General features: G+C 49.9%; 1 protein-coding gene across 2 annotated transcripts; it reads right to left on the reverse strand.

Annotated features, from left to right (window-relative positions):
- Positions 1 to 38,523: 38,523 nt before the first annotated feature.
- WTIP (WT1 interacting protein) lies at positions 38,524 to 60,072 on the reverse strand. Of its 2 annotated transcripts, XM_010359631.2 has the most exons (9): positions 59,306 to 60,072; positions 57,784 to 57,873; positions 49,731 to 49,832; positions 46,621 to 46,688; positions 46,400 to 46,462; positions 46,107 to 46,237; positions 45,094 to 45,145; positions 43,654 to 43,722; positions 38,524 to 39,586 (listed from the first exon to the last, which is right to left on the reverse strand). In XM_010359631.2, the coding sequence occupies exons 1-9, from the start codon at positions 59,973 to 59,975 to the stop codon at positions 39,446 to 39,448; spliced, it is 1,386 nt and encodes a 461-aa protein (XP_010357933.2). In that variant the 5' UTR covers positions 59,976 to 60,072; the 3' UTR covers positions 38,524 to 39,445. The 2 variants fall into 2 exon arrangements, with proteins under 2 accessions (XP_010357933.2, XP_030798528.1); XM_030942668.1 differs by lacking the exon at positions 57,784 to 57,873 and having other exon boundaries at positions 59,306 to 60,070.
- Positions 60,073 to 60,948: the final 876 nt, after the last annotated feature.

Below are 60,948 nucleotides of genomic sequence, written 5' to 3' on the forward strand. Positions count from 1 at the left end.
AGAAACTCACTCCCTGGTGGGTGGAGTATCGGAAGAACAGAATTAACATAACCAGAAGGAGCAAAAAGACCACAATTGCTAATACCACTTGCCACATTTTGGTTAACTGTAGTTTTAAGATTGAGGGAGGGGGACTAGAGGCCGACCCCAAGGTCTCCTTGACTGGACGGACCTAGGTGTCCTTCCTCTTTCCCTGGACCTGTAGCCTAAATACTTCTGGTGTCTCCATGACTCAAAGGCAAATAGCCCAAACTCGACCTTTTCTTTCAAGGGTTTGAGGAGTTACAGCAGAGCCACATCCTGGAGATGCTGGACTTGCTGTGACACCGGAAAATGAGATGTACAGGGTAAGGTGTGGGGATAAGGAGGAAAAGGGCCACTCGGATCTTTCCTAAGGTAGGCAAGTAGCCACTGAGGAATAGAATAAGAGTCTCACCAAAGTAAAGCAGTGTGGGCATAGGTTTCTCTGCACAGTGCCCTATTTAAGGGCACAGGAAAAGTTACAGGATGACAAAAGAGATGAGCAAGGAGGTCTGCAGGGTGGCTATTTTGAACCCACCACAGGTTTAGTCTGGAGGTGGCCCAGTCACTTGGACATGGGGTGTGACAATCTAAATGCCAGCAACCTTCACGGTACCAGAAATCCCAATCAGGCGAATGTTCTTCACATTCGTTTCCATAGCAACACCTGATTTGTTTCTGACAGAAAAGACAGGACTGTGATGGCCAGCCTAAACGATTGATGAGAAATTTAACCTCCTGTGATAAAAAATCAACACTAAGGACCTTGAAGAAATTCCTGCCCAGATGTCTTGGGCAATATCGACGACCTGACATACCAAACTTTGACAACCACTAAACAGGACAATAGACACCGAGCAGGACAATAAACATAAAACAAACTATAGACCCTAGGGTATATAAACAATTATAGCAGTTTTTTTTTCTTTAGACAGACAAGGGGAGGGGGTCCCGTGTTGGGATCAGTCAGATGCCCACCTGGCCACTCCCCTAAGAGGACTTGGGCTCCTCTTAGCATTGGCGGGCCGGTATAAACCCCTGGCTTGGATCGAGCTATGCCCGATGCTGCCTTAAGCCTTATGAGGTCACCACGGAACCGCAGGTGAGGGCCCACTCAAACTCCGTAGCTTTTGCCATGGAGCTACAAATTGGAGATCCAGAAGCAGGCCCCTGGACTCCTCAGTCATACACACATTCATTCAGAGTTTATAACAATATTACATATATATATATTTCCATTTTAAACAAAAGGTCTCGGGAGACCTGAACGAGAAGAGGAGGCAGTGGGAGTGATAGAGAAAGGGGGAGAAAGAGAGAGAAAGAAAGAGGAAGAGAGTGAGAGACTAGTTTTAATGGAGAGGCCAGCCTGCCAGAAACCAAGACTCTATCCTCCAGCGTCCTGGAGTATGGATAGAGTCAAAGGGAGGGATGCCCTCATCAGGGCTGCCTCCCTCTCACCAAACCGAAGTCAAATCTGACTTACCTTGACCCCGGGGTCAGAAGCTGAGGACTCAGAGGTTGAATTTTTGTCAGCACACACACACGGTAGTCGATCTGCTCTCCTCCGGAAGACGGTCGCCTTTCAGGGACCTGTAAAATTTCTTTTTCAGGTGGCACCCCCCGCCTGTAAGCGGGCCATCCGTCCAGGGGAGGCCGGAGCGAGCCCGGCTCTTGCCCAGTGGTGAAGTAGATCTCGCTGGGGCCTCCAAATGTTGTACCTGAGCGAGTTAGAGCAATGCCACACTTTAAGACAAATTTAAGAGTCCTTTATTAGCCGGCGACCGAGAGACAGCTAACGCTCAAAATTCTCTCGGCCCTGATGAAGGGGCTTGATTTTCTTTTATACTTCGGGTTAGGAAGGGGAGGGGAAGCTCAGTTGCAACAATTCTACAGAAGTAAAAACATGTAAAAATTTAAAAAAAAAAAAAAAAAAAGACAAATGATTACAGAGAAACAAACAGTTTCCAGGTGCAAGGGCTCTAAATCTTTCATAAGATGTTATATATGTGGGCTCTGCCAGACACAAACTCGAGGCTTTATTTATGGTGTTATCTCTTGAGCAAAATCCCGGGAACTTCATACCTTGCTTGCTTCAGTACCTTATCAGTTAATTAGACTCTTTGATATGTTGACAGTCTGCTTACAAGTTAACTCCTTGAGGAAGGGGGTAGGAAAGGAGTCCTTGAAGCCTTGCAAATGACGGAGCCAAATGGAGTTCATCTGGCTTTCTCAGCTAAGGGAGAGCTTATTCATGTGGAAACAAGGCTAGGAGATTAAGGGAGAAAGGGAGAGTCTAAAAACAAAGTTAGTGAAAAAGCAACGTTAGGTATTACAAAGGGAGAAAAGAAAGCTAAGAAATTTTTCTGAAGGTCAGCCCAGGGACTCAAGTCTCACTGATAAAACTGAGATGTAATCATGAGATTAAAAAATGCTGCCTCTCCACAATACCTTATCACCACATCAACAGGTCTGCAGTATAATAACAGCAGATGGGCCAGGAGCAGTGGCCCATGCCTGTAATCCCAGCACTTTGGGAGGCTGAGGTGGGTGGATCACTTGCGGGCAGGAGTTCGAGAGCAGCCTGATCAACACGTCGAAACCCTGTCTCTACTAAAACTACAAAAATTAGCTGAGCATGGTGGCATGTGTCTGTAATTCCAGCTACTCAGAAAACTGAGGCAAGAGAATAGCTTGATCCTGGGAGGCAGAAGTTGCAGTGAACCAAGATTGCACCACTGTACTCCAGCCTGGGTGGCGGAGGGATACTTTGTTTCAAAAAATAATAAAATAAAATAATAAAATAAAATAATAAAATAATAAAATAATAAAATAAATTGGCCGGGTACGGTGGCTCAAGCCTGTAATCCCAGCACTTTGGGAGGCGGATCCCGAGGTCAGGAGATCGAGACCATCCTGGCTAACACGGTGAAACCCCGTCTCTACTAAAAAATACAAAAAAACTAGCCGGGCGAGGTGGCGGGCGCCTGTAGTCTCAGCTACTCCGGAGGTTGAGGCAGGAGAATAGCGTGAACCCGGGAGGCGGAGCTTGCAGTGAGCTGAGATCCGGCCACTGCACTCCAGCCTGGGCAACAGAGCAAGACTCCGTCTCAAAAAATAAATTAATTAATTAATTAAATTAATTAAAATAATAATAAAAAACAGTGACAGTAACTGATAGAGTTGCAAGACACAGACAGGAATTTCTAGGGAAACCCACAGACAACAGCAGAGATACCAACAAGGATATTAGAGGAAATTTAATCCCCTGAAATCTACTGCTACCTCAAATAATAAACAGCCAAAATTCTAGCCAGATAAACATAAAACCTCGCAGCAAAGTCCTATTAACTTTAGTTCATATTACCCAACACATCATGTCTGGCTATCAACAAAAATAGCATAACATGATAAAAGGTAAATGCTCGGCCGGGCGCGGTGGCTCAAGCCTGTAATCCCAGCACTTTGGGAGGCCGAGACGGGCGGATCACGAGGTCAGGAGATCGAGACCATCCTGGCTAACACGGTGAAACCCCGTCTCTACTAAAAAATACAAAAAACTAGCCGGGCGAGGTGGCGGCGCCTGTAGTCCCAGCTACTCGGGAGGCTGAGGCAGGAGAATGGCGTAAACCCGGGAGGCGGAGCTTGCAGTGAGCTGAGATCCGGCCACTGCACTCCAGCCTGGGCAACAGAGCGAGACTCTGTCTCAAAAAAAAAAAAAAAAAAAAAAAAGGTAAATGCTCTAGACTGAGTTGTGTACATCCCTCCCCACCAAATTCATGTTAAAACCCTAATCCCCAATGTGATTGTATTGGAGACAGAGACCTTAAAGAGGTAATTAAGGTTAAATGAGGTGTAAGGATGGATCCCTAAACAAATAAGACTAGAGTCCTTATAGCAAAAGGAAGAGACACCCAGGGTATGTGCTCACAGACTGAAGGCCATGTCAGGACACAGCAAGAAGGCAGCTGTCTGCATGCCTGCAAGAGAGTCCTCACCAAAACCCAACTCTGCCGACATCTTGATCTAGGCGTTCCATTCTCCAGGACTGTGAGCAAATAAATTTCTCTTGTTTATGTCATTCAGTCTGTGGCATTCTGTTAAGAAGAATAACCCAAGAAGACTAATGCATCAGGAAGAAACACATTAGGAAGAGACAAAGTGGCTATCACAACAAGACACTGGGGCAGAGAGGTTGGAATTATCACACCAGGATTTTAAACTGTGATTAATATGCTAAGGATTCTAATGGAAAAAGTGGTCAACACGCAAGAACACATGTGTAATGTAAGCAAAAAGATGCAAACACTAAAAAAAAAAAAATCAAAAGGAAATGCTAGAAATAAAAAACACTGTAACAGAAATGAAGAATGTCTTTGATGGGCTTATCAACAGACTACAGAAGGTCAAGGAAAGAATCTGTGAGTGTGAAACATGTTGATAGAAACTTCCCGAACTGGAAAGCAAAAAGAGAGAGAAAAGGAGAGAGCGAGGAAGGGAACTGAAACAGAACATCCAAGAACTATGGACAGTTATAAAAGATGTAACATGGGCATAATGAGAATGAATCCTAGAGGAGGAGCAGAAAACCTATTTGAAGTGATAATGACTGAAAGTTTTCCAAACTTACTGGCAGACATCAAAAAGCACAGATACAGGAAGTTGAGAGAAGATCAAGCAAGAATGTGGTACGACATACATTTGGTCTTTGTCACCACTTCCTCTCAGAGTGCCGAAACCCCTTGAATGTACTGAGTGGCAGGAATGTCTTTCGTTATTAATAGTGAGCCCCACTGATGACACCTGAGTTTATGCTAATGAGGTACTTAAGGTAGAGCATCTGGATAGCCTCAGGATGGGCTATAAGATATTGATGCTTCATGTAGTTGAATTTCTATTTACAATGGTCAATTGCATTACTCATCACACAATTTAACAATAAAAGTACATGTCCACTTTTCCTTGGTCATGGTCTCTGCATTAATTCAACTCTCCCTTTTCCAACCCTCATACTTCAGGCATTAATAGAATACATTTTGCCCAGCTACATATTTTAGTTTATTTTTTTCATTTAGTTTATTTCCTATCTTTTAAGTTTTTATTCTTCTCTATACAGCATAAAATTCCTGACAGATTACTATACCTTAATGCTGTGGTCCCATCCATTGAGGTCTCCATAGCCAATATCCAATATTATTAAAATTGCTGAATCTAGTCAATCAACAACTGGTATATATTTTGCTCTTATAGAGTTGGCTAACATGATCTATTCAGTGCCAATTCTAACAGCCTCTCTACTGCAATTTATCTCCATCTCTGAAGGCATGCAACACACCTTTCCCAGGCTACCCAGAAGGTACCTCATCAGCTTTGGCATCATGTACAATATTTGCAGACTAGATCTGAACTGCATCCATCTTTCTTTCTCTAAGAGCACAGGTATGACATGATATTAATAACATGCTCCTCCCAGGAGACTCATTTGACACATTCATTAAGGACATATAAGTCCAATCTTTTAGTACATTTTGGGTTCTGGTGGCAACATGTTCCACATTTACAAATTTTACTTCTAAATTAAAATCAGTAGCCCAGGCTGGGAGCAGTGGCTCATGCCTGTAATCCCAATACTTTGGGAATCCAAGGGGGGAGGATCACTTGAGCCAGGAGTTTGAGACCATCCTGGGCAAAACAGGGAGTCCCCATCTCTACTAAATGAAATAATAATTTAAAACCCCTAGCTGAGCATGGTGGCATGCACCTGTGGTCCCAGCTTCTCAGGAGGCTGAGGTAGGAGGATTACTTGGGCCCAGGAGGTTGAGGCTACTGTGAGCTGTGATTGTGCCAGTGCACTCCAGCCTGGGTGACAGAGCAGAACCCTGTCTCAGAAAAAAAGAAAAAAATCGGTAGGTACTCCTGTTACTGCTCTCAAAGCCTCCTTCACTGTAGAGGTTTTGACAACCTCCTCTGATCCCTCCTGGAGCCTTTGACCACATATGATGGCCATAAATTGCCCAAGGACTTCTGATGCAAGAAATTTCCCTCTTGGCCTCATGCTATACATTCTTAAACAATAAATGATGGCTACTTACTGGGCTTTCCTGGAAATACAGAGACACAGACCCTGAGCCTGTGCCCCTCCATACCCAGCTGCTCATAATGCTTTGGGTCATGGACACAGCACCCCACAAGCTGGGCATGGCTACTGAGGCCTCCCTAGATAGGATGGAACCAAACCTAGGTCCTCTGGTATGTTCCACCTACAGGAGGGGGTGATCTCCTCTCTCCTCCAGTCCAAAACACAAACCCCTAAAGGCTTGTATCTCAACTCAGGCCTTAACTTATCTTCATAAATGTTTGCTTTTGTCCCCATCCCATAAGTGCTGGAGGCCAGATTAAGGGCTCATACTCCCTTGCGACCCATTAACCATCAATTTTCCCACAGGCTAAGCAGCTATTGCGCTGATCTGATATGGGACTCATTGGAACCTAAACTTCCACCACAAAACAAATCAGAAACCTTGTCTCCCTTCATACATGACACCTTCTTCCATATCCTCAAATGGCAAAAGGAGCAAACAAGTTTGGGCCTCTTTTATGAGGACACCAATCCATTCACGAGCACTCCAGCCTCATGACTTAGTATCTCCTCAAAGGTCTCACCTCTTAATAGTATTAAACTGGCGGTTCGGTTTCAACATATGAATTCGGTGGCAGGGGCAGGGGACAGACATTCACATCATAGCATGCCCTGAATCTTAAACAGCTTCAGCATCAACATAAACTGGCATTTATTCTCCCAAGTTCATATTCTAAAATGTGTCCTTGACCAGAAAAATCCCAATAGCAAAAATCACTGACTGTAAATACTGCATTATTTTAAATAGGAAAGGGACAGAAGGCAGCTAAGAACTAGTGGAAGGGAGTGGGTTCAGTATTGCATGTAATGTTTTCCTTTTCCTTATTTCTCTCTCTCTCTCTCTGCCCCATTTTCTTTCTCAAGTGTCTGGCATAATATTTGTTTAAAACAGACTTGCTTATACCTGTGATTCTCTCTACCTCACGCCCAATTTCTCCTTCTCAGTCTCTATTCCAGTGCCTCTAACCTTTCTGCTAACAATGCAAGTCATGGTGTCACTAGAAAAGAGGTCTTGATCCAGACCCCAAGACAGGGTTCTTGGATCTAGTTCAGGAAGGAATTTAAGGTGAGTCACAGAGTGGAATGAAAGAAGCAAGTTTAGGCTGGGCAAGGCGGCTCACAACTGTAATCCCAGCACTTTGGAAGGCTGAGGCAGGCAGATCACAAGGTCAAGAGATTGAGACGATCCTGGCCAACTTGGTGAAACCCCATCTCTACTAAAAATACAAAAATTAGCTGGGCGTGGTGGCGCATGCCTGTAGTCCCAGCTACTCAGGAGGCTAAGGCAGAAGAATCACTTGAACCTGGGAGGCAGAGGTTACAGTGAGCCAAGATCGCACCACTGCACTCCAACCTGGCAGCAGAGCGAAACTCCATCTCAAAAAAACCAAAGAAAAGAAGCAAGTTTATTAGAAGCAACACCATTAGTGAGCAGCCCTCAGAAAGCAAGAGGGGGAATGCACTGGCTTTGTTTTAGGTTTTTCTTATATAGGGGTCTTATCTACGAAAAAACTAAGCTAAGCTGTGTCTATGTGTGGGTGAGCAGGCACAATGACAAAATTTATTACTGTATTCATTTAAACTAGCCTTGACATTCTAGTGTGTAAATGCATCAAAGCATAGCTATTATCTTGAAAGCATACATTGTTATGGGTATTGGGACATCTGGACTCTGCACTGCTGTAGGAGTGTCCCTGTAGGTATCTTTAGGCTGTTTCCTCAACTATAAACACCCCATGACTATGGCTCATGACCAGCAAGGAAAGTACTTTGCTAGTCTCAAAATGGAGCTGTACTTAAGACAACATTCTCTGGCTTTCCTAGACTACTGCTTTCCCTACAATGGAGCACTCACAAGTTAGGGCTTTAGCGTCACAGGAATGCTTTTTACGAGATGGCCAGACATAGCTATTGAAACAAAAGGACTAGCCCTCCATTTAAAGTTCTTCTCACCTATGCCCTGAGTCACATCTAGTGCTTTATTGTTGGCTCTCTCTCTACTCATGAACTTAACTCATATTTCACATATCTGAGGACTCACAATGGGAAGCCACCACAATTCTTCCAGGGAGCTCATGAGGAAAAGCAGCAACAATGAAGAATCCCTATGTAAGCTTTTCTGGATGGATTGAGCAGGGACTTTATGTCTTAAGTGTGGTTTAAAGTGGTTCCAGAGTGGTAGGGATCCTAGTTTTGTCTGAAAAAAAAAAGTATATAATCTCTAGAAGAGAAAGGCACTTTCATCTAAGGATATAGGGAAGCTCCATGAAATCTCTTTTCAAGGACAAAGATAACCAACAAAAAAGGAAGCAACCAAACTGATTGAAGAATTTAAAAATGAACATCCAAAGGGGCCCATAAAATCTTCAGTTATTGCCATTATCAGATACATATTATGAAGCAACTATGCCTACTATGTTAAAAAAAATTTTTTGAAAAATTGAAATTAAAATGTCCTGGAGAGACAATTATGAATGGGCAATAGATCGGAATAAATTATTCAGAATGCAACGCAGAGATTGAAGGATGGAAATTACAGAGAATTTAAGACACCTGGAGGATACAGAGTGGTAATACCTGCCTTATAATGAATTGGGGTTCTCAAGGGAGAGAAAGAATGGGCAAGAGGCAATATATGAGAGAGGAAGTGTTTGCTGAGTACCGAAGATGGCACGTCACAGATTCAGGTTGTTCAGCAAATCCCAAGCAGGAAAGATTTTAAGAATTTCATAACCAGAAACATTATGCCAAGCTCCAGAAAACACATTCAGTTACTATTTCAGTTGAAAGCTCAGGATTCTAAGTGGAAAATAATCTTAATGACCTAGTCATTGCACTATCTCCTTAAAATCTCATTTTTTTCTATGTCTCCTGCATTTTAATACAAAAAAAGTCATCATTCCAAAAGAACATTAACCAAAAGACCTGCAGTTCTCAGAGAAGGCAATACTAAGGCCAACAGACATTTGAAAAGATTCTCAATCTCGTTAAGAATGAAACAATGCAACTTTAAGCCACATGAGTTATGATTTCACACCTAGTAAATTATCAAAATTTTAAAGTTTCACAAATCCAGTGTTGGCATTAAGAGTTGGCAACCAAAATAACCATAAACTCTAGTGGGAGTGAAAATTGGTACAACTTTGGAAAACAATTCATCATTGTACAGTAAAGTCATAAATGGGAACATACTTTGCACAATCCAGTCTTTCCTTATTACATACTCTGAGCCTTAAAAGGAAGCCAGCTGACGCCACAATGTTTTTTAAAACTATGTCTGCTATAGGAACTCACCACCACAGCCACAGGATACACCAAGGTAGAAGTGTCAGAGCCAGAGCGACTCCATCTTGAATGGGGCCTGGGTAAAACAAAGCTGAGACCTATTTCCCAGACAGTTAAGGCATTCTAAGTCACAGGATAACACTGGAGGTCCGCACAAGACACAGGTCATAAAGGTCTTGCTGGTTAAACAGGTTGCAGTAAAGAAGCTGGCCAAAACCCACCAAAATCAAGATAGCAAGGAGTCCTTTGGTAGTCCTCACTGCTCATTATACGCTAATTATATGCATTAGCACGCCCAGAGACACTCCCACCAAGGCCATGACAATTTACAAATGCCATGGTAAGGTTCAGAAGTTTACCCTGTATGGTTTAAAAAGTGAGGAAGCCCTCAGCTCCGGGAAACTGCCCACCTTTTTCCCAGAAAACTTGTGAATAAACCACCCCTTGTTTAACATATTATCAAGAAATAACTACAAGTATCCTTAGTCCAACAGCCCAAGCTGCTGCTCTGCCAGTGAAGTACCCATTCTTTTGTTTCTTTACTTTCTTAATAAACTTGCCTTGGCTTTGCACTGTGGACGCCCACGGATTTTTCCTGCCTGAGATTTAAGAACCCTCTCTTGGAGTCTAGACTGGGACCCCTTTCTGGTAACAGAAGCACCGCTTCACGAAGATCATGCAGGTCAGTACTTACCAAGTACTAAAAAGTCTATAGCCACACTATTTATAATTTTTAAAATGAGTGAAGTCAATTAACATTTAATTTAAATGTTAAAAAGAAAGTATGCCGGGCGCGGTGGCTCACACCTCTAATCCCAGCACTCTGGGAGGCCGAGGCGGGCGGATCATGAGGTCAGGAGATTTGAGACCATCCTGGCTAACACAGTGAAACCCCATCTCTACTAAAAAATACAAAAAATTAGCCGGGTGTAGTGGCAGGCGCCTGTAGTCCCAGCTACTCGGGAGGCTGAGGCAGGAGAATGGCGTGAACCCAGGAGGCGGAGCTTGCAGTGAGCCGAGATGGTGCCACTGCACTCCAGCACTCCAGCCTGGGCGACAGAGCAAGACTCCGTTTAAAAAAAAAAAAAAGAAAGAAAGAAAGTAAACAACCCAAATATACATAAACAGTAGACTGCTCTGGCTTGCATACAGAGAGGTCCATTGCCCTTTTGGGTGGGCCGGGCAACCTCAGGGCCTAAGAAGCACTTCTGGGGAGAGGGGGCGACAGGCTCTGATGGCTGCAGGAGGAGTGACTCCTCCCAGGATGAGGGTCTCCATCCCCCCAGTGCTCACTCAAGTTTAGTATTTCCAAATCCTCCCAGGGGACGTAATGCACGTCAGAACGGCCGTCATTAGTCTCACATATATGTGTCCGCATGCATTTCCAGGAAATGTCCTTGGCCGGCGAACTACAGTTGTGACAGTCGGGTCACAGGGCCTTTTGTGAGCTATCGTCTGAGGCAAATGAGTGCCAAAAACACAAAAAGACCTCAAGAGGTGGACAGCGTAGCAGCAGGGTTTGGGGTAAGAGAAGCCACTTTGCTAGCACCGGCGAGCACTTGCGCAGTACCAGCAAGGGCTGCCAACGTCCCGGAGGGAAACGTTTCTGTGAGCAAATGAATGACCCGGAAGACCTTGGGGCGACTGCAGAGTTTTCTGGGAAGTGTAATTTCTTGTCCGGGCGCCATTGCCCTTACAAGTAGAGGGTGGCCTTTGGTTCCGAGGTGTATCATTCACCACGGGACTGTGTGCCCCAGGACACTTCGCGCGTGGTCCTAACTGGCCAGCACTGGGACGACAGCTTCAGGCAGTTTAGTTCCTTACCAAGCCAACACCGGTTTGCCCACAGCTGACCAGATCCGCGCCGCCGCAAAGACTCTCGGGAAGTGTGGTCTTCCGGTGCTTGCGGTTCGCTGCACCCAGGACTTTTGTCCCGCACGCGGAGGATTCTAGAAAATGTGGCTTGGCCTTAGGCGGTGCACTGGGTCAGTCCGCGATAGCCTCAGGCCTGCCGGGGGCTCCCAGGCTGAGGAACGATTCTGGGCAGTGTCCTTCCCGGAGGTCGGCGGCCCGTGTCCGCTCACCAGCTACGCGGCGCGTCATGTCCGCAGAGATGCGGGCTCGGGTCGCCTGCGGGGACGGTGAGGCCCCGTTGAGGACTCCGGCCAGTGCGAGTCCCGGGGGCAGCGACGGGGCTCAGGCCCTGGGTCTGCCCAGTGGTGTGACCCCGGCCGGTGCCTTGGGTTTTCCTGGCCTTCGTGCCGTGCTGTGTAAACGCAGGGTGATGACAGCCCCGATATCTTGGCGCTGTTGTGAGAGCGAAGTGGGCACCTGAGCAGACGCCAGCCACAGTTGTCTTTGGGTTATGTCGTCATGAAGCCGGCGCTTTGCAGTTGTGTAACCTTGAACAAATGTGTTCAGTATCTTGGAATTTTCAGTTTTATCATCGTTTAAAAAGAGATCTGGAATAATGTGAATGCCCACCGTGCACAGTGGTCAAGATTGAACGAGCTGATAAAGTTATTACTGTTATTTTATGAGTCTTTTATGTACAGAATAATTGATTTTCCTCGCAGGTGGCACCTGGTAAAGGGTTAGCCGTTGCAGAGAAACACCCAGTTAGTTCCCAGGGAGAGAGAGGCGTACCTTTCCATTATGGTGTGTCCCAGGTGCCACAACATAAGCCTGATTTTTCATAACTGCTTTTTCCTGCCCTTCTATGCCCTCAGGACACTGCCCAGCTCTAAACAACTATTTTGTCTTGGTCATTTCCACACAATTTTATTATTGGTAATCTTGTCTGACCAATTAATGTAACTATTTGATCCAAGTACAATGTAAAAGTCTTAATTGTACTGTGAGGAAGGAATGACCACTCCACAAGATCAGTATTTTGAACAATGATGCCTGTTGGAGAATGTACAGTAGCAAAAATCTAAAGTTGGAGTGGGGCTAAGGGATCTATTATATTTATTTGAGCGACTGAATTTTTTCTTCCACTAATTTAATTTCTTTAGTTGCCTCTGGGATTAATATTCTTTTACTATTTAAGTCTGAGTCTCCTTTTAAGATAGAGAACAAATTGGACATGGCATAAGTAGGAATGCCTAGAGTTGGCCGAATCCAATTAATGTCTCCTAGCAGTTTTTGAAAGACATTTAATGTTTTTAATATCTTTTCTTATTTCTATTTTTTGTGGCTTAATTTTTCTATTTTTTTTTTTTTTTTTTTTTTTGAAACAGAGTCTCGCTCTGTCGCCCAGGCTGGAGTGCAGTGGCGGGATCTCAGCTCACTGCAAGCTCCACCTCCCGGGTTCCCGCTATTCTCCTGCCTCAGCCTCCCAAGTAGCTGGGACTACAGGCACCCGCCACCTCGCCCGGCTAGTTTTTTTGTATTTTTAGTAGAGACGGGGTTTCACCATGTTAGCCAGGATGGTCTCGATCTCCTGACCTCGTGATCCGCCCGTCTCGGCCTCCCAAAGTGCTGGGATTACAGGCTTGAGCCACCGCGCCCGGCCAATTTTTCTATTTTCTATCTGCATCCTTAAATAATGAAAAGGAGCAGAGGTTTGAATCTTATTAGATGCTATTGCCAGTCCTGCATTGGCAACCTCTGCTTGCAGAAATATGTAATGGTCAATTAATTTGTCTCTCGTTTCTGGAGCACATAAAATATCAATATAATGAATGATATAACAGTATGAAAATTTGTCTTTAACTGGTTGAAGAGCCTGACCTAGGAAAGTCTGACAAATAGTTGGACTATTAAGCATTCCTTGAAGTAACACTTTCCACTGAAACCTAGCGGCTGGTTCTTTATTATTTACGGCTGGTATAGTAAAGGCAAATTTTTCACAATCCTGCTCCGTCAGAGGAATGGTAAAAAAGCAATCTTTCAGATAAATTATAATTAAAGGACAGTCTTTTGGGGTCATGGCCGGAAAGGGCAACCTGGGTTGGAGAGTCCCTAGGGGTTGAATTATGGCATTCACAGCCCTTAAATCAGTTAACATACGCCATCTGCTGGATTTTTTCTGAATTACAAACACAGGAGAATTTCAAGGTGAGAATGAAGGCTCGATATGTCCTTTTTCTAATTGTTCCTTTGCTAATAAATGCAAAACCTCCAGTTTTTGTTTTGGTAGCAGCCACTGATTTAAATATACTGGTTTTTCTGTTTTCTAAGTTAATGGAATGGTTTTAGGAGGCTCTACAGTGGCCACCCCTAAAAACAATACCTTGTTCCTTTTCTTTCTTGATTTTCCTCAGTCTCAATTGGGACTTTAATGCCATTTTCATTTTTTCCTAGTCCTTTTCCTGGTGTATGTCCTATTTTAGTCATGATTTTTTGACTCGTGGGGCTGTATAATGGAGCAGGCATAGAGATTTCTGCACCTCATTATTGTAATAAATCTCGACCTTACAGATTAACAGGACTTGAAGTAATCATTGGTTGAACAGTACTTCCTTGATTATCTGGCCTTAAACAATGTAAAATCATAGTACTTTGATACACTTCTGAGGCAGTGCCTACGCCGACAAGTCCTGTAACAGCCTTTTGTTTAGGCCAATTTTTGGCCACTGATTTAAAGCAGTGATAGAGACATCTGCTCCAGTGTCTACTAACCTTTCAAATTGTTTTCCTTGAATAATGGCCTTATACACAGGTCTGCTCTCTGAGACCTGACTTGACTAATATGTAGCCTTTCCTGCTGGGTCAGTGCTTCCAAACCTTTCTGTTCTTTTTATTTCACTGTTTCCAACCTTAATGTAAGGCAGGAGTAATAATTGAGCAATCTTGTCTCCTGGACTGGCCCTCCAAGGAATCGAGGAGCTAATAACCAATTGAATTTTGCCTTTGTAGTCTGAATCAGCCACACCAGTATGAATTTGAACTCTTTTTAGATTTAGACTCGATCTTCCTAAGATTAGTCCTACAGTCCCCTCAGGCAATGGGCCATATATTCCTGTGGGGAATTTTTGTGGGGGCTCCTCTGGAAGCAGAGAGACTGCTTGTATAGTACATAAATCTACTGCTGCACTGCCGCTTGTGGCAGGGGACAATTGAGGTATTGTGGTAACTGGCTCATTCCTTGAGGCACTTGTGACAGTCGGGGTTGTTGTCCTTGAAAACCTTGAGGAACAAAGGGCTGAATTGGGAATGCCTCGGTTTGTTGTAGGGCCTGAGGCTGGCCCCTCTTCTCATTTCCTGACAATGGTTGCCCATTTTTATCAAATTTAGAATGACATTGATTAGCCCAATGTTTTCCTTTTTTACATCTTGGATATAGGTCAGGTGGTTTTTTATCTGTTATTGTAGTAGCTTGAATAGTTATATTTTGTTTATTTGAGGCTGGGCAATTCCTTTTAGATGACCAATTTGTCCACAATTATAACATTTTCCTCTAAATGTTCTAATTTGTCGTCCTAAAGCAACTCCTGTGATTGCTTGAGCCATAAGCATGGCTTTATGCATAGCTCCTCCAATTCAATTCCATCACAGGCTTTCACGTAGTCTGAGATTACATCTGATCCTGCCAGGACCTTACCTTTTAATGGCTTAATGACTGATTGACACTCAGTATTGGTGTTATTGTATGCCATCAACTCCACTATGACCTTACTGGCATTCTTATCGGTAATTGACTTTTGAGCAGCATCTCGGAGCCTTGCCACAAAATCAGGGGAGGGCTCTTTAGAGCCTTGTCTTATTGTAGTGAATGAGGAGCAGGCGATTCCTGTGTCCTGGATTTTTTCCGCAGGCTCTAAGGCAGATAGCTCTAACTTGCTCAATTGCCTCATTTTGCATTATTGTTTGTTGATTAGTAGTGCTCCAATTTTGACCTGTTCCTAATAGTTGATCTGCATCTATGTTAACTGGAGGATTCGCAGCCCTATTTTTTCGGGCCTGTTCTTGGGCCCCATCAGTCCACCAAGTCTTTACTTGTAAAAATTGAGAGGGTGAGAGTAATGATCTGGCCAGAATCTCCTAATCATAAGGAATGAGTCTATGTCCATGAGCAATGGAATCTAATAATGTTCTCATATAAGGGGAGTTGGGTCCATACTGTTTTACTCCTTCTTTCATATCTTTTAGCATTTTTATAGAAGAGGACTCATATCTGGCCTCAGCTAGGGGAGGCGCTCCCTCTGGTGCCCCTTCTCCAGATGGTATCAGCTCTGATATTACTGGGAATTGCCACGCCTCAATATCTCCTTGTTTCCTTGCCTTATCAATAATTTTATGTAATGCACTACCTTGTCCACTAGGTGGTGGTGTAGAATTAAGTCTCAGTGGGAGGCTGAGGATATACAGCCCCCAGCCTTATGGTGCTGGAAACATTCCTGGCTGTCCATACTGATTTTCTGGGGGCGGCTGATACTGAAGTTTGGCTGGCGGCCAGTATTGATAGGCTACTGGCAGTTGGCTCTTATTTTCTACTGGCTGATATTGTGGATACTGTATTTGGATCGGCATTGCCATGACAGAGACTCTTTTTCTGTTTGATTTTTTGGGGGGATTTGTACTTGTCTAACCTGCATTTGAGGTTGTAATGTTTCAGGCATCTTAGCTGCTGATAGAGGAGTTGGCCATTGTGGTTTAGACTCTGATGGCCCTGCTAATTCTGGACCTTTTTCTTCTAATTTTAATGTTTCAGGATATATTACCTCCTGTAATTGATTATGGTCAACATTTTGTGTTGACTGAGCCATTACTGGCTCTGCTACATATTTACAATGTGAACTTTCCGTTCCTTTCTGGGATTCTATCCCTGTCTCTTCTTCACAATCTATTACACAGCTTTCAGGGATATCAGACTGAAATGCTATCTTCTCCTGTTTGAAACAGTTCTAAAGCTATTTTAATAACGACCAAATCATTCCATACTGTAAGTGAGATGATTTTACCCTCCCTACTTGCTTGTTTTAATTCTTTGCCAATTTTTTCCCAAACTTTTAGATCTAAAGTTCCCTGTTCTAGAAACCATGGGCAGAATTGTTCTACTGTTTGAAATAGCGTAATTAGATTTTTTGTAGAGACTCTACCTCCCCCTCTTTTTAAAAGAATTTTAATAGAGCTGATATAAGAGGCATATTTACTTTTAGTTCGTCCCATTGTTACCCTAAGTTCTTCCGAGTGCACAGGCTTACCACAAGGCTGACTGTAGACATACTCGGGAATATCTCGTGAACTTGTCCTCAATGACCACACTCAAGCATACCTTCACCTTAGAGAAAAGCCCCACATTGGGCGCCATATGAAGGGGTGGCCTGCCCCTCCACACGTGTGGATGTTTCTCATCACGTGGGATGAGAGACTTGAGAAAAGAAAGATACACAGAGACAAAGTATAGAGAAAGAAAAGTGGGCCCAGGGGACTGGCTCTCAGCATATGGAGGACCCACACCGGCACTAGTTACTGAGTTCCCTCAGTATTTATTGATCATTATCTCTACCGTCTCAGAGAGGGGAATGTGGCAGAACAATAGGGTAATAGTGGGGAGAGAGTCAGCAGGAAAACATGTGAACAAAGATCTCTGTGTCATAAATAAGTTTAAGGAAAGGTGCTGTGCCTTGATGTGCACGTATACAAACATCTTGGTGCCTTAACAAGTAGTATTACCACTAGCATGTCTCACCTCCAGCCCTAAGGCAGTTTTCTGCTATCTCAGTAAATAGAACATATGGGCGGTTTTCTCCTATCTCAGTAAATAGAACATACAACTGGGTTTTACACTGAGACATTCCATTGCCCAGGGACAAGCAGGAGACAGATGCCTTCCTCTTATCTCAACTGCAAAGAGACCTTCCTCTTTCACTAATCCTCCTCAGCACAGACCCTTTACAGGTGTCGGACTGGGGGACGGTCAGGTCTTTCCCTTCCCATGAGGCCATATCTCAGGCTATCACATGGAGAGAAACCTTGGACAATACCTGGCTTTCCTAGGCAGAGGTCCCTGCAGCCTTCCACAGTGTATTGTGTCCCTGGGTACTTGAGATTAGAGAAGGGTGATGACTTTCAACAAGGATACTGCCTTCAAGCACTTTTTTAACAAAGCACATCCTGCATAGCCCTAAATCCATTAAATCTTGAGTCAACACAGCACATGTTTCTGCGAGCACAGGGTTGGGGCTAGGATTACAGATTAACAGCATCTCAAGGCAGAAGAATTTCGCTTAGTACAGAACAAAATGGAGTCTCTTATGTCTATTTCTTTCTACATAGACACAGTAACAGTCTGATCTCTCTTTTCCCCACGGAATGGAGGGTACTAAGAAGTTATAGTTCATACTTTCCCACCACATACCACTGATTTCCAGAAAGAGGAATTTTCTCTTGTCTAGGACCCTGGAGTGAGAGTGACCCTAACAACAGGAAGAGAAGGCCTGCAGAACCCCAGGATGCCATGATCCTCCATGTCAGTGTGCCACAGCCGTGTGGTTGAGAGTCCAAGAATATGAAACTGGGGATACTTAACACACTTGTGCTAGAAGGGAGATGACTGTATAAGTAGGTCAGACTCAGCTGAACTCTTTCCCTACAAAGGTGTCTAGATGGGTCCCATCCTCCTTACTGGCCTTCCTTAGCTTGGTCCCAAAGAGTCACCTGCTCCCACTGGGTGGTGTGAGCAGACAGGACATGTGACAAATGAAAGTGCACCCTAGCAGTGCCAAAAGTCCAACCCAAGACAATGCAGGCTGCAGGAAACACTCCTGTCCTAGGCTGTCATTTGGGCCTATGAAGCACATCCTTCTGGGTAATGTAGCTCTTCATATTCTCTGAGGCAGTGGCGAATTAGCACCCAGAAAGGTACTAGGAAGGAGCATCAAAAGACTCTTATGATCACATCTTAAAGATGAGTACCCAGTTTTCCATATTTTACCGTCTGCAACAGATCACATAAATGTTTAGAGATATATTATTTCAGATGCTATGAAAGTCTACAAAACCAAATATGTAGAATGTGATGTCAGGGAAAATGACCAAGTAGGAAGTGTCATGAATCTGTCACTGTACCTGAACAACTATTCTGGCAGCTCTCTGAAGTGACTATTTTGGAACTTCAAAGTTTATTTGAATGCTTGTAATTTCCAGCTTGTCTAATAAATTACAGTTGTGTTGATTGCAACCATCATAGTGGTGTTGGCTACCCATTCCTTACTCCCAGCTCCATGAAGCAGCTGTGGGGATGGGAATGTGATTCTGGTGCAGATTTCTGCAGCCAGGGTGGGCAATAAGTACTTTATCCCACAGATACTGAGGTTCTGTGTTCTGACTGTGGACTGGTGCTTCTGATCTTGTGGGCTTGTAGGCTAGTCATCATTGTTTCAACCCACTGGATGAAGTGACTTTCAGGAGATTTTAAATACTTGCAACAATTTTTTTTATTATTCAAAATCAACTACATATATGGAAGAATTCAGAAAGCCACCTCACATGCTCATGGAAAGATACAAGCACTGCAAAGACCTTACTCACCTTTTACTTTAGGCTGATCTCTGGCACATAGTTATCTCATAATAATACAAACAAAGGCAAAAATACAGCAAATCTAGGGGAAGTGGGAAAATATGATTTCCAGAGATATCACCTTGTAATATTCAAATATCCAGTCTTCAACAACAATAAAAACCTGAAGGCATGCCAAAAAACAGAAAAGTATGACCCAATTAAAGGAACAAAATGAATTGACAGAAAACGTACTTGAGGCAGCCCAGATGTCAGACTCACTATAAAAAGACAACAGTCTTAAAGATGGTTTAAAAGTGAAATAAATACATGAACAAAGGAAAAAGATGTATGAGCAAACAGAGGATAGAAATAATGAGATGAAATTTTTTCTAAGAATGAAAAAATCTGGATCAAAAATTACATAACAGAAACAAAAAATATGAATACAGTAGAGGGATTCAAAAGATAAGCAATTAGAGGAGAGATTCAGCAAACTTAAAAATATGAAAAATATAATTTATCAACATAAAAAAGTGAAGAGAGCTTAATGGTACTGTAGCACAACATCAATTTGGGAATCCTTGAAGGGGAAAAGAGAGAAAGGGGAGGAGAAAATATTTGAAGACATAATGAATGAAAAATCTCCAAATATGATGAAAGACATGAATTTGCAAATCCAGCAAGCAGAATGAACTCTTAAGTAGGAGAATTGCAAAGAGACCCACAGTGAGATACAAAATCAATGTCAAAAGCCAAAGACAGATAATCTTGAAAATAGCAAAAGAGAAGCAACTCCTATCATACAAGGGATCCTCAAGACTATCAACCAGGGTCTCATCAGAAATCTTGGAAGCCAGAAGGAAGCTGGTCAATAAACATAAAGTGCTGAAGAAAAAAAGCTGTCAATAGAGAGTTTATATTCAGCAAAATGCTCTTGAAAAATTAGGGAGAAATTAACATATTCCCAGATAAACAAAAGCTGAGGGAGTTGATTACCACTAGACCTGCCCTGAAAAAAAATGCTAAAGGAAGTCTATCAGGTTGAAATTAAAATAAGCCAGACTGTAACTCAAAGCCATATGGAGAAGTAAAGATCTCTAGTAAAGGTAAATACATGCTAAACTATAAAATGTAATACTATGATAATTTTGGTTTGTAACTCCACTTTTTTAATCTTCTACAGGATTGAAAAGACAAATGCATAAAAACAGCTAACCTGTCATTGGGAACACAATGTATAAAGATCTAATCTGTGACATCAATAATGGGAAGTGGGGGGTGGACTTGCAGAGTCAGAAGGACTGGTCTCTACCTCACCTAATTCAGATCTCAGGCAGCAAGAAGCATCAAGTACTACTTGGGAGAGCTGCAAGGACACTAAGACCTGTAGACACATGGAGTAAAAGAATACAGGTGGAGATATGTATACACTGTCTAAGTCCCCAAGACAACCCAGGGTGAGACTCTTTGGAAAAATAAGACATTTAAAAGCAGCTGTGTATACAGAGGGATTGAAAAAAACCACACACAGACCCAGCCAAGATGTATGCTCAGAAAATAACCAAGAACCTTAAGCTTTTTCCTCATACTGATCCCAAGGCACAGAACATTCCCAGCTAATTATTAAAGGACTTTCCTGAAACAGACCCAGTATGCAAAGACTGAGAGATGTGGCTGTTTTTTTTTTTTTTTTCAAATGCCCAATTTTCACTTAAACAATCACAAGGCAATCAAAGAAACAGAAAAAACATGGTCCATTGGAAGGAAGAATACAAAGTGGCAGAAATTATCTCTGAAGACAGGCATTGGGTTTACTGGACAAAGATAACTGTGTTAAATATGCTCAGATATTAAAGTAACTGTTAAATAGGGTCAGATACATAAAGGAAACACAAAGAACTAAATGATATCAGGGAAATGATTTAAAATAAAATGAGAATATCTACAAAAAGATACAGATACTATAGAAAGGAACCAAACAGATATTGTGAAGCTGAAAAATATATTTATCTATTAGTCAATATGAAAAAATAAGTAGAGGAGTTCAACAGCAGACTTCAGCAGCCAACTTGAAGATAAGACATTTTAGATAGGCCAGGCGCGGTGGCTCAAGCCTGTAATCCCAGCACTTTGGGAGGCCGAGACGGGCGGATCACGAGGTCAGGAGATCGAGACCATCCTGGCTAACACGGTGAAACCCCGTCTCTACTAAAAATACAAAAACTAGCCGGGCGAGATGGCGGGCGCCTGTAGTCCCAGCTACTTGGGAGGCTGAGACAGGAGAATGGCGTGAACCCGGGAGGCGGAGCTTGCAGTGAGCTGAGATCTGGCCACTGCACTCCAGCCTGGGCGGCAGAGCGAGACTCCGCCTCAAAAAAAAAAAAAAATACTATATGCTGATTAAGGAGAATTTAAACCAGAAATGCAAGGTAGGTTTCAAATTAGAAAATCATTTGATGCCCAGCACTTTGGGAGGCCGAGGCGAGCGGATCACGAGGTCAGGAGATCCAGACCATCCTGGCTAACACTGTGAAACCCCGTCTCTACTAAAAATACAACAAAATTAACCAGTCGTGGTGGTGGGCACCTGTAGTCCCAGCTACTCGGGAGGCTGAGGAAGAAGAATGGCGTGAACCCGGCAGGCGGAGCTTGCAGTGAGTGGAGATCACGCCACTGCACTCCAGTCTGGGAGACAGAGCGAGACTCCGTCTCAAAAAAAAAAAAAAAAAAAGAAAGAAAATAATTTGATGTAATTTAACACATTCACAGAACTGAGTGAAAATTTGCATGCACATTTCATTAAATGCAAGTGAGATGTGTTATAAAATTCATCCTTTCTGGATTTAAAAAACTATTTTACACAGGGGGCAGTGGCTCATACCTATAGTCCCAGGACTTTGGGAGGCTGGGTGGGCAGATCACTTGAGCCAGAAGTTTGAGACTATGTTGGGCAACATGGAGAAACCCTGTCTCTACAAAAATTACAAAAATCAACCAGGTGTGGTGGCACCTACCTGTAGTTCCAGCTACTCGGGAGGCTAAGGTGGGAGGATCATTTAAGCCCTGGAGGTTGAGGCTGCAGTGAGCCAAGACCACACCACTGCACTCTAGCCCAGGTGGCAAAGCAAGACCCTGTCTCAAAAAAATTTTTTTAATTATCTAAAAAATAGAAATAGAATAATATATCTTTAATCTAACAAAGACCATCTACCAAAAAGTCTTACATTAAACTTTCTATTTAATGGTGAAATATCAAAAGCTATCCTTTTGAATCTGGATGAAGGGCATCCAGAAATACTTGTAAAATGTTGCATGACTTTCTTATAAACCTAAAATTATATGAAATTTAAAAATTTATATAAAATACAATGCTATTAACAGCAAAAAAAAAAAAAAAAAAAAAAGGTCCTCGAGTTTAGAATAAACAAAAATGCCTTCCTTCACCATTGCTATCCAACATTGTGCTAGAGATTCCACAAATGCAATAAAGCAAGACCAGTAAAATATAGGAAGACTGAAGAGGAAGAAACAAATATGCATTCGATATATTTCTATAAATAGTCTTAGTGAATCTACAGAGACTAAAGAGTTTTTGAATGCTAAATACAAAACAGTATGAAATAATTAAAATGTTCTATATGGCAGCACAAACATTTATAAACTTACACTTTAAAAGAATGTAACATTTACAGTGGCATTAAAAATAAAAGATGCCTTGGAATAAATCCATTACTACATGTATAAGAGCACCACAGAAATATATATGTAAAAAGTTAATGAGAGAAAATAGGGAAGACCAAAATAAATGGCAACATATACCAGTGTTATGGAGAGGAATACTCAGTATTATCAAAACTTCAATTCTCTCCAAGTTGAATTCAAAAAGCTGTTTCTAAACTTATATGGGAATGCAGAGGGCCAAAACCAGCAAAGACACTCTAGGAACAAGGCCAAAGCAGAAGGGCTCCCTCTGCCAGAGTCAAGAACTAAAGCTTTAGTGTGTACTCAACACAGTGCCACATTGGCCTAGAGACAGACAAACAGACCAATGACATGAAGTAGAGAACTCAGAAGCAAACCTATGTCCCTCTATGGGGCACTTGTTTTTTGACAAAGGTGACATTGAGAAAAATGGAATAAGGGCCATCTTCTCCTAAACCAAGCTTGTCCAACCTGCAGCCCGCAGCCTCATGCAGCCCAGGACAGCTTTGAATGTGGCCCAACACAAATTTGTAAATGTTCTTAAAACATTATGAGATTTTTAAGTTTTTTTTTTTTTTTTTTTTTTTTAGCTCATCAGCTGTTAGAGTTAGTGTATTTTATGTGTGACCCAAAACATTTCTTCTTCCAGTGTGGCCCACAGAAGCTAAAGATCACACAACCCTGTCCTAAACAGTACTGGGACAGCAGGGAATCTATATAATTAAAAAGTAAGAGGACTGTTACCCACACCTCACACAAACGACCATTCCATGTGGCTTAGAGACTTCAATGGACAAGGCAAAATAGTAAAGACTTTACAAGTATTTATGTAAAAGAATATCCTTATGACCATGAGATAAGAATCATTTTTTCCAAAGGAATAAAACCATATTAAGAAATAAAAATAAGAAAGATAAGAATTGTTTTTAAGCAAAACACACAGACAACACTAAGCATAAAGGAAGCATTGATAAATTTAATTACAGTAAACTTTAAACTTCTGCTCATTAAAAATCATTAAGAGAATACAAAGCTGATCCACAGTGTTGGGGAAAACATTTTCCACAAATAACCAAACAAGGGCTCTTATAAAGAAAATACAAAGAACTCCAGCAGGTTGGGAGGCCGAGGTGGGCAGATCACCTGAACTCAGAAGTTCAAGACCAGCCTGGACAGCATAGCAAAACCCAGTCATTACTAAAAATAGAAAAGTCAGCCGGCGTGGTGGCCCACACCTGTAGTAGAAACTTCTCAGGAGGCTGAAACAGGAGGATCGCTTGAGCCCAAGAGATTGAGGCTACAGTGAACCGAGATCATGCAACTGCGTGCCGGCCTGGGCAGCAGAGAGAAACCCTGTCTCAAAAAAAAAAGAACTACAAGGAACTCCTACAAATCAACCAGAGATGGAAAAAAGAAAAGAACATGCAATATATAAATGGGAAAAAAGCCTTCTACTCACAGTTCACTAAATGACCAATAAACACATGAAGAGGCCTCAACCTCATTACACCAGAAAATGCAAATGGGAACCCAATGAGATGCCCCTGACACCTGCCTACCAGATGGTTCACTCGACACTGATGATACAAGCGTGTGGTGATCTAGAGCCGCAGGAAATACTACAGTGTGGCTGGGGGTGTGCATTGTACAACTGCTTTAAAGGTTTCCTGTTTCCTAGAATAGTCAAGAATATGAATGTCTTATCACCTAAAATTCCACACGTGGGCACAAACCCTAACAAATGTGAATTTAAAAGCCCCCTGTAGTGTTCTTTATGATAATAGAATCAGTTCACAATCGTAGATTTTTTAAAACATAAAGAGAACAACAATGTTGAACAAAACAGGAAGATACAGGCTGGGCACAGTGGCTCATGCCTGTAATTCCAGCACTTTGGGAGGCCAAGGTGGGTGGATCACGAGGTCAGGAGATCGAGACCATCCTGGCTAACACAGTGAAACCTCGTCTCTACTAAAAAACACAAAAAATTAGCCAGGCGTGGTGGCGGGCGCCTGTAGTCCCGGCTACTTGGGAGGCTGACGCAGGAAAATGGCACGAACCTGGGAGGTGGAGCTTGCAGTGAGCCGAGATCGCACCACTGCACTCCAGCCTGGGCGACAGAGCGAGACTGTGTCTCAAAAAAAAAAAAAAGAAAAGAAAAGAAAAAGAAAAACAAAGAAAGATGCAGGTCGGGCGCAGTGGCTCACACCTGTAATCCCAGCACTTTGGGAAGCCAAGGTGGGTGGATCACCTTAGGTCCGGAGTTCCAGATGAGCCTGGCCAACATGGTGAAACCCCATCTGTGCTAAAAATACAAAAATTAGCTGGTCATGGGGATGGGCGCCTATAATACCAGCTACTCTGGGCGACTGAGGCAGGAGCCTCACCTCAGCTCACCCTACCCCTCCACCGTGGGTCTCTCTGCTATGAGACCACGCCCCACTGAGCAGGCTGTTGACCTCCAACCCCTATCCAAAAAGTCTCATTGCCCAAAACCCTGCCCAGAACCCTAAGGTGAAGCCACAGTTGAGGGAGCTCCTCCCCCAGTGTCAACCTGGCTCCCACCTCCCAGTGCGGGAGAAAAGCAAAGCTGGTGAGCTGGGAGGAGTGCAGGCTTTGGGGACAGGCCATTCTCCAGGTGCCAGCCTGGCCACAGTGCCAACAGTGACTGGCAGGGAACCACAGGGCTCAGTAAGCAGAAGCCACACAGGCCCCAAGGCCAGATTGCAGTGGGAACCAGTGTGGCCAGGCGGGCAGGGGGCCTGGCTGAGGTGCCCAGAAATCCCATCAGCACCACTGGATCCCCTGGAAGACGCTCAAGTTCCCCAAACAACTGGGGATTACAGGCAGGGGATTAGAGTCAGACCTCACCTTGGACAGCAGCCCCAGCCCTGTCCTCAGCCCCAGGGACACCAGGGCATCCAGCTGTCACAAGGAAGTGGGTGGCTCAAGGCCAGGAGCCTGTGCTTTGGCTGAGGGACGCGGCTCAGGTCAGTTTGCTCCATGATTCCCCGGAGCCTACATGACTCCCTGGACCTGGGCCACACTCTGCTGCAGCCCACTGCACCGCACGCTGCTCTGCTGTGCCAGGTTGTGTTGTGTCAAGTTGTGCTGTGTCATGTGCTGTGTCACTGTTCCTGCAAACTCCCTGTCCAGGAGCTCTAGGGTCCTGGCCTCTAAGAAGCCCCAGCCCCGAGTCAGCCTCAGGCAAGGTCTGCATCTCTGCGGCCTCCACTTCCCTGGCTCAGTCTTGAAGCTCCCGCTGACTCCTCTGCCACTCACCTACCACCCATCACCCCCAATTAGAGGCCAGGAAGCAGCAGGGGCTGTCTCCCCCTTCTCTCCTCCCTCCATCCTCCAGGACACACAACTCCAACAGAAACCAGGAATCTTGCAAATGCCCCGACATACCCACCAACCCCAGGACACCTCCTCTCCAGGTGTTTGGCACAAGGGACACCCCCACACCGGCCCCATCATGTGCCCTGGTGGCCCCGAGGCTGCAGCACGGGATGCCTGTCTGGACCTGGACCTGCCCAGGGCCCTGCCCTCTGCCGCCGTTCACAGGACAAACCCAAACAATTGCTGTCCTCCCTCTGAAATGGTGGCCATGGGGGTGCAGGGAAGGCCTTGAGTCCTTCCTGTGCCCAGGCCCCTCACCCCCACACTCTGGCTGGCTGCATCTGCTGTCCAGAGCCCTTGATCACAAGGAAGCCCAGACCACAATGATGACAAGGGAGGCCCTTCCTAAGCCTAGAGATGGTCTAAACCTTCACAGAACTGCTGGTCCCAGTGCCAGCCAGAGTCCCAGGTGAGGCTGAGATGGCTCAAAGTGGTGCATGGGAGATGTCTGATATCAACCCTCTCCTGGAAGTAGATGATGTCTCCAGCCTGGTGACTTCCCTGACCTCCAGCTATCACCACCCCCAGCGTCCCTAAGGCTGAAGGTGCAAGCTTGCCCTGGCCCTAGCATAGAAAGTGCACGATCTGGTCATGTCATGCAGGTGAGGATACCTGTGTGCCAGGTAACATCAGGCAGGCATGGTGGTGCTTGTGGGACAGTCTTGTAACCTGCAGTGTGGTTGGTGGGATGGATGCTTGTGACACAGGCAGGAACTACCCCTCATGATAATGGAGGAACCACGCGTGTATTGGGTGGGGGCTAATGGGAGTCACAGGTGTGTGGCTGGGCACAGGCAGGTGAGTGAGTGACAGCTACACAAACCCCACCACTGGGCACGTCCCTCCCAGGGCAAAGCAGATCAGAGCCACAGGCCCAGCCCTGGGAGGCCCAGAGGGGCCTCAGGTCCTCAGGGAGCCTCCTGGCCCTCTCTGCCCTCAGAGGAACCCCCTCCCTCTAGAGAGCCCCCCAGCTGGCACCACCTGCAGCTGTGCGGGTGGGAGGGGGCACATTGCTATAGGTCCAGAGACGGAAGGAAGATGGAGGAAGGGTGGCCCTCTGCTCCCAGGCCCTCTGCTCCCTGACCCTGCTGCTCAGGCCCCTGCAGCCCTCCCGGAGCCCCCCCTTTCAGCTGCAGTCTCTCAGCCTCTGTCCCCAGGATGAAGCTCACCCCACCAGTGCTTCTCCACTGTAGCTGGTTTTCCCCTTGGGGAGAGTCTTAGATGGTGTAAAGTGAGGAAGGGTTCCCTGGCCCTGCCCCGCAGGGCCCCCACACCAGGCCTCCCCCATCTCTCCGTCTCTATCAGACACAAAGGCAGAGACAGAGGCAGCCACACACCCAGTCCCAGCCACAATCACACCCTCATATTCATATAATCACAGATCCCCACCCTACACAGTCACACACCCCAACTACAGGTGCCACACAGACACCCGACATGCTCCCGCCAGCGCATTCCACTCACACACACACAATCCCATTCTCACACACATGCACCCAAACCTTTTGCTGCACACACAACATGACAGGCCACAGAGCAGGACGAGAGTCTCAGAGCACATGGACACCTGCACTGCACAGGGACCCCCCCCCCAGTACCAGTCAGGAGATCGAGACCATCCTGGCTAACACGGTGAAACCCCGTGCAGCCAGGGGTCCCCGCCTGCACTGCAGCTGCCTGGATCCTGCACCACGGGACGGGCTGGGGGCAGTCCTGAAATCACCTGCATGCCAGGGCTCTCTCTCTCTCACAAGTGAAGTTGTTTCCACAGGCAGGTGCACGATACACACAACACGTAAGGCATTCTTGAGTTAGAGGAGATTTCCATTTATTCATTTTATCAAAGTACAATCTCTGCGGTCCTCATGATGCCAACAGCCAATGCCAGACTCAAGGTTGAGTCCGATCCTGACCTGCCTCTTGGCCTTTCCATTAGAGCCAGGAGAAAGGCAGCACGCCCAGCACTTCCACCACTGTCTCCTTGGCACAGGGGTGGAGTTTCTGGACAAGAAATCAGAGCCAGAAAAACAAGTGAGGCTTCTGAAGACCCTAATCCATAAAGCTCTACTGAGAGATGTAAAATGGAACTTCAGTGAATGGAGGAAACGCATGGGACCCTTAAAGCCAGGACTCAATATTAAAGGGTGTCAGTTCCAAATTAATATAGAATTTGAGGGCCGGGCGCGGTGGCTCAAGCCTGTAATCCCAGCACTTTGGGAGGCCGAGACAGGCGGATCACGAGGTCAGGAGATCGAGACCATCCTGGCTAACACGGTGAAACCCCGTCTCTACTAAAAAAATACAAAAAAACTAGCCGGGCGAGGTGGCAGGCGCCTGTAGTCCCAGCTACTGGGGAGGCTGAGGCAGGAGAATGGCGTGAACCCGAAAGGCGGAGCTTGCAGTGAGCTGAGATCCGGCCACTGCACTCCAGTTTGGGCGACAGAGCGAGACTCCATCTCAAAAAAAAAAAAAAAAAAAAAAAAGAATTTGAAAGCACTTCGAATCAGAATTCTAACAAGTTTTTTTTTTCATAATTTGAAATAAAAGTTCTTCATCAAGAATGTGTAAGAATATTCAATCCCAAACTAGTGAACTGGAAGAAGGACATTCACAGGCAAATCACAAAAGGGAAGCCCATGGCCAATGCATGCAAAAGATGCTCATTCTCACAGCTCATCAAATGTGCATACTCAAATTATTTTCATCAAATTCATACAGACTTTGTTTTCTTACTGGCAATATCTAGGATTGGTGAGGATGTGGGAAACGGTATTTTCCTATGATGGATGGGAACACTGCTTGGCACAGATACTCTAGTAGGCAAGGTGGCCATGTGCATCCAAAGGCAGGAACACTTGGCCTGCCATTTTCACGTTCAGGTCTTGATCCTTGGTAAATAATGAAAGCCAGGCCCAAACACTTAGCTACTTTTTTTTTTTTTTTTTTTTTTTTTTGGAGAGATGGGGTCTGATATGATTTGGCTCTGTGTCCCCACCGAAATCTCATCTTGAATTGTTCTCCTATAATCCCCACGTGTTGTGGGAGGGACCTAATGGGAAATATTTTGAATTATGGGGGCAGCTTCCCCCATATTGTTCTCATGGTAGTGAATACGTCTCATGAGATCTCACGGTTTTATTGAGGGTTTCCGCTTTTGCACCCCTCATTTTCTCTTGCCGCTACCATGTACCTTTTGCCTCAGGCCACGATTCCGAGGCCTCCCAGCCATGGGGAACTGCAAGTCCCATTATGCCTCTTTTTCTTCCCAGTCACAGGTATGCCTTTATCAGCAGCATGAAAACAAACTAATACAATAAATCAGTACTGGGAGTGGGGTGTTGCTGAAAACACACCCAAAGATGTGGAAGCAACTTTGGAACTGAGTAACAGGCAGAGGTTGGAACAGTTTGGAGGGCTCAGAAGAAGATAGGAAAATGTGGGAAAGTTTGGAACCCCCTAGAAATTTGTTTAATATTTGACAAAAAATGCTGATAGTGATATGAATACTAAGGTCCAGGCTGAGGTGGTCTCAGATGGAGATGAGGAACTTGTTGGGAACTGGAGCAAAGGTGACTCTTGTTATGTTTAAGCAAAGACATTGGTGGCATTTTGCCCCTGCCCTAGAGATTTGTGGAACTTTGAACTTGACAGAGACGATTTAGAGTATCTGGCAGAAGAAATTTCTAAGCAGAAGAGCATTCAAGAGGTGAGTTGGGTGCTGCTAAAAACATTCCATTTTAAAAAGGAAACAGGGCACAAAAAATTGGAAAATTTGCAGCCTGACAATGCAGTAGAAAAGAAACACCCATTTTTTGAGGAGAAATTCAAGCTGGCTGCAGAAATTTGCATAAGTAACAATGAGGGGAATGTTAAACCCCAAGACAATGAAGAAAATGTCTCCAGAGCATGTCATTGGTCTTCCCATCACAGACCCAGAAGCCTAGGAGGAAAAAATGGTTTTGTGGGCTGGACCCAAAGTCCCCACGCTGTGTGCAGCCTACAGACTTGGTGCCTTGTGTCCCAACCACCCCAGTCATTGCTAAAAGGGGCCAAGGTACAGCTCAGCCCATGGTTTCAGAGGATGGAAGCCCCAAACTTTGGCAGCTTCCATGTGGTGTTGAGCCTGCAGGTGCACAGAAGTCAAGAACTGAGGTTTGGGGACCTCCACCTAGATTTCAGATGTATGGAAACGCCTGGATGCCCAGGCAAAAGTTTGCTGCAGGGGAGGGGCCCTCATGGAGAACCTCTGCTAGGGCAGTGCAGAAGGGAAATGTGGGATCAGAGCCCCAACACAGTGTCCCTACTGGGGCATTGCCAAGTGGAGCTGTGAGAGGAAGGCCACCATCCTCCAGACACCAGAATGGCAGCTTGTACCAGGTGCCTGGAAAACGGGCAGACACTCAATGCCAGCCTGTGAAATCAGCCAGGAGGGGAGCTATACCCTACAAAGCCATAGGGGCGGAGCTGCCTAAGACTATGGGAACCCACCTCGTGCATCACTGTGACCTGGATATGAGACATGGAATCAAAGGAAATCATTTTGGAGCTTCAAAATTTGACTGCTCCGCTGGATTTTGGACTTGCATGGGTCCTGTAACCCCTTTGTTTTGGACAATTTCTCCCATTTGGAATAGCTGTATTGACCCAATACCTGTACTCCCATTGTATTTATGAAGTAACTAGCTTGCTTTTGATTGTACAGGCTCATAGGCGGAAGGGACTTGCCTTGTCTCAGATTAGACTTTAGACTGTGGACTTTTGGGTTAATGCTGAAATAAGTTAAAAGTTTGGGGGACTGTTGGGAAGGCATGATTGGTTTTGAAATGTGAGGACATGAGATTTGAAGGGGCCAGGGGCAGAATGATATGGTTTGGCTCTGTGTCCCCACCCAAATCTCATCTTGAACTGTACTCCCTTAATTCCCACGTTTTGTGGGAGGGACCCAGTGGGAGATAATTTGCATAATGGGGGTGGTTTCTCCCACACTGTTCTTTCTCATGGTAGTGAATAAATCTCACGAGATCTGATGGTTTTATCAGATCGTTTCCGCTTTTGCATCTCTATCATTTTTCTCTTGCTGCCACCACGAAAGTGCCTTTTGCCTCCCACCATGATTCTGAGGCCTCCCCAGCCATGTGGAACTGTAAATCCAATTAAACCTTTTTCTTCCCAGTCTTGGGTATGTCTGTATCAGCAGCGTGAAAACAGGCTAACACAGGGTCTCGCTGTGTTACCTAGGCTGGAGTGCATTGGCACAGTCATAGCTCACTGCAGCCTGGAATCCTGGCCTCAAACGCTCCTCCTGCCTCTGCCTCCCAGGTAGCTGGGACCACAGGCAGGAGCCAACCACACCCAGCTCTAATTGCCATATTATGTGTCACAAGATTTACAAAAGCCAGGTCCAGTAGAAAAACAGATGATGTTTTCTAAGAAATAAACCACTTACATTTCCTAAATATGCCACAATGAACATACGTTGTGTTGTAGAAGAAAATTTTCACGTGGGACTGATACTTACATTTTTGAAAAGAGGGCAAGGTTCTCGTACAGAAAACGTTTATACACCACTGTCACAGAGCGGATTTTACTAGAGGCGTCTCTCTAGATAACATCTCAATAGGGATGGGGTGATGGGTGTGTCCTGGGGCCATGAGTAGCCTCCTGCAGCTCAGTGCTTCGGGACCCCTAGGAACCACCAGTCCCAGAAGGCAGGGGGAGAGGCCTGGCAGGAGGGGAGGGACACAGCTGCTCCTGCATCCCCGGCTCAGCTGCTCCATACAGGGCAAGGAAGCAGCTATGGGGTTGGAGTCGGCCATCCTGGCCTCATCTCCAGGGTCCTGGCCACATAAAGTCCACACAAAGGTAACCCCAAATAAAAACATGTCCATGCTAAGGTACACAGGTCCACACACCTTTAAAAATAAAACCATAAAGGTTTCTGCTTACATAGGGTGGACTGAGACCTTCACTCATGTCCCCTCCTTCTGGTGACCAAACCAAGGCTAAGGGAGTACTAAAACTTCCCACCTCACAGGCCGGGTGCAGTGGTTCACACCTGTAATCCTAGCACTTTGGGAGGCTGAGGCAGGCAGATTACTTAAGGTCAGGAGTTAGAGACCAGCCTGGCCAACATGATGAAACCCCGTCTCCACTAAAAATATAAAAAATTAGCTGGGCGTGATGGCACGTGCCTGTAATCCCAGCTACTCGGGAGGCTGAGGCCAGAGAGTCACGTGAACCCAGGAGGCCGAGGCTGTAGTAAGCTGAGATCCCACCACTGAACTCCAGCCTGGGTGACAAAGCAAGACTCCATCTCAGGGAACAAACAAACAAAAAAGTCCCACCTCACACTAACAAAGAGAATGAGGAGGGATCCTTAGAGCACCTGAGATTTCAACCACATGGAGCAGGAGGAAGATGCTGCGACTGAAACAGAGCTTGGTGGGTCTCAGGGAAAGGTGCTCCAAGGTGGAGTCAGGACGGGGAAACCTATTTGCTCCTCAATCCCCTACAGAGGCTGGGAATCAGGCTCTGCTCCAGGGGATGTATGGGACCAGGACGGGAGGCTGAAGCCATAGGATGGATTAAAATCTGTGCATCTCTTATCATCTTCAGCAGGGAGCTCGCGCTTCCTCTGTGCCATAACCCGACAGCATCTGCCATCACCACCACCAGGAACAATAGCATCCACTTAGTCCAAGTCTGTAACGCAGCGTCTCACTCCCTACCCCATCCCCCCAAGCAAAAGCCCGTCTGCTGACAGGCACTGTCCCAGACACCAGGGCTCCCCTCCAGGTCTCCAGCTCCCTGGTGACAAGACTGACAGACAAAACTAATGGAATCTGGTACCCAGAAGAGGATGAGAAGGATCCCCATGAACCCTAGAGAGACAAGGGGATGTGACCAGGCAGACCCTCAGGAGGCACAAGACACAGATTCAACTGGCATCCAAAGGGGACAGTCAGGAATTTTTGTTTTGTTTTGTTTTAGTTTATGTTTGTTTGTGATTGTAATGTTTTCTTTTGGACATCAAACACTGCACCCAAATATGAGCCATTCATCTTAAGACAACTTTTGTCATAAGAATCCTGTTCTGATGTTTACAATTAACTCTGGACAACTTAAAACTTGTTAGTGACACTGCTGTCTAATAATCAAATATTTCATTATAGGCCGAACGCAATTATTAAATGAAAAGAGCAAAGTTTTCCCCCCCTTTCTTACCTTCAAACCAAACCAAAAAGGTAGTTTTCACATGGAAAGAGCACCTACTTCAGAGAGACTCCATTTTTAACCAGTTTTATTTTAATTTTATTTATTTATTTATTTATTTTTGAGATAGTGTCTAGCTCTGTTGCCCAGGCTGGAGTGCAGTGGCCTGACCTCAGCTCACTGCAACCTCTGCCTCCCCGGTTCCAGCGATTCTCATGCCTCAGCCTCCCCAGTAGCTGGGACTACAGGTGCCCACCACCACACCTGACTAGTTTTTATATTTTTAGTAGAGATGGGGTTTCACCATGTTGGCCAGGCTGGTCTGGAACTCCTGGCCACGGCCTCCCAAAGTGCTGGGATTACAGGCATAAGCCACTGCGCCTGGCTGTTAACTAGTTTTATTAAACCCTACAAGCTCTAAAACATGAGACAAGGCTTTCCAGAGTAAATGGGATGATAAAAAGGTAAAATTCCCTGGAAGTCTGTTTTCACCAACTTGCAAAATGTGAAAGAGCTGATTTCTTTCTGTTTATTCTTTAAAAGGTTCGGCCTGCACCTTCAGTACACACTGCGGAAGGACAGCCCCATAGTCACAGGGCTGTTCAGGGACAGCGCTTCCCAGTCATCCAATCCACAGCCAGGAATCTCGACAAGCAGCAAAAGAAAAGTCACTCATCACCTACGAGAGAGGCTCCGTGAGAGACACAGTCAACTTCTCATCCGAAACCATGAGCGTCTGAACATGCAGAGGGCACATTCAGAGTGCAGAAGAGAGAGGGAACTAGGCTGGGCAAGCTGATGGCAGGGTGGTCCAGGAACGGGCTGGGACTCCCAGCCCCCATCTGTTCTCAGGGACAAGTCCTGGCTGAGATCCACACAGCTCAGGAAGGTGGCAACCCCAGGCCATGGGCCTTGCTGAGGATGCCTGGAAATCTTCATCAGCCCGGCTGGCTCAGTTGGAGATGGAGGCTCCAGGACAATGCGGGATGGGAGGAGGGTGAGTAAACACCAGGCCTGGCCCAGCACCTCTCCCTGGCCTCCAGCCTGCAGCCCACCCTAACCCTTCCTCAGCAGGGCTGACAGTGGACGGGGGCATGGATGTCCCAGGTGCTGTCAGAGAAGAGGGTGAGCCAGCTGTGTCCTGAGTGCCTGTGACAGGCCCCAGTGGCAGGAACTTCAGGTAGGGAGGAAGAGATCCCACACAGTCCTGTCACCATGGCAGGGCAGGTGTGTGACCCGGGCGGGTTCACGTGCGCAGCGTGGAGGGGAGTGTGCGCTGGGTATAGGACAACAGGCATGGCAGGTGAGGGGAGGCACAGGTGGGTGGGTGTGACAGGCACACAACCGCCACTGCTGAGCACCTCCCTAGAAAGTGCCAGGGGCCCAGGTCTACCAGTCCTGAGGGTCCACAAGGGGCCTAGCATCCCTGGGGAATCCTTGGGCCCTGTGCCCTCCTGGCAGCCCTGTGACACATGCCCCAGGCCTGGAAGGGTAGCCCAGCAATGCCCTCAGGGTCGGAGCAGCAGGTGGAAGGAGAGGAGCTGCGGCCACTTTCCTCCTGAGTTTCCTGTGCGCTCTCCAGGATCCCAGGCCATCCTGGGGTATCTGGCCAGGGACTGGGAACCTGGGGAGGGCCTGGGCCTGAGACACGTGAGTTTCTTCTGCCACCTCAGGCCTCAGGGCCCCTCCCATGTTTGAGCCCCCACCCAGGCTGGCTCCCAGAATGCCCCACCGTTCCCATGAAATGCATGCACATGCCCCTCTCCCAGGTCCCCACCAGTCTCTAGGGTGCACACCTACCATGGGGGCAGTGGGGGCAAAGCCTCCAGAGCTGGGCTGGGTAGAGGCTTCAGGTGGCCCTGGTGCTCCCCCCTCTCCCAGACCTGTTTTTGATCCCCACCCCAAGGCTCTCCTGGGCCCCACAGGCTGAGGCTACTCCTAACCCTACAGCCAGCAAAGCCCTCACCCCTCCCTAGTGCGGCACTGGAAGTCCCTGCTGGCCTCCTGGCTAGGTGAGAGCTGCCAGACATGGAGGAGACAGGACCCCATGATCAGAAAGGGCCTTCTCTCGGCCTCTGCTCATGGAGCTGGAGAACAGCCTCAGGGTAGGGCTGGGTGGGAGGGGTGAGCACAGCGGCACCCCACCCCACTCACCCCAAACTCCAGTCACCCTCTGGCCCACACTGCTCCCCATGCCTCTGCCCAGCCCTGCCCAGGTCCCATAAATCCTGCCCAGTGGCCCCTCCCCACCCAGACCCCCAGAGCAGGCCCACTTGGGGTTGTCATGGTACCTGCAGCTCCGCAAGCTGACATCTGTGCTTCCCATCTCAGCAGGGGCAGGCAGCCCGGATGAAGAAAGAACAAGGGCAGAGGGCACCCCATGCCTAAGACCCACCCACCCCAGGACCCTTCCAGAGGCCATCGTAAGGCCCACACACACATACACACACACAATTACAGCCCACAGTCTGGTCACTTGCAGGAGGTGAACCTTCTCCACTTGCAGGTCAGGCCTCAGTGGGGTCACTGAGAATCCACCAAATCCTCCCACATCACCTGGCTTCAGGGCAGCCCGCCTGCCAGGAAGGGCGGGGAGAACCCCGGACTCTGTTGGTCTCACTCCAGTTCAATCCCTCTCTCCCTGCCGCTTATCCTGTCTCTGTATCTTTCCCCTCATTCTCGGAGACAGCCTCCCTCTTATACAACACGTCTCTTTCCCACTCCACCTCCCACCATGTCTCCCAATGTCTCTCATTCATTTTCTGAAATATTCAATCCCTTTCACACATGACTTTCTCCATCTCTCTCATTGATACATACACTCTCCCCGCATCCCTGCCTGTCTCTCTCTCTCTCTCACACACACACACAGGCAGACTCAGCCCTTCAGGGTCTCTGCCCCTGGGCTAAGCCCCGCTGAGAAGCAGGCTTGTCTGGCGATTGCAGGGAGCACTCATGCCCACATGGGATGTGCCCGTGTGGACAGCGCTTGGCCCTGTATGTACCCACTGTGGATCCTTCACTGGGCAACCAGGCTGGGCTTGGACCAGTGCAGGTGGAACTAAGCCAAGACTCTGAAGGCCAGGGCAGGGTCAGCTCCAGCCTCAGCATTCTCCCTAAACCAGGTGCTGTGGAGAGAAGCGTGAGCCACCAGGCGGGCCCAGGCTGGAGAGCTCACCGCCTAGCAGGGATGGATGGCAGGAGACTTGCCACTCAGACTAGAGAAGGATGACAGGGACCCCAGGCACAGGTGCAGGTGTCAGCAGAGACCACACCAGTGGGGGTCCCCTAGAGCTGGTGGGGGTGGCACCCAGGGTTGGAGGGTCACAGGCCACTGGCATGGCTCAGCCCAGTTCTCACAGGGCATCCTCCATCTCTATAACCATGGGATCAATGTCACCACTGGGCATGAAATGGAGACGCTGCTGTTGGCAAATGAGCTTGCAGAGCAGGGGCCAAGACTTGTGGGTGTCAAGTGAGGTGTCACAACTACGGACTGACTTCACAGCGGCCAAGATGAGAAGGCTCTGAGGAGGAGGAAACCCCGGGAGAGAGTGGCTCCGGCAGAGGGAACTGCAGTGCACACCTCCGGGGGAGGAAGTGGAGCGGCGGCCACCAGCCCTAGCAACGCGGGGCCCAGGGACCCAGAGAGAAAGGGCAGAGTGTGGCCTAGTGAGGCCACTGCCCTTCCCTTGGCTGTGACCTTTGACAAAGCGTGTTCCTTGGGTGGGGTTGGGGGGACTCCAAGCTGCTATGACTCAGGCCAGCTGGCAGGAGCGTGCATGGTGACCGGGATGGAGCAGGGTTCACTGAGGCAACCGCATGGATGTAAGAGCAGGGTCCACCATGGCACACGCAGAGAAAGGGGAGGAGAAGGACTGGGTTGGCAATAAGGAGAAACGTGGCTCAAAGCAGGTTTGAGGGAGAAAGCAGAGAGGACAGTTCAGAGAACAGCTTTGCAACTGACCAGTTCAAAGGCAAAGCAGCCCAGGCCAAGCACGGTAGTTCATGCCTGTAATCCCAACACTCCGGGAGGCCAAGGTGGGCTCGCTTGAGACCAACCTGGCCAACATGCTGAAACCCCGTCTCGACTAAAAATACAAAAAGTAAGGCCGGGCATGGGGACTCACGCCTGTAATCCCAGAACTTTGGGAGGTCGAGGTGGATGGATCGCTTGAGGCCAGGAGCTCCAGACCAGTCTGGCCAACATGGTGAAACTCGGACTCTACTAAAAGTACAAAAATTAGCCAGGCATGGTGGCGCATGCTTGTAATCCCAGCTAACTTGGGAGGCTGAGGCAGGAGAATTGCTCGAATGTGGGAGGCGGAGGTTGCAGTGAGCCGCGAGCGATCGTGCCACTGCACTGCAGCCTGGGTGACAGAGCAAGACTGTCTTAAAAAAAAAAATAGCTGGGCGTCATGGTGCACACCTGTAGTCTCAGCTACTCGGGAGGCTGAGACATGAGAATTACTTGGGATAATTAATTGGGAGGCAGAGGTTGCAGTAGGCCCAGATCGTGCCAACGCACTCCAGCCTGGGTGACAGAGCAACACTTCGTCTAAAAAATAAATACAGCCAGCACCGGAGCCTCCATACCTTGACTTTACTCTCTGGCCCCACTGGGATTACTTCCTCCAGGAAGTGGCCCCTTGTCCCGCTGAAGGCCCCACTCTGAGATGCAGCGCTCTCCACGCTGTGGAAGTCCCTAGTTAAGAATCCCTGACCGTTCCTGTACTTGCCGGCTCAGCCCACCAGGAGGCGCCCGCGCCATGCCTCGGCCCCCCTGGACTCCGGGGCCGCCACTTCCCTGTGGGGGCCTCCTGGTGTTCCCTTGGGTTGGGCCTGTACAGCCCCAGCTGGTTCCGGGCGCCTGGCCCAGCCCCGCGGGTGATTCACTGACCTCACACCTGAAGGTGGGGGAGGAAGGGGAGAGCAGCAGCCAAGAGGCGGGTCCAGGCTCTTCCAGAAACGAGTGACTTCAGTCCAAATGTCCCCTGAACCCGCGGAGATTCCACATTAGGACCAGGGCCCCCCACGTCCTGACCCCACATTTCCGTCAGTGTGTCCCAGGGAGCACGGAGGGACCGCCACACTTCATTTCATGGGGCGACCGCCCTCAACACCCCTACACACACGGAACCCCACACTACCCTAAAGTCTGAAAGGCGGACACGCATGGGGAGGTTTTAGAGGAATTTATACAAAAGTCCTGAAACCACAAGGTTCTTACCACCTGAAAACCAGCTCCATGACAGACAAATTAGACACTTGTGAGTTTGCTGGAATTTGCTTTAAAAATAACAAGGCTGGTCCAAGATCTTAGAAGAAAATTATATTCTTTTAAAGAAAACGCAAATATCCTCAAGGGAAAAACTTAATTTAAGTCAAATCCTGTCCTTTTGTCTTGGAACCCCGTGCCCCGCGTGCAAACACAGGCTTTCCTGCAGCGCGGCCAGAGCGCCCCCGTCGTCGCTCCTGAGCGATATCCGGGGCTGCAGCCGCACGGGGCATTTTCCCGGGCTGAGCAGGGGAGTGGGCTGGGGGACCCAAGCCAGGAGCCCTGGAAGAGGGAGCAGGGCGGCAAGTGGGGCCGCAAACACCCATCAAAGTCCCCAGGACCAATTCCCACAGTGACCACATGGCCACAGGCAGTGCCCTTTGCAGGCCCGCTCCCCAAGGGTGTCATTCCTCACCCCCTCCTGGGACCCCACCTAAGCCAGGCACCCTCCCACCCACCAGCAGGCACTGCGCTAGGAGATGCAGGAACACCCATCCATGTCCCTGCCAGCCCCGCCTTCCAGACCACACCCTGCCTGGGAGCGCGCTTTGCGGGGGGGTGGGGCGGTGTCCCCAGGTCTCTGAACAACGGACAGCAGCTCCCACCCAGGAATGCAGCCGGGTCACCTCGCGCCCCTGACCAGGGCAGGGGCCCTCTGCAGCCTGGTGACCCACGGCCTACTCTGAGGCTGCAGGGCGCAGGGGTCCTCCAGAGGGCCTCCAAGTGGAAAGCTGGTGATGGGGTGGGTGGGAGGCAGGGCCCGCAGGGAAGTGACTTGAGCAGGCACAGACGGTGAATAAATAGAAGCTTCCACGCGGGGGTCCGGCCCCTGCAGACAGCAGCTCGGTGGGAAAGTGGGATTAGAGGGAGCTCCCCTGACACTGACCGGGGCCACCCACGCAGGCCCTCCCTCCACACCCACACCCACCCCGGCCCTGGGACGGGTTTTCCCCTGCTCAGAGCTCAGTGACGTGCACAGTGGGTGAGGGAACAGGCCCAGGTTGGAGGCGCCGCAGGTGGCAACGACGACACAGCAGGTGACCCGCCAGGGGGTAGCAGCGGCGTCCCTCCTCCCCGCTCAGCTGCAGCCCGCAGTCCTAGGGAAGAACACAGCCCCCAGCCCCAGAGTCAGCAGACAAGCGCACATCAGAGGTCACGAGGCGGGGCGGGGAGGACCGAGGGGCAGAGCAGAGCCGCAGGGGACCGCATAACAACATAAAGACTCTTCCGCCGGGCACAGGGGCTCACACTTGCAATCCCAGCACTTTGGGAGGCTGAGGCGGCTGGATCACCGCCTCGGTCAGGAGTTCGAGACCAGCCTAGCCAACATGGTGAAACCCTGTCTCTACTAAAAATACAAAATTAGCCGAGCATAGTGGCACATGCCTGTAATCCCAGCTACTTGGGAGGCTGAGGGTGAAGAATCGCTTGAACCCGGGAGGTGGAGGTTGCAGAGAGCAGAAGGCCTGCCATTGCATTCCAGCCTGAGTGACAACAGCGAAACTCCATCTCAAAAAAAAAAAAGACTCTTCTTCTGCCAGAGGGGAGATGGGGAGCCCGGTGTGGAGCACTGGGGACTGGAGCTGCCTCTCAGGCATCCAAGAGGAAGTCACTGGATATAAGTCAGACTGCGGGGAGAGGACTAGGCAGTCAACGTGGGTGTCAGCATAAAAACCTGATGGTTTGGGTGTGTTTTGTTTATTCGTTTGTTGTTTATTGTTTGAGACAGGGTCTCTCACTGTTGACAAGGCTGGAATGCAGTGTCTGGATCCCGGCTCACTGCAGCCTCAACCTCCGGGGCTCAAGTGATCCTCCCACCTCAGCCTCCTGAGTAGCTGGGACCACCGGCGCACCCCGCCACACCCTGTGAATTTTGCTTATTTTTTGTAGTGATGGGGTTTCATATTGCTCAAGCTGGTCTAGAACTCCTGACCTCAAGCGATCCTTCGCCTCAGCCTCCCAAAATGCTGGGATTACAGGCATGAGCCACTGTGCCTGGCCTATTGTTTGTTTATTAGACAAGGTCTCACTCTGTCGCCCAGGCTGGAGTGCAGTGGTGCGATCTCAGCTCACTGCAGCCTCAAACAAGCAATCCTCCCACCTCAGCCTCCCAAGTAGCTGGGATTACAGACACGTGCCACCACGCCCGGATAATTTGTTTCCCTTCTATTTTGTAGAGATGACATCTTGCTCTGCTGATCAGGCTGATCTTGAACCCTTGGCTTCATAACCATCCTCCCACCTCAGCCACCCAAAGTGCTGGGATTGTAGTTGTGAGCCACTGCGCCCAGCCAAACATGATGGTTTTTAAATACGAAACAGCAGACTACCTCTTCCAGGGAGTGCAGATCCCTAGAAAAGAGAAAAGGGCAAGCAGCAGAACCTTCCATGAGGAGGTAGGAAGAGAAGAGGCCTGGGCTGGGGAGATTCAAGGAGAAATGAAAGTGAAGAAAACCAAAACCCGGCAGCCCCAAGGGCAAAGTGAAGCAAGTGCCTGGAGGCGGGAGTGGCCCTGTGCTCAAAGCTGCCGGGGGCCCGGAAGGAAGTGTCCACCAGTTCTCTCTGGCCACACAGGGGTCAGAGCAGAGTGGAGGGATGAATGCCACCCCCAGGTGGTCTGAAGAGGCAGTGCTGAGTAGACCTGGAGACACCAGGGGAAGCAGGGGGCTGGCTTCACGTCCCTTATCTCACTGTTTTTACCTTTGCGAGCTTGGGGCTGGAATGCTGGCAGCTTTGACCCCTTATCCAGAGCCCCTGACACCAACACCTGGCCCGCACTGCACGGGGAAGGGAGCTGGACTGCCGCAGTGGCACCACATCACTCCTTTCCCTGGTCTCTCGCCTGTCCCACGACAGGCCACTGGCTGGGCCTTGCCAGCGACCGCTGCACACCAGGCCAGGGAGGAGTGCGGGGTCCCAGAGGTATCAATCTCCATCCAACAGCGTCATCGCAGCACAGCAGCACCACCAGCCGCCTGCCCTGCTCTGACTCTCAGCGTCGACCTTTTGCTGTGCTCGGTACTGGACAATCCCCAGGCCGCACAGTCCACAGGGCGGCCCAGCAGGCGGAGGGACGCGGAGATCCTGTTAGTGCTGGAGGGAAGCCCTGGCCCCTCTGCAGACCATCTCTGTTCCTTGTCCTCCCTTCTGGGTCCCCTGGCACGATCAGTGCTCCCATGGGGCCACTCGCCTGCACCCAGGAGACCTTGTCACCCAAGGGGATCCCTGATTGCTACTGCAGAGTCCCCACTGCCACTTGCTCTGCTCTTGCTGGGGCGCGGTCGCCGGCAGCCTCCGGGTTCTCCTGCCCAGGCCTCCTCAGCCTCCCTCTGTGGTCACTTCCCCTGTGTGTGTCCTTAAGTGGTGGTGCTCCTTGAGCCATCCTGACCCCCACTCCTCCTTTTCCAACTCACCCTGGAAGACCTCATATGCTCCCTGGCTTCAGCTGCCGTCCCTGCATCCATCATGGGACCCTTGCTTCCCGCCAGAACAGAAGAACAGAAATTGGATTTTCCCTCCCACCTTCAATAACGAGAACAACAGGCTAAAGAGATGACAGTGACTCTCAGACCCCGGACAACAGACCAGGGAGGCCCATCATCTCTCAGAGAAGGGAAACCCAGCAGGTACACCCCACACCGCCCGACTGACCGCCTGGAGACTGCTCCGGTTGCCCAGGGGAGCCCCGTGGTCTCCTTGAGTTGAGAATCTGGGGAGGCCAAGGCAACTGGAATTCCCAGGGCCAAGATTCAGAGAAGAAGGTCTGGTGTGGTGGCTCACGCCTATAATCCCAGCACTTTGGGAGGCCAAGGTGGGTGGATCGCGTGAAGTCAGGAGCTTGAAACCAGCCAGCACAGCCAACATGGCGAAGCCCTGTCTCTACTGAAAACACTAAAACTAGCTGGGCGTGGTGGTGGGCGCCTGTAGTCCCAACTACTTGGGAAGGTGAGGCAGGAGAATTGCTTGAACCCAGGAGGCAGAGCTTGCAGTGAGCTGAGATGGCGCCACTGCACTGCCACCTGGGCAACAGAGTGAGACGCGTTTCAAAAAAAAAAAAGAAAAAGATTCAGAGAAGAGAGCGCCACACATCAGTGACCCCAAATTCCCACAGCTGTCGGCAGGGTCGTTGAACCCCTGCCCACTTACAGGTCTACTGGACATCTCCAGCTACCAAAAATGAGAGCGTCTCATCCCTTCTTACCCCGCCCTCACTCTTTGCTGGGGTTCTCATGAATACCTCCCAACCCCCAACCCTCAACCCCCCACATCCAGACACTCGCCAAATCCAGTCCTTTCTATGGCCTAACCATCACTCAAGTCAGCCACTTCCCTGAACCCGGGCCCCCAACCCTGACGCCTCCAGCTGCTCAGGGAGCACCTACCTTCACTCCCTCCCCCAATTCACTCTCTGCAGGGCAGGAAACGGATAGATAGAATGGGGTGGATGCCAAAAAATAGGTGAGGCCATCGCGGTGGCTCACGTTGTAGTCCCAGCACTTCGGGAGGCCAAGGCAGGTGGATCGCTTGAGCCCAGGAGTTTAAGACAAGCCTGAGTAACATGATGAAACCCCATCTCTACTAAAAATAACAAAATTAGCTGAATGTGGTGGCGCAAGCCTGTGGTGGTAACCGGTCAGGAGGCTGAGGTAAGAAGATAGCTTAAGCCCAGGAGGCTGAGGCTCCAGTGAGCTATGATCGTGCCACTGCGCTCCAGTCTGGGCAACAGAGTGAGATCTTGTCTCTAATATATATAAACAAAAAAAAAATTTTTTTTTTTTTGAGACAGAGTCTCACTCTTGTTGCCCCGGCTGGAGTATAATGGCACGATCTCGGCTCACTGCAACCTCTGCCTCCTGGGTTCAAGCGATTCTCCTACCTCAGCCTCCCAAGTAGCTGGGACTACAGGTGCCTGCCACCACGCCTGGCTAATTTTTGTATTTTTAGTAGAGACAGGGTTTCACCATGTTGGCCAGCTGGTCTCGAACTCCTGACCCCAGGTGATCCGCCCACCTCGGCCTCCCAAAGTGCTGGGATTATAGGTGTGAGCCACCACACCTGGCAAAACTAAAATTTTGATAAGGTGAGCCCACAGAACACTTGGAGAGGAGAGCCGCGTGGGAGGAGGCCCACCCCAGTTGCCAGCCTCCTGGGGGCCCAGGCTCACCTCACAGTGGTAACATGCCACGTGGTAGTCTCTGTCCATGGACACCACACGGATGGTTGTCTCACAGCCCTGGAGGAAGAGACGGAGTTCACACACGATGAGCATGCAGGGACTGGAGGCAAAGTGCAGGAGTGCACACTCCCACACACCACGCTCCTGTCCCGGCTGAGGTGCATGCCCGCCCCAGAGAGCACAGCCACGATGCTTCTGTGGGGCAGGACAGGCACCAGAGGTGCATACACACAGACACACATGGGCCTTAGGCATCCTCTGCGGCCACAGCCCGCAGCACACACAAAGGCCCACAAGAGGGTCATGTGGGTGTCAATGGATGTGGACATTATTTTCACCTCATTGCTTCTTTTTTTCTTTTTTCTTTTTTTTTATTGAGACAGTCTTGCTTTGTTGCCCAGGCTAGAGTGCAGCGGCGCGATCTCGGCTCACTGCCAGTTCTACCCCCCAGGTTCACGCCATTCTCCTGCCTCAGCCTCCCGAGTAGCTGGGACTACAGGCACCCGTCACCTCACCCAGCTAATTTTTTGTATTTTTAGTAGAGACGAGGTTTCACCGTGTTAGCCAGGATGATTTCGATATCCTGACCTCGTGATCTGCCCACCTCAGCCTCCCAAAATGCTGGGATTACAGGCGTGAGCCACTGCGCCCAGTCATCTTTTTTTTTTTTTTTCCAGAAATAGAGTCTCTCTCTGTTGCCCATGCTGGAGGACAGTGGTGCAATCACGGCTCACTGCGGCCTCAAACTCCTGGGCTCAAGCAATCCTCCTGCCTTAGCCTCCCAAGTAGCTGGGACTACATGCACAACCACACCCAGCTAATTTTTTATTTCTTTGTAGAGATGGGGTCTCACTAGGTGGCCCAGGCTGGTCTCAAACTCCTGGCTTCAAGCAATCATCCCACCTCGCCCTCCCAAAGTGCTGGATTACAGGCGTGGGCCCCTGTGCCTGGCCTGTTTTCACTTCCTTGGAGTCTCGAAAGGGCACTGCCAGTTCTGCTTCGCCGGGCACACCAGCCTGGGACAGAGCCAGCACTGTGGGAAGACCCCAGGCCAGAAGAGCTACAGCACCCACGGGGGGCTCCCACACAGACCACGTCCATCTCTCCTCTGCTCCCCCAGCACCCCCACCTCAGCCTGCAGAGTGAGAAGACCCAGGGAACAGCCCTTCCGTCAATGGAGAATGGAGCGGAGGCTGGCAGTGGGGCAGCCAAGCAGCAGGGGCCACCACTTTCCTCCATCTCGTGCCAGGAGACAGCTGTACCCTACGTGCACAAGCACGACACACACCCCTCAGTCCTGAAGGACCTGCAGGGAAGCACCTGCTCATCCCTCCCACTGTGGCCCAAGACCTGGGCTAGACCCAGGCTGGATAGGGCAGCAGCCGGCTGGGCCAGGCGCCTGATCATCTCTGGGTAAGTGGCTCCTACCTGTGCAGGGAGGATAGGACGGGCACAGGAGGCGCATTTTGGAGCAAAAACCCTAGAGAAATAAAGGAAACCAGAAGTGATCAGCTGAGTGACCAGAGACCAAGGGCACAAGGACAGGGGCACCCACAGGAACGCCCTGATGTGGCCCAAGAGGCCCTCACTCCCTATGTGCACAACTCGGGGCAGACAAGGAACAGCTTCCGCCATGCCTTCCCGTACTGGCCTCTTCATTTTTTTAAAAAATAGAAATGGGGTCTCGCCATGTTGCCCAGGCTGGTCTCAAACTCCTGGGTTGAAGCAATCCCCCACCTTGGCCTCCCAAAGTGCTGGGATTACAGGCATGAGCCACCACGCCCGGTCCTGGCCTCTTATCTGACTGCCCATTTCATCTCCACCCAATCACCTCCTCCAGGATGGCTTCAGGTTCTGCTCTGCCATCCACCCCCATGTTTCCTGTGAGTTCCTTTCTCCTTAATGTCCAGGTCTGGGGCACCACTAGCTAGGACCACTGTGAGACCTGACTTCACCCTAAGTACCAGGGACCTCTGCCCAGGACTCCAATCCCACGCAAGGCCCTGCTCAGAACCAGAGCTCCCAGGAATAAACCTGGAGTCCCAGTAAGAGGAAACAGATCGGGGATCAGACGGGCAGGAGGAGGGGGCTGCAGAGACCCTAATCCCCTGCCCCAGCCAGAAGAGGCCTGGCCTAGCAGGGGATGGAGGGGAGGAGCGGGAGAGACAGTAGATAGTGCAGCCAGGAGGGTCTCCTGTGCCAGGAGTAGAGAAGCACACAGGCTACGACAGGGAGAGAAGAGGCAAAAGACCGGTGGCCGGACCACCGGGAGAGGGGATGCAGGCAGAGACACATGCCTTACCCAAGCCTGGGTGCACAAGGGGAGGCAGAAGGCAAAAGGCCAAGAATGAAGGGCAGTCAGTCCAATGGGAAACAGTGCTTCCAGGGGAGCCAGAGACGACAGCCCGAGTCCCGCCTGCGCCACAGCGCCAGCCACTCACGTGTGATAGTCTCGCACGCAGTAGATGTTGTTCTCCACGTCCACGGTGAAGGGAACCCCGTCCAGGCACTCATTGCACACGGAGCACCGGAAGCAGCCTGGGTGGTAGGACTTGCCCAGGGCCTGCAGGATCTGCGGGCGGGGCACTGAGGTCAGCGTGGGCAGGAGGCTCAGCACCGCCCCGGGAGAGGCTCTGGCTCTGAACCCCTGGCAGGTCTGGAGCAGGGGAGAAGGTGGGGTCCTCAGATTCCACCCATGTCAGAAGGGCTCCAGGAGGCTGGGGCAGGGGCTCACCATCTCCATGATGAGATGTCCACACACGCTGCACTTGTCGGCTGTCTGCTGGAACCCGGAATACTGGGAGGGGACACAGGATCCAGGACACATTGTGTGACAAAGGGGCACTCGTGGCCCAGTTAACACCTGCCTCCTGGCCTCGTCTCCACTCGCGTCAGAACGAGGGTCGCTGCCCCAGTACCCACCCCTGGCACCGCCGGGGCACAGCTTGGACTCACCAGGAAGTCCTCCTGGCAGTACACTTTCTCGCCCACGTTGTAGAACGCCTTCCCACGGAGTCGTCTCCCTGCAAGGACAAGGGTTGAGAGGGGTCCCTGGAATGCTGGAGACCAGGGATGGAGCCGCGCTTCCAGCTCTCAGCACCCTCTTCCAACAGATGAGACACTGGGTTATGGGTGGTTTTCTAGGTTGTTATTGTTATAATAACAAAATTTCAGAAAAAAATTAAAGAGAATATATTGTCGATAGAATTACTGCAAAAGGTTGCCAAACCAAATATATAAAGAAATATTTTACTAATGTAAATACATGTGTTGGTTAATAAACACATTCACTTTAAGATCAGTTGAACTTAGGGCAAATTTTTGAGAATGAATCTTTTTTTTTTTTTTTTGAGACAGAGTCTCACTGTGTCGCCCAGCCTGGAGTGCAGTGGCATGATCTTGGCTCACTGCAGCCTCCTACTCCTGGGTACAAGCGATTCTCCTGACTCAGTCTCCCAAGTAGCTGGGACTACAGGTGCCCACCACCATGCCCGGCTAATTTTTGTATTTTTAGTAGAGACGGGGTTTCACTATGTTGGCCAGGCTGGGTTTTTTTGTTTTTTTTAAGATAGGGTCTCGCTCTATCACCTAGGCTGGAGTGCAGTGGCACAATCATGGCTCACTGCAGCCTCAACCTCCCAAGCTCAAGCAATCCTCCTGCCTTAGCCTCCCAAGTAGCTGGGACTACAGGCACATACCAATACTCTCAGCTAATTTTTTTATTTTTGGTAGAGATGGGGTTTCATCATGTTGCCCAGGCTGGTCTCAAACTCAAATGATCTGCCCACCTCAGCCTCCCAAAGTGCTGGGATTACAGGCGCAAGCCACCGAGTCCAGCCAGAATAATCCTGCTAATCCATGAACATGAGCAGGACAACGTTCACCAGGAGAAGGACCCCAATAAGGAAGAGATGTCCTTGTCAAAGCAACAGCCACAGCGGACCCAGTAACACGCTGTTAGAGGCAGTCCCATCAGAGACAGAAGAAACTGATAATACCTAGCTAGGAACAAAGGGAACTTCCTCATCCAATGAATGGCATCTATGAAAAACCCCCAGCTAACATCGGCACAGTGGTGAAATATGAAACGCCTTTCCCTTAAGATTCAACATTGTACCAGAGGTTCCAGACAGTGCAATAGTAACAGTGAGAAAAAAATGAAAGGCACAAAGACTGGAAAACAAGAGGTAAAATGATCGTTAATCACAGATGACATGATTGTATTATGCTGAAAATCATAAATAATCTATTTAAAAAAAACACAAGAGTAAGCAAATTTCACAAAGTTGTGGAAGGCCAGCATGTGAAAACCCAATGCATTTTTTTTTTTTGAGATGGAGTCTCGCTCTGTCGCGCAGGCTGGAGTGCAGTGGCACCATCTCGGCTCACTGCAAGCTCCACCTCCTGGGTTCACGCCATTCTCCTGCCTCAGCCTCCTGAGTAGCTGGGACTATAGGGGCCCACCACCACGCCTGGCTAATTTTTTGTTTTTTTTTTTTTTTAGTAGAGACGGGGTGTCACGGTGTTATCCAGGATGGTCTCGATCTCCTGACCTCGTGATCTGCCTGCCTCTGCCTCCCAAAGTGCTGGATTACAGGCGTGAGCCACCGCGCCCAATGCATTTTTATATTCTAGCAACAAACAATTGGAAAATAAACTCACAAGTTTTTTTTTTTTTTTTTTTTGAGATAAGGTCTCACTGTCACCTGGGGGATGGAGTGCAGTGGTGCTGTAATAGCTCACTGCAGCTCTGACCTCCAGGACTCAAGGCATCCACCCATCTCAGCTCCCTGACTAGCTGGGACTATAGGCACACACTACCATACCCAGCTACTTTTTCTTTTCTTTTACTTTTTTCTTTCTTTCTTTTTTTTTTTTTTTTGCTACAGAGTTTAGCTCTTGTTGCCCAGGCGAGGTGGCTCACACCTGTAATCCCAGCACTGCGGGAGGCCGAGGCAGGCGGATCATGAAGTCAGGAGAGAGAGACCACCCTGGCCAACACGTGAAATCACGTCTCACTAAAAAAATACGAAAATTAGCTGGGAGTGGTGGCGTGTGCCTGTAATCCTAGCTACTCGGGAGCCCGAGGCAGGAGAATCACTTGAACCAGGGAGACGGAGGTTGCAGTCAGCTGAGATTACACCACTACACTCCAGCCTGGTAACAGAGTGAGACTCTGTCTCAAAAAAAGAAAAAAAGAAAAAAATAAATAAAATTATAAAATGTGCAAATAAATAAAAGATGTCTGATTAAGGCAAGGTCTGGAAGAACACTGGGCAAATCAAGAGTGGTGATTTATTAGGGTGGTTAGATTATAGTTCTTTTTTTTCTTTTTGTAACTTTGTCTAGGTTAAACTATAACACTTATAGTTTATGTTGGGTGTAAAATCGTGACCAAAAATAAATTGCAGGCCAGGCGCGGTGGCTCACACCTGTATGCCCGGCACTTTGAGAGGCCGAGGGAGGCGGATCACTTGAGCTCAAGAGTTTGAGACCAGCCTGGCCAACATGGTAAAACCCCATCTCTACCTAAAAATACAAAAAAGAAAAAAAAAAAAAATTAGCCGAGCATGGTGGCACGTGTGCCTGTAATCCCAGCTACTCAGGAGGCTGAGGCAGGAAAATCTCTAGAATCCGGGAGGCAGAAGCTGCAGTGAGCTGAGATCATTCCACTGCACTCCAGCCTGGGCAACAGAGCAAGACTCTGTCTCAACAACAACAACAAAAATAGATTTCAGGAAAAAGAAATATTAGTCGTATGTCCAGACAGGCAGAAGGTCCTTCATGGGCTTCCGATGCTGTTCCCAGGCAGCTGGGTGACATCAGTGCCCTGTGTGGCACAGAGGCTCCACAGCTGACAACCAGGGGGCAGCCCTGTCCTACCGCCCACAAAAGACTCCTCAGTAGCCCCACGCCTCCTCCCCAGACAGAGTCCTCCACCGCCCAGCCTGGGCCAGAGCCGGGTGGTCCATCCACCTGGACTCAGGTGCAAGGGGGTTTGAGGGGAATGGGAGTGACGTGGCAGGTCCTATTCACAGAGCTACCCAGGGCACGAGGTTACCTACCACACGAGTCGCAGGTGAAGCAGTCGGTGTGATAAAGACTCCCCATTGCCTGGCATGCCTGCTGGGCTCCATAGATGCCAAGCCCACACTTGATGCAAATGCCTAGGAGAGGAGAGGCAGGAGAGAGCAAGAGTTAGCGCAACAGCCTATGCCACCCAATGGATACCAGGGGTAAGCGCAGGGGTTAGCACCACAGCCTGTGCCACACTGACGGACTCCCCATCTTCACACCGCCCACCCGCCTGACCTTGGGGATGCTAACTTTCCTAAGCCAACATCACTCGATTACTGATGACTGACATGGGCACCATCAGAGTGGCCACGACCCAGGGATTGCTGCTGCTGCTGTCTGAGGATTCAAGGGCTTGGCCGAGCAGCCAGTGCAGAGTCGGAGCTAATCAAAGCTGTCCATCACAACTGTTCTGATAGATTCTTTTGGTTTTTGATTGATAAATAGGGACAGAGTCTCACTATGTTGCCCAGGCTGGTCTCAAACTCCTGGGTTAAAGCGATCCTGCTGCCTTGGCCTCCCAAAGTGCTGGGATTACAGGCATGAGCCACTGCACCTGACCAGTTTTAGGCTTTTTTTTGGGGCGGGGAGGGAGACAGGAGCTCGCTCTGTCCCACAGGCTAGAGTGCAGTGGTGCAATCAGAGTTCACTGCAGCTTCGACCTCCTAGGCTCAAGCAATCCTCCGGCCTCAGCCTCCCAAGTAGGTGGGACTTCCGGCACGTACCATCACACATGGCTAATTTTCTTTTTCTTTTGTAGAGACAGGGTCTTGCTATGTTGCCCAGTTGCCCAGGGCGCGCTCAAGCAATTCCTGGGCTCAAGCGATCCTCCTGCCTGGACTTCCCAAAGTGCTGCAATTACAAGCATGAGCCAACACACCCAGCCTATCATGGTATCTTTACACCTAGACAGTTGTTTTAAGGCCTTTCACCCATGGCCTGCTCTTGGACTGAGGGAGAATCCTTCCTACTGTTTGTGAACCAAATCCTGTTCTTCAACATGTTTTGTGACCCAGACACAAAGAATGAAGACCACACGGGCACTCCGGGGCAGTCACCACCCCTCTGCAGCCACTCTGTCCTCCTCCGTACCCCAGGGTCCACTTATTCTCTTGGTCAGTCGGCACACAGATGAGTCACGTGCCACTAAGGTCAGGCACCACTCAGTCTGCAATGCACCCAGTCCCTACCCTCAAGAATCCTGCATTGAGTGGAGGACAGAGAACAGCAGTCAAATAACGTCAGGCAGAGACGAGTGCTACGGCGAAAGATAAGGCTGATCAACAAAATGCTTGGATGCAGGAATTTTTTTTTTTTTTTTTTTTTTTTTTAAGATGGAGTCTCACTCTGTCGCCCGGGCTGGAATGCAGTGGCGCAATCTTGGCTCACTGCAACCTCCACCTCCTGAGTTCAAGCGATTCTCCTGCCTCAGCCTCCCGAGTGGCTGAGATTACAGGCGCCCGCCACCACACCTGGCTAATTTTTTTTTATTTTTAGTAGAGACAGGGTTTCACCATGTTGGCCAGGCTGGTCATGAACTCCTGACCTCAGGTGACTCACCCGCTTTGACCTCCCGAAGTGCTGGGATTATGGGTGTGAGCCACTGCTCCCCGCCTTTTTTTTTTTTTTTTTAAAGACAGAGTCTTGCTCTGTTGCGTAGGCTGGAGTGCAGTGGTGCAATCATAGCTCACTGCAGCCTTGACATCCTGGGCTCAAGCAATCCTCCCACCTTGGCCTCCCAAGAAGCTGAGACCACAGGCAAATACTGCTATGCCTGGCCAAGGATGTGTGATTTTTAAACCGGGGATTCACAGAAGCCTCACTCACAAGGTGATATTTGAGCAAAGGCCTGAGGAAATAAGGAAGGGGGCTGGGTGCAGTGGCTCACGCCTGTAATCCCAGCACTTCGAGAGGCCGAAGCGGGAGGATCGCTTGAGCCCAAGAATTCCAGACCAGCCTGGGTAACACAGTAAGACCTTTATCTCTACAAAAAATTTTAAAAATATCCAGGCATGGTGGCGTGCACCTGTGGTCCCAGTTACTCAGGAGTCTGAGGCAGGAGGATAGCTTGAGCCTGGGAGTTTGAGGCTGCAGTGAGCTATGATCATGCCACTGCACTCCAGCCTGGGTGACAGAGTGAGATGTCTCCAAAAAAAGAAGAAGCCGGATGCAGTGGCTCACTCCTGTAATCCCAGCACTTTGGGAGGCCGAGGCGGGTGGATCACGAGGTCAGGAGTTCAAGACCAGCCTGGCCAAGATGGTGAAACCCTGTCTACTAAAAACACAAAAATTAGCCGGGCGTGGTGGCAGGTACCTGTAATCCCAGCTACTCAGGAGGCTGAGGCAGGAGAATCACTTGAACCTGGGGGGTGGAGGTTGCAGTGAGCCGAGATCACACCATTGCACTCCAGCCTGGCCAACAGAGTGAAACTCCGTCTCAAAAAAAAAAAAAAAAAGAAGAAGAAGAAGAAGAAAGACATGAGGGTCGCTGCTGTGCAGGTGCCTGCGATCAGTGGATGGAATCAGGAACCACACTGTGTACTCAGCATGCAGTGGGGAAGGTGGAAAGGAGAAGGGTGACCAGCAACCCCAGGGCCAAGCCTGGCTCCAGCCTCAGGGCACTCCCTGGCCAGCCCTCCTGGAAACCCAGACAGTAAGCAGGTAGCCCACACATCTCGTGTCCCCTTTACAGGGTCACCCAGGGTCTCCCATGCCTCACAGCACATGAAGATGGCCCTCCAACTGCCCTCTGGACCGTAAATCTTATGCCAGCTCCAGGCCATGCTGCCCTCCCCCAACCTTCTTGCTTTCTCCTTACATCTCTTTCCTTACATAACCTCCTTTCCCTCCTCCACCAGCCGCCCCATTCCCCACCTTCCCTCAGTCAACAAAGAGAGCATGGCCCACACTTGGTCACCTCCTAGCCGTCCCCATCTATGGACTTTCCATTCTGATCTTGCTAGTGGGTGACCCACCCCCTCCTCTCTGGTGTCCAGGATGCAGCCTGCACCCAGCTTTCCAGGTCTTCATCTCCCTTCCCTGCTTTCCTGGGTACCCCCTGCTCTGCCCAGGGCCTCCCATGCCTCACTCTCACTGGGCAGAGAGAAGACCAGTTCAGATGCCTTCAGAACCAGGCAGGGGCTGGGCACAGTGGCTCACATCTATAATCCCAGCATTTTGGGAGGCTGAGGTGGGTTGACCACTTGAGGCCAGGAGTTTGAGACCAGCCTGGCCAACAAGGTGAAACCTCGTCTCTACTAAAAATATAAAAATTAGCCGGGGGCCGGGCACGGTGGCTCAAGCCTGTAATCCCAGCACTTTGGGAGGCCGAGGCGGGCGGATCACAAGGTCAGGAGATCGAAACCATCCTGGCTAACATGGTGAAACCCCGTCTCTACTAAAAAATATAAAAAACTAGCCGGGCGAGATGGCGGACGCCTGTAGTCCCAGCTACTCGGGAGGCTGAGGCAGGAGAATGGCGGGAACCCGGGAGGCGGAGCTTGCAGTGAGCTGAGATCTGGCCACTGCACTCCAGCTTGGGTGACAGAGCGAGACTCCGTCTCAAAAAAAAAAAAAAAAAAATTAGCCGGGCGTGGTGGTGCATACCGTAATCCCAGCTGCCTAGGAGGCTGAGGTGGGAGAATGGCTTAAATCTGGGAGGCGGAGGTTGCAGTGAGATCACACCACTGCACTCCAGCCTGGGTGACAGAGCAAGACTCTGTCTCAAAAAAAAAAAAAAAAAAAAAGGCAGGGACCAGGCTTGGTGGCTCATGCCTGCAATCTCAGCACTTTGGGAGTCTGAGACAGGAGGATCACTTGAGGTCAGGAGTTCAGGCTGCAGTGAGCTGTGATCGCACCACTGCACTCCAGCCTGGGCAACAGAGCTAGATCCTGTCTCTAAAAAAAATTAAAATTAAAATTAAAATTAAAAAGAAACAAAGGGAAAGGGCCAATGAAAAGAGGAGAACTGAAGGTGCAGGAGGTGTAGGTTGGTGATGGAAGGACCCTTGTCCTCTCAGACGGCAGGAGAGTGAGACCCACATGGACTGGAGCACCTACAGGGGAGCGGCAGGATGCTGGTGGAGACAGACTGCAACTGCTGACCTCAAGATTCCAAGGAAGTCGGAAGCAAACATAGGGGTCCCAGGAGGGAGGAAGGTTGTTGAGAGAATAAGAGAGGAAACCGACAAAGGCGGCTGGGCACGGTGGCTCACACCTATAATTCCAGCTCTTTGGGAGGTCAAGGCAGATGGATCACCTGAGGTTGGGAGTTCAAGACCAGACTGGCCAACATGGTGAAACCCCGTCTCTATTAAAAATACAAAAAATTAGGCCGGGCGTGGTGGCTCAAGCCTGTAATCCCAGCACTTTGGGAGGCCAAGATGGGCGGATCACGAGGTCAGGAGATCGAGACCATCCTGGCTAACACAGTGAAACCCCGTCTCTACTAAAAAAAAAAAAAAAAAAAAAACTACCCGGGCGAGGTGGCGGGCGCCTGTAGTCCCAGCTACTTGGGAGGCTGAGGCAGGAGAATCGCTTGAACCCGGGAGGCGGAGGTTGCCGCGAGCTGAGATCTTGCCATTGCGCTCTAGCCTGGGCAACAAGAGCGAAACTCTGTCTCAAAAAAAAAAAAAAAAAAAAACTGACAAAGGCTTAGGGTGTCAGTGGTGCCAGGAAGACCTGTGTGGTGAGGACAACAAACCTTTCACAGTCCTGAGGGCTTCCTCAGAGCCCTTCCCAGCCTGGTATACTGGCCACAGAGGGGGTCGAAGCATGAGCCCAGAGTCGGGGTTCTGCTGGGCAGACAGCGATTACAGGAATGAGAGCAACTGCTGAGAAGCAGGCTGGGGTTACCACTAAGGACTGCTGGAGTGAAGGGAAAACAGGGTGTGGCCCTGAGAGTGGGTGGCTGAAGAGAAGGCAGGGAGGTCACCAAAGTTGAAGAGGTTCCGGAAGCCCGAGGCTGTTGGCTGGCTAGTGGCAGCGGAACTTGGGGAGGGGAGAGGGGAAAGTTCCAAAGACATCAGTGAATGGCAAAGAGCGACCAAGAGATCAGCTGGTACCAGGGCCAAGGACAGGAAGGGATGAGGGGTTGGACAGAGAAAAAAAAAATGCTCTGACCAGGCGTAGTGGCAGTCGCCTGTAATCCCAACACTGGGAAGCCAAAGAGTGAAGATCGCTTGAATTCAGAAGTTCAAGACCAGCCTGGGCAACAAAGCAAGATCTTATCTCTACAAAAAAATTAAAAAATTTAGCCAAGCATGGTGATGCGCACCTGTGGTCTCAGCTATTCAGGAGGCTGAAGCAGGAGGATTGCTTGAGCCCAGGAGTTCAAGGCTGCAATGAGCGCTGATCTCACCACTGCACTCCAGCCTGGGTGACAGGGTGAGACCCAGTCTCTAAAAATAAATAAATAAATAAATAATTTAATTTAAAACAAAAAAGCCACACTCTGAGGACAAAGTTTATCAGAGATCACTTGAGCTTATGCTACCTGCAGACTTCCTTTTGTAAACTGCTGTATTATTCTGGTTGCTCTATGAAACTGCCACATTTGTAGCTCAACAAAGTCAAATGTCATCAGAACCATATAGTTCAAACAAATAGTTGCCCATATTTTTTAAAATCATGAAAGTGGGCCAGGCATAGTGACTCACGCCTGTAATCCCAGCACTTTGAGAGGCCAAGATGGGCGGATCACCTGAGGTCAGGAACTCAAGACAAGCCTGGCCAACATGGTGAAACCTCATCTCTACTAAAAATACAAAAATTAGGGCCGGGCGCAGTGGCTCTAGCCTGTAATCCCAGCACTTTGGGAGGCCGAGACGGGTGGATCACGAGGTCAGGAGATCGAGACCATCCTGGCTAACCTGGTGAAACCCCGTCTCTACTAAAAAATACAAAAAATTAGCCGGGCGAGGTGGCGGGCGCCTGTAGTCCCAGCTACTCGGGAAGCTGAGCCAGGAGAATGGCGTGAACCCGGGAGGCGGAGCCTGCAGTGAGCTGAGATCCTGCCACTGCACTCCAGCCTGGGCGACAGAGCGAGACTCCATCTCAAAAAAAAAAAAAAAATACAAAAATTAGCCGGGCATGGAGGTACACAGTACCTGTAATCCCAGCTACTGGGGAGGTGAAGCCAGGACAATGACTTGAACCCGGGAGGTGGAGGTTGCAGTGAGCTGAGATCGCACCAGTGCACTCCAGCCTGGGCAACAAACCGAGACTCCGTCTCAAAAAAGTTTAAAAAAATAAAATAAACAAAATCAGGAAAGTATTACTAAATCTCAATTTCTAGCTTTTCTTGAAAACAAAATAAAAAAGGTCTATCATCACTCCTCTAACACTCTCACAGCGCTACAACAGCCTGATCTGGGCAGCTCTTTTTGTTTTTTTTTGAGACGGAGTCTCTCTCTGTCACCCAGGCTGGACTGCAGTGGCCCGATCTTGGCTCACTGCAAGCTCTGCCTCCCAGGTTCACGCCATTCTCCTGTCTTAGCCTCCCAAGTAGCTGGGACTACAGGTGCCCGCTACCATGCCCAGCTAATTTTTTGTATTTTTAGTAGAGACGGGGTTTCACCGTGTTAGCCAGGATGGTCTCAATCTCCTGACCTTGTGATTCGCCCACCTCGGCCTCCCAAAGTGCTGGGATTATAGGTGTGAGCCACTGTGCCTGGCCCTTTTTTTTTTTTTTTTTAAAGACAGGAAGGATCTCACTCTGTCACCCAGGTCAGAGTGCAATGGCACGATCATAGCTTATTGCAGCCTGGAACTCCTGGGTTCAAGTGATCCTCCCACCTCAGCCTCCCAAGTAGCTGAGAACACAGGTGGGTGCCACCATGCCCAGCTGATTTTTAAAATTTTTTGTAGAGACAAGGTCTCACTATGTTGCCCACACTGGTCTTAAACTACTGGGCTCAAGCAATCCTCCCATCTTAGCCTCTCAAAGTGCTGGGATTACAGGTGTGAGCCACCACACCCGGCCTAGCAGCTCCTCCTTAGAAAACAAATGTGCTACCACACCCGATTGTCTTGTACCATCTCCACATTACCTGCCAGGGACCTCAGCCACCCCTATATCATGTAAAGATTCAGGGGTGTCTACAGAACACACCCTCACCTGGGCTCTGCAGTACATAGGGGCTGGGAAATGGGTACTCTCCCCTGCAGAGGACACTGGGAAGCATGCCCTTCAAAAGTCAGCCCCAGCCTCTGTTCCTGGTACCTGTCTGGCACAGGAGACGACAGCTCCTGGCACATCTCCCTGCTCCCAGGCCATCCAACAGCCGCCACAAGACCTGCCTAGCCACAAAGTCTCACCATGACCTCACAGATGGGAGGCGCTCTCCGTCCCAAAGCAGGCGCACCTCCTCTTAGCCCACACGTGCCCTCGACCACCTAAGCCCTCTGGGCTGCAACCCCTGGGGGAAGAGTGGGGCACTCCCTCATCCCACCTGGCCTCCTCTGTTCATTCTTCCCTCTCTCTGGAATGCCCCCACCTGGCCCCTCACTGACAGCCTCCTCACCCCTCAAGATTCAGTTCAGGGCCGGGTGTGGTGGCTAACGCCTGTAATCCCAACATTTTGGGAGGATGAGGCAGGCAGATCATGAGGTCAGGAGATCAAGACCATCCTGGTCAACATGGTGAAACCCTGTCTCTACAAAAAATACAAAAATTAGCTGGGCGTGGTGGCGTATGCCTGTAATCGCAGCTACTGGGGAGGCTGAGATGGGAGAATCGCTTGAACCAGGGAGTCGGAGGTTGCAGTGAGCCAAGATCACGCCACTGCACTCCAGCCTGGCGGCAGAGCGAGATTCCATCTCAAAAAATAAATAAATAAATAAATAAATAAGAAAAGATCCAGTTTAGGGCAGCCGTGAGCTACTGACACCATCGAATGCTCAAAGACACAAACTCCAGGATGGCTGCGGTCCCAGGCATGGTGACCATCCATCCACCAAAGCCAGGTGCTTAATACAGAAGGCAAGTTGGGAAGTTCTCTCCCCAGGCCCCACAGTATACCTCTGCCCCGCTCGCAATCTCACCTGAAGAGCTGTCCCAAGAACTAGAGATCAGGGGGCCCGGGCCACACTGGGAAGTGGAGGCTGTCAGGCTGCTGGGCTTTGCAGACGTACCTGCAGCAGGATTCCTTTAGGAGACATCCTATGTCCACAGCACAGTCCGGGCGAGGGCAGCCACGTGTGACTGGCATGGTTCCCCTCTCCCCCAAAGTGGGCTTTTCTTCCCTCACACAGTCCCTCTCCCGCCGCTACCATCACCAAAGCCTGGGTCAGGAAGTGTCCGGTGGTACCTGGGCCACTCCACTTCCCGGTTGCTGTCCACACCCACATCGTGGCGGGGCAGACGAGGAAGCACCCCTTTCTGCTGTTCACGAAGCATGAAAGGATCAGACAGGATGAGAGCGCCAAGTGTAAAGAAGAAAAGATCAGGCCGGGAGCACTGGCTCAAGCCTGTAATCCCAGCCCCTTGGGAGGCCAAGGAGGGTGGATCGCTTGAGCCCAGGAGTTTAAGACCAGCCTGGGCAACATAGGGAGACTTCGTTTCTTAAAAAAAAAAAAAAAAAAAAAAGAAAGAAAGAAAGAAAAGAAAAAAGAAAAAAGCTGGGCGTGGTGGTGTGCACCTGAGTCCCAGCATCTCAGGAGGCTGAAGCGAGAGGATCTCTTGAGCCTGAGAGGCGGAGGCTACAGTGAGCCGAGATCGTGCGGCTGCACATCAGTCTGGGAGACAGAGGAAGACCCCGTCTCAAAATAAATAAATAAATAAAAATAATAATAAAAGAAAGAAGAAAGAAAGAAAAGAAAGGAGAAGGAAGGAAGGAAGGGAAAGGAAAGAAAAGAAAAGAAGGAGAAAGAAAGAAAGAAAGAAAGAAAGAAAGAAAGAAAGAAAGAAAGAAAGAAAGAAAGAAAGAAAAGAAAAAAGGTAAAGAAAAGAAAGAAAGAAAGAAAGAAGAAAAGAAAAGGAAAGGAAAGCAAGAAAAAGGAAAGGAAAGGGAAGAAAGAAAGAAAGAAAGAAAGAAAGAAAGAAAGAAAGAAAGAAAGAAAGAAAGAAAGAAAGAAAGAAAGAAAGAGAAAGAAAGAAAAAGAAAGAAAGAAAAGAAAGGAAGGAAGGAAGGAAGGAAGAAAAGAAAGAAAAAGAGAGAGAGAGAAAGAAAAAAAAAAGAAAAGAAAGAAAAGAAAGAAAGAAAGAAAGAAAAGAAAAGAAAGAGAGAGAAAGAGAATGAATCAGAAAATGGCTCAGTGTGCCCATGAACCTGACTTGCCGGTTAATTTAGGAACCGCGCATCAACTCACTCGGCCAGAACCCCTCGTGTGGTGGGGAACCCAGAGGCAGGGGTGAAGCCCTTGCTGGGGATCCAGGCGCACTCACTTTCTGCACTCCCCAGTCCCCGGGAGACGCACCTTCCTCGTCCCAACCCCGTGTACCGCTGCACCCCCAGCCAGTCCCGTGATCTCCGCTGATTTGGCCGCCTACTCGAGGCCGTCCCGGAACCCCGGAACCCCGGACGCAAGCTGCGCGCGCAGGGAACTGCCCGGCAAGCTCGCTCACCGAAGTAGTCCCGTGCCGTGCGCGCCTCGAGCGCCCGCTCCAGCTCCCGGGTAAGCGCCTCCAGCCGCCGCTCGGCCGCGCTTGGGCCGCCCTCCCGGCCCGGGGGCAGCGGGAGCGCAGGCAGCGGGAAGGGGGCTGGCCCCGCAGGCTCCGGGGAGCGAGCGGGCGCAGGGCAGGCGCCGGGCAGGAGGAGGTCAGCATAGGCGCCGGCCGAGCCCCGGGAGCCGAGGCTGGACACGCTGGAGCGGGCGCTGCCCACCGACGGCGGCCCGGGGCCGGGGCGAGGGTCCGAGCGGCCGGAGCGCGGGCTGCCGTGGCGCTGGTCGTAGCCCAGGCTGATGCCGCTGGAGCGGGCGCTGCCGCCGCCGCCGCCGCCGCCGTCGGACCCCGCCAGGCTGGCCCGTGGGCTGCCCGCAGGCTGCGCGCTGAGCTCCGGGGCCGCCGCGCGCCGGGGACCCCGCTCCCCGCGGCTCAGTCCGTCCGCCCCGGCCTCGGGGCCGCCGCCGCCCTTCCCTCTGCGGCCCAGCGCGGGCGCCGCCTCGTCTCCAGGCCCAGGCCGCGGTCCCCGCCGCCCCCGACCCGGAGAGCAGCCTCCGGGCTCCAGCTCCCGCAGGGCCAGCCCGGCCAGGAGCAGGGCCGCCTCGTCCGCGGCCGCCCGGGAGCGCTGCATGGCCCGGCCCGCCGGCCCTGGCGCGTCACCTCCGCCTCCGCTTCCCGCCGCCGCTCCGGCCGGGCCGCCGCATCGTCCGCCCGAGGCCCGGAGCCCGCCCCGGGACCCCTGGGCGCGGGGCGGGGCGGGGCCGGCGCCGGGCCGGGGTCGCTCCGGCGGCCACGCGTGGGCCGGGGGACGCTGCGCCCTACTCGGCGGCGCGCGCGGCGGAGGAATGTGCGCTCCCAGACGGCGGGCCGCGCCCCCTCCTCGCCGCGGCCTCGCGGGGGGCGGAGGGACTCCTTTGCGGGGGCAGGAATGCGAGGAAGGAGACGGCGCTGCGGCCTCTGGAATGTGGGGGGAGTGGCGGCGGCCGCGCTGCGCCGGGACCTCGGAGGGGCGTGGAGGCCCGGCCAGGACGCAGGGGCGGGCGGCGGAGGCGCCGCGGGAAGAGCCCGGGGTCCGCGGGGCGCCCGGGCCGTCGGGCCGCTTGGAAGAGCTCGGATTTCCGCAGGCTGAGCTGGAGGCAGCTGGCGCCATCCGGCATGGAGAGATCCAAGCAGTCGACAGCGTTCCCCACATCCCGCCCCATCTCCTTTCCTTGCGCCGCCTCGCTCTCTGGCGCTGCAGAGCCGACCCAGCTCAGCTTGGAGCCCACGGCGCTGCGCCTGTCCCACGCCCGAGAACACTGTGCTCCTCGCGCAGATGCGTCCCCACGACCCCCTGCCTGGCCCGGGGACATGTGGCCGTGCACGGGCCCCTGGAGCCCCCGTCTGACTGCTGGGGAAGGCGCCCAGAGCTAGGAGCGGGTCGGTTGGGGACTGGTCCTCGCGCTGGGTCGCTTCGCCCAGGCCCCCAAGTCCAGGCCAGAAGCAGGCCTCAAGCTCAGAGCCGGTCGGCGGCGAACCTCCCCTGTGGTCATCACAGGCAGTCCCCGTGAAATGTGGGGACTCCTCCCTTTTCCAGCACCTGCACCCACTGTGGTGGTTGAGGC

Source organism: Rhinopithecus roxellana, chromosome 12, assembly GCF_007565055.1.
Source record: "Rhinopithecus roxellana isolate Shanxi Qingling chromosome 12, ASM756505v1, whole genome shotgun sequence".
Classification (NCBI taxonomy): Eukaryota; Metazoa; Chordata; class Mammalia; order Primates; family Cercopithecidae; genus Rhinopithecus; species Rhinopithecus roxellana.

Bases quoted from the DNA above. Each gene is read 5' to 3' on its own strand.
- WTIP (XM_010359631.2), bottom strand. From the start codon at position 59,975: ATGCAGCGCTCCCGGGCGGCCGCGGACGAGGCGGCCCTGCTCCTGGCC. The intron at 57,874-59,305 runs GTGAGCGAGCTT...ATCCTGCTGCAG, and splicing joins CACGGCACGGGACTACTTCG to GTACGTCTGCAAAGCCCAGC. The intron at 45,146-46,106 runs GTGAGTGGCTGG...TTATTTCTCTAG, and splicing joins TGCGTGCGAGACTATCACAC to GGTTTTTGCTCCAAAATGCG.